Source organism: Hyla sarda, chromosome 9, assembly GCF_029499605.1.
Source record: "Hyla sarda isolate aHylSar1 chromosome 9, aHylSar1.hap1, whole genome shotgun sequence".
In the NCBI taxonomy this organism is placed as follows: domain Eukaryota; kingdom Metazoa; phylum Chordata; class Amphibia; order Anura; family Hylidae; genus Hyla; species Hyla sarda.
Window position 1 is genome coordinate 160551716 of NC_079197.1, and position 72089 is coordinate 160623804.

Below are 72089 nucleotides of genomic sequence, written 5' to 3' on the forward strand. Positions count from 1 at the left end.
TTTTGAATGCAGCAATAATATTTATTAAGGGAGGGCCCCTGTGCTGCCTATGGACTCATGGAAAGAAGAGATTTCGGTAAGTAAATCTAAACTTTCCATATCGTCCTACGGCAGCACAGGCAACATCAGGGATGAAAAGCAATAATTAACAGGGAGGGTACTCTGCAGCCGCCACTTCAAGCACTTTCCTGCCAAAGGGCACCTCTTTATTGGTGATCACATCCAACTTGTAATGACTGATGAACGTACTTGGAGTTGACCACGTCGCGGCTCTACATATCTGGTCCCACGAAACCTGAGCCAAGGCTGCCCAGGATGTGGCTGCTGACCTGGTGGAGTGTGCCCTTATTCCTTCCGGGGAAGAAAGACCTTGCGAGGAATAAGCCAAAGAGATGGTATCTTTAATCCACCTTGCCAGAGAGGCTTTTGAAGCCTGTCTGCCTTTGTTAGGGCCTTGGAATTGGATAAATAAAGAATTTGTCCTCCTGAAATCTTCTACCTTGCTGATATAAGTCAGGACTGCTCTTTTGACATCAAGTTGATATAATCTTTGTTGTTCTTGATCTTGAGGATTCTCAAACAAGGTGGGAAGAAATATTTCTTGGTTAATATTTTCCACTGACGGCACCTTAGGAAGGAACGAAGGATCCGTTCTTAATATTAAACAGTTCTGGGTGACCCTCATATATGGCTCTTTACAGGACAGGGCCTGGATCTCACCCACACGTTTGGCTGTGGATACTGCCACTAGAAGAATGGTTTTGAATGTTAGCATCTTAATAGGAACTGAGTCCAATGGTTCGAAAGGAGGCTTAGTCAAGGCTTCCAGCACCACCGATAAATCCCACGAGGCAACTGGCACCTTAAATGGAGGACGTAGATTTTTGATGGCTCTGAAGAATCTACTTACTAAGGCACAATTGGAAAATTTCCCTTCGCAGAGATAGTTAATTGCTGAGAAGTGTACCTTGAGGGTATTCCATTTTAAACCCTTTTCAAAACCTTCCTGGAGGAATTTCAGCACATCCTTTAAGGCTGGTGAGATAACATTCTTAAGGTTACACCAAGACATAAATGTCTTTGCAACATTGTCATACACCTTGATGGTTGCTGGCCTACGAGAGGAAGATAGGATATCAACCACCTCATCTGCGAAACCCCTGGATGTCAGGGAAGGCCAGACACTCTCCAGGCTGTTAAACGGTAATTCTTCAGGTTCTGGTGGGACATTCCCTGCTGTGTCAGAAGATCTTGTCTGTAAGGAATTTCGAGATATGATCCCCTCGAAAGCTCTCACACACACTGAAACCAGGCCCTCCTGGGCCAAAACGGCAGAACTACTATTGCCGATGCCTGGTCCGTCTTTATCTTTCTCAATACTTGCGCTACCAGTTGCAGCGGGGGAAACACATAAACAAACTTGCCCTTCCAGCTGATTGAGAGGCCGTCTAGAAAATCTGGCCTGTCCTTCCTGCTGAGGGAGCAAAAAACTGGGAGCTTCCTTGTCACGATTCGGCTGGCTGGAGGTGGATCCTCTGTGCCAGAGAGGGATTGGCGAGGACCGTGCTGGTGGACCGGTTCTAAGTTGCTACTGGTATTCACCAGAGCCCGCCGCAAAGCGGGATGGTCTTGCAGCGGCGGTAGCAACCAGGTCGTATCCACCAGCAACGGCTCAACCTCTCTGACTGCTGAAGATAGGCGCGGTACAAGGGAGTAGACAAGAGCAAGGTCGGATGTAGCAGAAGGTCAGGGCAGGCAGCAAGGATCGTAGTCAGGGGCAACGGCAGGAGGTCTGGAACACAGGCTAGGAACACACAAGGAAACGCTTTCACTGGCACAATGGCAACAAGATCCGGCGAGGGAGTGCAGGGGAAGTGAGGTATAAGTAGGGAGTGCACAGGTGAGAATACTGATTAGGCCTGCTGCGCCAATCAGTGGCGCAGCGGCCCTTTAAATGGCAGAGACCCGGCGCGCGCGCGCCCTAAGGAGCGGGGCCGCGCGCGCCGGGACAACACAGACGGGGAACGGGTCAGGTACGGGAGCCGAGATGCGCATCGCGAGCGGGCGCGTCCCGCATCGCGAATCGCATCCCGGCTGGGAGTAATATCGCAGCGCACCCGGTCAGCAGGTCTGACCGGGGCGCTGCGAATGAGAGAACGCTGCGAGCGCTCCGGGGAGGAGCGGGGACCCGGAGCGCTCGGCGTAACAGTACCCCCCCCCCTTTGGGTCTCCCCCTCTTTTTGGAGCCTGAGAACCTGAGGATAAGACTTTTGTCCAGGATGTTGTCCTTAGGTTCCCAGGATCTCTCCTCAGGGCCGCAATTCTCCCAGTCGACCAAGAAGAATCTTTTACCTCTGATCGTCTTGGATGCTAGAATCTCCTTCACAGAAAAGACGTCAGAAGATCCGGAAACTGGAGTGGGAGAAACAACTTTGGGAGAGAAGCGGTTAAGGATGAGTGGTTTAAGGAGAGAGACATGGAAGGCATTGGGAATACGGAGAGAAGGAGGAAGAAGGAGTTTGTAAGAGACAGGGTTGATCTGGCACTTGATTTTGAAAGGACCAAGATAGCGTGGTCCCAGTTTATAACTGGGGACACGAAAGCGGACATATTTAGCGGAGAGCCATACCTTGTCTCCGGGAGCAAAAATGGGGGGAGTTCTTCTTTTTTTATCAGCAAATCTTTTCATCTGGGATGAAGCCTGTAAAAGAGAATTTTGGGTCTCTTTCCATATGGTGGAAAGATCACGAGTCACTTCATCCACAGCGGGCAAACCAGAGGGCAAGGGAGTAGGGAGGGGAGGAAGAGGGTGACGGCCGTACACCACGAAAAATGGGGATTTAGCAGAAGATTCGGAGACTCTGAAGTTGTATGAGAATTCGGCCCATGGTAGAAGATCTGCCCAGTCATCCTGGCGGGAGGAAACAAAATGCCGTAAATAGTCACCCAGGACCTGATTAACTCTTTCTACTTGCCCATTGGATTGGGGATGATAAGAAGAAGAGAAGTTTAATTTGATCTTGAGCTGTTTACAGAGGGCCCTCCAGAATTTAGACACGAATTGGACGCCTCTATCTGAGACGATATGCGTGGGCAAACCGTGAAGGCGAAAAATGTGTACAAAAAATTGCTTTGCCAACTGAGGCGCTGAAGGAAGACCAGGAAGAGGAATAAAATGTGCCATCTTGGATAATCGATCAACGACCACCCAAACAACTGTGTTGCCACGGGATGGGGGCAAGTCCGTAATAAAGTCCATACCAATCTGTGACCAAGGCTGTTCAGGAACAGGCAGAGGATGAAGGAGACCAGCAGGCTTCTGGCGAGGAGTCTTATCCCGGGCACAGACAGTACAGGCCCGCACGAAATCAATAACATCAGTCTCCAGAGTCGGCCACCAATAAAATCGAGAGATGAGTTGCAAGGATTTTTTGATTCCCACATGGCCTGCGAGGTGGGAGGAGTGTCCCCATTTGAGAATCCCGAGACGCTGGCGTGGAGAAACGAAGGTCTTCCCTGGAGATGTTTGCCTGATGGAAGCTGGAGAAGTGGAGATCAGACAGTCCGGAGGAATGATGTGTTGCTGAGAGACCTCTACTTCAGAGGCATCAGAAGAACGAGAGAGGGCATCGGCCCTAATGTTCTTGTGAGCAGGGCGAAAATGGATTTCAGAGTTAAAACGGGCAAAGAACAACGACCACCTAGCCTGGCGAGGGTTCAGTCGTTGGGCAGACTGGAGATAGGAGAGATTCTTGTGATCAGTGTATATGATAACTGGAAATTTTGATCCCTCCAGCAGGTGCCTCCATTCCTCAAGCGCCAATTTAATGGCCAGTAGTTCTCGATCCCCGATGGAATAGTTTCTCTCCGCCGGGGAGAAGGTCCTAGAAAAAAAACCACAAGTCACAGCATGCCCGGAAGAATTTTTTTGTAGAAGGACAGCTCCAGCTCCCACTGAGGAGGCATCTACCTCCAATAGGAAGGGTTTAGATGGGTCAGGTCTGGAGAGCACGGGAGCGGAAGAAAAGGCAGACTTGAGATGTTTAAATGCGTTTTCCGCTTGGGGGGACCAGGACTTGGGATTGGCATTTTTCTTGGTTAAAGCCACGATAGGAGCCACAATAGTGGAAAAGTGTAGAATAAACTGTCTGTAATAATTGGCGAACCCCAAAAAACGTTGGATAGCACGGAGTCCGGAGGGGCGTGGCCAATCTAAGACGGCAGAGAGTTTATCTGGGTCCATTTGTAGTCCCTGGCCAGAGACCAAGTATCCTAGGAAAGGAAGAGATTGACATTCAAAGAGACATTTCTCCATTTTGGCATAAAGTTGATTGTCAGGAAGTCTCTGAAGAACCATGCGGACATGCTGGCGGTGTTCTTCTAAGTTGGCAGAAAAAATCAGAATATCGTCCAGATAAACCACAACACAGGAATATAGGAGATCACGAAAAATTTCATTAACAAAGTCTTGGAAGACGGCAGGGGCGTTGCATAGGCCAAAGGGCATGACCAGATACTCAAAGTGTCCATCTCTGGTGTTAAATGCGGTCTTCCATTCGTCCCCCTCCCTGATGCGGATGAGATTATAAGCACCTCTTAAGTCCAGTTTGGTAAAGATGTGGGCACCTTGTAAGCGATCAAAGAGTTCCGAGATAAGAGGTAAGGGGTAGCGTTTTTTTACCGTGATTTTATTAAGTCCGCGGTAATCAATACAAGGACGTAGGGAGCCATCTTTTTTGGACACAAAAAAAAAATCCAGCTCCGGCAGGAGAGGAGGACTTGCGGATAAACCCCTTTTTTAAATTCTCCTGGATGTACTCCGACATGGCAAGAGTCTCAGGAGCAGACAGAGGATAGATTCTGCCCCGGGGTGGGGTAGTACCCGGGAGGAGGTCAATAGGACAGTCATAAGGCCTGTGAGGAGGCAAAGTCTCAGCTTGCTTTTTGCAAAAAACGTCAGAATAGTCCATATAAGCCTTAGGAAGACCGGATACAGGGGGAACCACAGGGTCACGGCAAGGAGTACTGGGAACCGATTTAAGACAGTCCTTGTGACAAGAAGTACCCCAGTTCTTGATTTCTCCTGTGGACCAATCAAGGGTTGGGGAATGGCGTTGAAGCCACGGTAATCCAAGAAGAATTTCAGAAGTGCAGTTGGAGAGGACCAAAAATTCAATTTTTTCGTGATGAGGTCCGATGCACATTAGGAGAGGTTCCGTGCGGTAACGCACGGTACAGTCCAATCTTTCATTGTTAACAGAATTGATGTAGAGGGGTCTGGCGAGACTGGTCACCGGGATGTTGAACCTGTTGATGAGAGAGGCCAAAATAAAATTTCCTGCAGATCCAGAATCCAAGAAGGCCGTAGCAGAGAAGGAGAAGGTAGAGGAAGATATCCGCACAGGCACAGTAAGGCGTGGAGAAGCAGAGTAGACATCAAGAACTGTCTCATCTTTGTGCGGAGTCAGCATACGTCTTTCCAGGCGGGGAGGACGGATAGGACAATCTTTCAAGAAGTGTTCGGTACCGGCACAGTACAGGCATAGGTTCTCCATGCGGCGTCGTGTCCTCTCTTGAGGTGTCAAGCGAGACCGGTCAACTTGCATAGCTTCCACGGCGGGAGGCACAGGAACGGATTGCAGAGGACCAGAGGAGAGAGGAGCCGGGGAGAGAAACCGCCTCGTGCGAACAAAGTCCATATCCTGGCGGAGCTCCTGACGCCTTTCGGAAAAACGCATGTCAATGCGGGTGGCAAGATGAATAAGTTCATGCAGGTTAGCAGGAATTTCTCGTGCGGCCAGCACATCTTTAATGTTGCTGGATAGGCCTTTTTTAAAGGTCGCGCAGAGGGCCTCATTATTCCAGGATAATTCGGAGGCAAGAGTACGGAATTGGATGGCGTACTCGCCAACAGAAGAATTACCCTGGACCAGGTTCAGCAGGGCAGTCTCAGCAGAAGAGGCTCGGGCAGGTTCCTCAAAGACACTTCGGATCTCCGTGAAGAAGGAGTGTACAGAGGCAGTGACAGGGTCATTGCGGTCCCAGAGCGGTGTGGCCCATGACAGAGCTTTCCCAGACAGAAGGCTGACTACGAAAGCCACCTTAGACCTTTCAGTTGGAAACTGGTCCGACATCATCTCCAAGTGCAGGGAACATTGCGAAAGAAAGTCACGGCAAAACTTAGAGTCCCCATCAAATTTATCCGGCAAGGATAATCGTAAGCCGGAAGCGGCCACTCGCTGCGGAGGAGGTGCAGGAGCTGGCGGAGGAGATTGTTGCTGGAGCTGTGGTAATAGCTGCTGTAGCATCACGGTCAGTTGAGACAGCTGGTGACCTTGTTGCGCTATCTGTTGCGACTGCTGGGCGACCACCGTGGTGAGGTCGGTGACAACTGGCAGTGGGACTTCAGCGGGATCCATGGCCGGATCTAATGTCACGATTCGGCTGGCTGGAGGTGGATCCTCTGTGCCAGAGAGGGATTGGCGTGGACCATGCTGGTGGACCGGTTCTAAGTTGCTACTGGTATTCACCAGAGCCCGCCGCAAAGCGGGATGGTCTTGCAGCGGCGGTAGCAACCAGGTCGTATCCACCAGCAACGGCTCAACCTCTCTGACTGCTGAAGATAGACGCGGTACAAGGGAGTAGACAAGAGCAAGGTCGGACGTAGCAGAAGGTCAGGGCAGGCAGCAAGGATCGTAGTCAGGGGCAACGGCAGGAGGTCTGGAACACAGGCTAGGAACACACAAGGAAACGCTTTCACTGGCACAATGGCAACAAGATCCGGCGAGGGAGTGCAGGGGAAGTGAGGTATACGTAGGGAGTGCACAGGTGAGAATACTGATTAGTGGCGCAGCGGCCCTTTAAATGGCAGAGACCCGGCGCGCGCGCGCCCTAAGGAGCGGGGCCGCGCGCGCCGGGACAACACAGACGGGGAACGGGTCAGGTACGGGAGCCGAGATGCGCATTGCGAGCGGGCGCGTCCCGCATCGCGAATCGCATCCCGGCTGGGAGTAATATCGCAGCGCACCCGGTCAGCAGGTCTGACCGGGGCGCTGCGAATGAGAGAACGCTGCGAGCGCTCCGGGGAGGAGCGGGGACCCGGAGCGCTCGGCGTAACATTCCTGTTGCTTCTGGTGGCCATGACATCTATGGCTGGCATCCCCATGCTGGCTGTAATCCAGCTGAATGCTTCTGGATGGAGACTCCATTCGGATTGATTCACCTGGTGTCTACTCAGCCAATCTGCCTTCACATTCTTCTCCCTCTTGATGTGAACAGCTCTGATCTCCTTCAAATTGCGTTCTGACCATGACATCATCATCATCACTCTTCTATCAACAGGGGAATCTCGTTCCTCCCTGTTTGTTTTTATAGTACACCGTCACCAGATTGTCTGATTGAACCAGAACTCTCTGATCTCGCAGACTCCTGGCGAAATGACGAAGGGCAAGATGAACCGCTTTCATTTCCCTCAGGTTGGAGGAAGACCGACTCTCCGCTTGCGACCACTTCATCTGGACCCACTGGTCCCCAAGGTGAGCTCCCCACCCTAGGCTGGAAGCGTCTGTGGTGAGGATCTGTTGGGGCGTATTCAAAAGACATCTTCCGCAAGCAATGTTGTCCTTGTTCAACCACCACATTAGATCTTGTCTGGTGTTCCTTGTGAGGCAAAAAGGAGAATCCAGAGAGGAGCGGTTCCCGTTCCATTGGGACAAGATTTCTAATTGAAGACTCCTCGAGTGGGCCCTGACCCACGGCACTGCTTCCAGGGATGAGGTCATGAGACCCAACACCCTCATGGCTCCCCTGATAGTAAGGACCGGTTCTAGCAGCAGATCTTGGACTCCCATCCTCAGCTTGACTGTCCTCTCTTTGGATAAGAAGATTCTCATTTGATCGGAATCTATCAAGAAACCGAGGAACTTGCACCGCCGAGACGGCTCCATCACTGATTTTTGTATATTCACGATAAATCCGTGCTCTTCCAAAGTATTGATGGTTATCTGGAGATGGCGTTGTAGAAGACTGGGAGATGCCGCTTTGATGTACCAGTCATCCAGATAGGGAACTAGAAATATGCCTTGAAGGCGCAGATGGGCCGCCAATACCACCACGATCTTCGTGAATACTCTGGGAGCCGAGGAAAGCCCGAAGGGAAGGCATGTAAACTGAAGATGTATTACTTTCCTCCCTCTCCTGATGGCCACTCTTAAATATCTGCGATGGGATTTCCTGATCGCTACATGCAGATATGCATCTTTCAGGTCCAATGTTACTGCGACATCCCCTTCCTGGAGGAACGCTGTGACTGAATGGATTGTCTCCATCCGAAAATGCTTTCTTATTAAGAACTTGTTGAGGAATGAAAGGTCTATCACAAGACGCCAGAGTCCTTCCTTTTTGGGAACGGGAAATATCCTGGAGTACACTCCTCGGCCTCTCTGATGATACGGGACTTTTTCCAGAGCTCCTTTCTGGATAAACTCTTGTACAAGATTTTTGAGATGAGGTTTTTCTGTATTGATGAAAAAATGCGGAGGAGGAAGCTTTGCAAACTCGATGCAGTAGCCTTTTGAAATAACTGATTTTACCCATGCATCGGAAGTGGTGGTCATCCAAGCAGAGGCAAAATGGTGGAGTCTTGCCCCTACTGGAATGCTTCTGGCGTCACAGGCCCTGATCCTTAACGTCCGGATACTGCTTTTTCTTTGGCGTAGCAGCCTGTCCCTCCCTTCCGCCTCTAAATCTCCGTTGTCTTCCCTGCTGTCTAGCTCTTCTGATGAAGGGAGATCTTCTCTGAGGGTTCCTGAAGGAGCGAAACTTAGACCTTTTATATACATATGGAAATGCTGGCCCTTTAGATCTGTTCATAGACTTTAGAATTTTTTCCAATTGAGAACCAAATAACTTTCGGCCCTTGAAAGGAAGGGAGCAAAAATGATTTTTGGAAGGCACATCTCCTCCCCACTCCTTAATCCATAAGGCTCTTCGCGCAGAATTTGAGAGCGCCAGCACTTTAGAGCTCGCCTTCAAGCAATCCAAAGGAAAATCACTTAAGGAATTCCGATTCTCTCTTCATTTCTGGCATACTATTAAGCAGCTCCTCCCTTGGAACCCCTCTGGCAATATCTTTTGCTAGCTGGCTAAGCCAAAGCCTAAGAGCCCGAGCCACCGGAACCGTAGCCAAAGAAGCTTTACAAGTATTTGCGGCTACTGAATATACTCTCTTTAAATTGCCTTCGGCTCGTCTATCCATTGGATCCTTGAGGAGGGAAGATTCCTCTGAGGGAAACCAAGATTTCTTGGACAACTGGGCTACTGGCATGTCAATCTTAGGAGGGTTCTCCCAGGAACAAGAAACCCTAGGGTCCAACTTGTAAGTGGCTTTAAATCTTGATCCTGCATCTATTTTCTTCTCAGGATTTTTCCAGCCTGCCCGCATAAAATCCTTCAGTAGCGGATGAGAGGGGAGGTAGCTTTCATTTCCTTTAGGGAAATAAAACAAAGCATCTTTTAGAGGCATACCTCTGGTAGAGGAATCATCCTCCACCGTTGCCTTTACAGCCTCCATTAGAGAAGAGATCTTATCTTTATTTAGTAGGAAAAAATCCTCTGGATCCTTAGGTGGATCCGAAAAATCCGAACTTGAAAAAACTTCACCTTCAGAGATATCCTCTGAGCTAGAGTCAGAGGAGGAGGACTCATGATGTCTGGACTTTTTGTGTTTGGAGTCTCTAATATTGTGCGACTCTCTGAACATATCTGCCATTTGGGTTTTAATCCAACCAAATAATTCCTTAGCTTCAGAACGAACACTGGGTTCCCCAGAAGGCTTGCACAGCTGACAAATATCCTCCTTGCAGGAATCTGGCAAAGGTTGAAGGCATCTTACACAATCCCTGTGCCTCTCCTTTCTCTTCCTTTTCCCACTTTCTTTATGGCTAGGCATCTAAAACATAAAAAGGAGAAGTAGGCACACACTAAGTTCATAGAACTTATAAGCACCAAGGTACCAGGACCAAGTCCTACCTTCCAGACCACCTCAAGGTGCTGCCCAGGCAGAGTGCTGGCAGACACCTCGGCAGAATCATTTAAATAATCTAAGGATGGGGTAGTAACCCGTCCCAGAATCAAACTACCCGCCAATGGTGTTAAGGACCACAGGAGAGAGCTTCCGGCCTCGACCAGAAGTGACGAAGGACGCCGCCAGTAAACACAGCCGGTGGTACACACTCTGGAGTGCTGCCTCACAGCCTGAGCCAGAGGGAAGCCCGCACCTCCAAACACACAGTTCTCTCACCCAAAGGGAGCGAAGGGGGCTAAACAGATATCCATAATGAACTTCCGCCTATAGAAAGAAACAAAAAAACACGGTGTTCTATGGTTCTTAGGAGTTATTTATCCCCTGGAGGGTGTGTTCTGTGATTGATTGGTCATTAATTAATTATGCATGTTAATTAGTTTTTTGTTTCTTCTGCCTAGTAGTAGGAATAATTATGTTAACCCTGATGTTGCCTGTGCTGCCGTAGGACGATATGGAAATATATATATATATATATATATATATATATATATATATATAACAGTAGTAATATGCAGCACACCGAAATGTCATGCAAAGTGCTTTATTCCATGTGGTACAAAAGCGACGTTTCGCCGACCTCACGCCAGCATTCTCAAGCCATTCTCATGGCGTAAGGCCGGCGAAATGTCGCTTTTGTACCACATGGAATAAAGCACTTTGCATGACATTTCGGTGTGCTGCATATTACTACTGTTATTACTAAGGAACCAGAGGACCGTGGCTCCAGCATGCGTGCACCCTGCCTACAGACCTTCATTTTTCTTGATGTGCTGCTTATTTTTGGAATATATATATATATATATATATATATATATACTCACCGTATATACTCGAATATAAGCCAAGTTTTTCATCACAATTTTTCGTGCTAAAAACGCCCCCCTCAGCTTATACTCGAGTGAACTATCCTCCTGTCAATCCCTTCTCAGTGGTCTTCAACCTGCGGACCTCCAGATGTTGCAAAACTACAACTCCCAGCTTGCCGGGACAGCCATCGGCTGTCCGGGCATGCTGGGAGTTGTAGTTTTGAAACATCTGGAGGTCCGCAGGTTGAAGACCACTGCGGCCTTCGTCATCATCCAGACCCCCTTTAGTTTTCTACTCACCTCCCCTCAGTGGGAAGGAAGGGTGAGCTGGTCCGGGCCATCTATGCTGCAGGGACCGTCCAGTGGGGAGGGTTAGTCGTTCCGAGCTGTCCATCTTAACCGGGAGGCCCTCTTCTCCGCTCCGGGCCGGCCCCGGACTAGTGACGTTGCTTTGACGACGACGCAGCAGGACGTCCGTGCGCAGCAGACGTACCTGCGCATGCATGTCCCTGTGCGTCGAAGTCAAAGTAACGTCACTAGTCTGGGGCCAGCCCGAAGTGGAGAAGAGGGCCTCCCATTGAAAATGGACAGCCCGTAATGACTAACCCTCCCCACCGGACGGTCCCTGCAGCATAGATGGCCTGGACCAGCTCACCCTTCCTTCCCACCGAGGGGAGGTGAGTAGAAAACTAAAGGGGGTCTGGATGACGACGAAGGCCGCAGTGGTCTACAACCTGCGGACCTCCAGATGTTTCAAAACTACAACTCCCAGCATGCCCGGACAGCCGATGTCCGGGCATGCTGGGAGTTGTAGTTTTGCAACATCTGGAGGTCCGCAGGTCGAAGACCACTGAAAGGGATTGACGTGGGTCTGGGTGATGACAGGGGGGGGATGATGACAGGGTGATGATGACAGGGTGATGATGACGGGGGTGAAAATGACAGGGTGACGATGATGTGGGTGTTAATGATGGGGGTCTGGATGATGACATGGGGGGATGATGTATTTCCCACCCTAGGCTTATAGTCGAGTCAATAACTTTTCCTGGGTTTTTGGGGTGAAATTAGGGGCCTCGGCTTATATTCGGGTCCGCTTATACTCGAGTATATACGGTACACGCTAATGGGAGCGCACTCAGTTAGGAATATAAATGGACGCAGAAATGAGTGGGAGATAACATACCTTGATAAAGTTTAAAATGAAATATACGTTGGGGCACATCTGGACCTATTCCAACATGTGACAGCACTACTATTTATTTAAGGAACTAATTCTTGATGTACTAATATGTATCCAATTTAGGTACTGTTAGTGCACTAGTAAGCATAGGCACCTTGGCTATATTACTGCACTGTGCACTTTAGTAATATAGATGTTGCTTTCTTTTTGTACATACCCCAGGTTGACCACCAGGTTATAACTCAATATTTTTCTGATAGACAACATTGGTTAGTGTCCAGAATCTATTGAGACCATCTTCTAATATACTGTCACATAATCATTTTTTTCTTCTCTATAATTTTTTGTTATGTATTTTGGTTGATATTTTCTATTCTTTGTTATGTCATTTTTTTATAATTTTTCAACAAAGTCTAGCGATTTTATATAGGGGTTATGCTCTTCGTCATTTTCATGGTATACAATGCTTCTTGGAGCTACACTGTTTTGAATAGTGTTGAGATTTAGGACCCCCCTATAGACAATAATAAGAGGTGTGAGATTGAGGAAATTTGGTTCATGGGAACTATTTTTGTTTATAATATATATATATATATATATATGAAAACATAATTTTGACCACTTTACCCCCCTAAATGTACTAACCTATTTTTCATGGTTTTTTTTTTTTGTTCTCATTTCAGATTCGTGTATGCAGAGGGCTTCTTCGGATTCGATGGACTACATCATTGACCCGCTTTTTTTTTTTTTAATTAAGTACCAACAGACCCGGAGCGTCAGAAATGGCTCTCCTGGGTCTAGGCGGTAACAGACTGGCGTTTTTTAGGCTGGGGAGGGCAAGTAACAATGGTCCTCACCCACGCACCCAGGCTGTTGCTTCTTGGTTTGTATCTGGGTGAGAATGAAAATATGAGTAACCTCTCATGTTTTTGGTGGCTCCCCCTAATTATATTCTCAGCCAGTACCCCAAACATGCAGCAACAGCCTGACAATACTAGGATGGGTAAGGCCATTTTTGATGCTCCGAGCCTGTTAGTACCGGCTCTTCCCAGCACCCCTGTGGTGGTGGGTACCTGGGTAATAATTGAGGGTTAGCATTAGCTGTTTTTGTGGCTAACGCTAGGCCCTGGCTTAGTAATGGACTCCGTCTATAAGACAGCTCCCACTACTAAGCTTTTAAAAGAAAAAACACATTTTAAAAACTTTTATTCCAAAAAACACTCCCCACATGCCCTAGTTAACCATTTTATTAATAATAAACAAAAAAATGCAGATCATAGTCCACCAAATTTGAAGTACTCCACAGGATACATGGATCTAAAATGAGAAGAAAAAAAAACTGAAAATTGGTTAGTACATTTATGGCGCTCTCCCATGGGGAGAATGCCTATAAAGCAGGGTTTCCAAACAGGGAGCTTCCAGCTGTTGCTAAACTATACCCCCCATCATTTCCAGACAGCCTTCGGCTGTCTGGGAATGCTGGGAGTTGTAATTTAACAACAGTGAGCCTCCAGTTAAGTACTAGCTGGAGTCTCGCTGTTCCTAAACTACAACTATAGTAATGGGTGTTGTAGATTAGCATCAGCTGGAGACACCCTGGTCCTAAACTAGAACTCCCATGATAGGTGTTGTAGTTTAGCAAGAGCTGAAGGCACCCTGGTGAAAAATGGCTCCCCGGCCACCCGCCCACATCTTCCCCCTGCCCACTAGCTGTTGCAAGACTACAACTCCCAGCATGCCCTTACAGTATGGACAAGCTGGGAGTTGTAGTTGCAACAGCTATCAGTGGGTGTTAGATGCAGGAGGGTGGCCAGGGAGCAGAGCTTAACAAAAAGTCACCAAAAAGTTGCAGTTGCAACTTTTTGTGCGACTTTCTAAAAATGCTGTCAAAAGGCATTTTTGTAAGAAAGGTCTAACCTGGCTTTGACTTGCGACTTTTTGAAGGCGGTTGCGACTTTTTTGCGACATTGGCACCTCATAAATTCCCAACCACTGCAAAGTGAAAACTGAAAGTTGCTTAGGTAAGGACATTTGCTACTTAATGCATACCCACAAATTAGCTTAGGCGCACATGCGACTTTTTGTGCATTATTTGCTCTATTCAAGTCTACGGAACAATGGCCGTCAGTGCACACAATGTTTAAAAAAACATTCAAACATTGAAGGTAAATAAAGTGTAATGATTATAATGTTACAGTTCACAGTGAATACTGCTAATGTATTTTTTTTCGGTATTTCAGCTCATTAGTTTTCTAATATCTATAATTCTGATAATATTTCTAAAAACAGACAGAAAACCCTAGTGCTTACTTATCACGTTAAGTGGAACATCACCAGAAAAAAATACCAAAAAACAAAAAACTGCCCCTGCAGTGTGGAAATTGCATTTGTTGCCCCTTTGGCAGGAATGATGTAGTAGGGATGCAGGAATTTGTTGGAAACAAATTTTTCAATTTATTTTATTTTATTGGAAAGCAGGGAAAAATTATCGGGAGCGGGGCAGGGAATTAATAGAAGCCGACAATATAAAAATAGTGAAAATGTAAGATTTTTTATGTTTAATTTAATAATTTATTTTGTGTAATCTATGTATTTTTATGTACAGTGGGGCAAAAAAGTATTTAGTCAGCCACCAACTGTGCAAGTTCTCCCACTTAAAAAGATGAGAGAGTCCTGTCATTTTCATCATAGATATAACTTCAACTATTAGAGACAGAATGAGAAAAAAATCCGTAAAATCACATTGATTTATAAAGAATTTATTTACAAATTATGGTGGAAAATAAGTATTTGGTCACCTACAAACAAGCAAGATTTCTGGCTCTCACAAACCTGTAACTTCTTCTTTAAGAGTCGCCTCTGTCCTCCACTCGTTACCTGTATTAATGGCTCCTGTTTGAACTTGTTATCAGTATAAAAGACACCTCTCCACATCCTCAAATAGTGACACTCTAAACTCCCCTGCATTCCACTGTCGAAGGACACCAGAAACAAAATTTTAGACCTGCACCAGGCTGGGAAGACTGAATCTGCAATAGGCAAGCAGCTTGGTGTGAAGAAAACAATTCTGGGAGCAATTATTAGAAAATGGAAGACATACAAAACCACTGATAATCTCCCTTGATCTGGGGCTCCAAGCAAGATCTCACCCCATAGTGTTTAACCCGATAACGACCATGGACGAGTATAGACATCCAGGTTGGCGGCTGTTCCGGCACCTGGACGTCTATACACGTCCAGTACACCCACTTGGCTGTAACACAGGGACTTGGCTGTAACACACAGCCGAGACCCTGCCGCACTGCCGGGACCGAAGACAACTTCGGTCCCGGCAGTTTAACCCTTACAGCCGCGGTTAGAAGCTACCGCGAGCTGTATGGAGTTTTGACAGAGGGAGGGGGCTCCCTCTGTCTCTCTCCTGTAGCACGCTGGAACGATCGCAGGGTGCTGCTGCTTACCTGGGCAGCCCGTGGGTCTTTACTAGGACCCCCAGGTCTGCCCCGGTTATTGCCTGTCAGGACATGCCAGAGGCACGTCCTGATATGCTGCCTGCTAGTGTAAAACTAGCAGGCAGCATATATCTGCAATGTTTTGGAATACTAAGTATTCCAAAGCATAAAAAAAAGTGTTAAAAAAATGTAAAAAATTCTTATGAAAATACATTTATTAAATAAATATAATAAATAAAAATACATTTATTAAATATAATGAAAAATAAAAATGTATAATGTGTAGGATCACATGGCGCACATCCGCAGCATATTACGTGCTGCAGATGCCCGCCAACAGTCACAATAATGAGCTCCCTGCTGCGGCTGGGTAGCTTTTTGTGTCCACTCATAGCGGTGGATTTCCCTCCAGCAGTCATGAGCGGACACACTGAGCTATCCAGCCACAGCAGTGATCTCACCCTTGTGACTGCTGGGGGGCATCCGCAGTGTGAAATATGCTGTGGATGTGCTCTATGTGACCCTACACTGCGTCCAGTTCATACTGCGTTTCTGCAGTGTTAGAGGTATCTGTCAGCATCACGTAAAAAAGAGTGATGCTGACGTATACTGTAGCAGCTCCATTTATTTCTGAATGAGACTGCTACAGTATACATTGGCATCCCTTTTTTGACATGACAACGGACACCGATACTGCAGAAATGCAGTATGAATGGGGATTATTCATATAATGATGCCCTGAAAGCCAAAAGGGGCTCCTCTCCTTCTTGGTCCTACCAGGCGGTCAGGCAACCAGATATAGCCTAAGTAGGGGTACTGCCCAGCCAAGGACGTACACGGTGATAAAATATGGGCGCATTTCCTCCATTTCAAAAGCGACTTACCAAAATGATGTCCCACAAATAAAGAATTTGTGGGAAAAAAAGCTAATTGCTATTTTTTCCACTGATTTTGAAATAGTTCTAGCCACACAATAAGGGCTCAATGTACTAATTTTTGCCCTAGGTGAATACTTTAGGGGGTGTAGTTTAAAAAATGGGGTCACATCTGGGGGTGCGGTATTGTTCTGACAGCTAGAATGCTTTGCAAGATGAAGTGCGGCCTATAATTTGTATAATGATATCCTGAAAGCCAAATGGTGCTCCTCTCCTTTTGGGTCCCACAATGTGGCCATGCAACCAAATATGGCCTAAGCGGGGGTCTTACCGAACACGGGATGAACAGCGTAATAAAATATGTGGCGCATTTTCTACTTTTCAGATGCAATGTACAAAAAATATGTCCCACAAATGATGCATTTGTAAAAAAAATAAAAATATTTTTTCCCACTGACTTTGTATCCATTCCAGCCACACAAAAAAGGACTCAAAGTACTCACTTTTGGTCTAGATGAATACTTTAGGGGGTGTAGTTTCCAAAATGGGGTCACTTGTGGGGGTTCTGTAAGGTTCTGGCAGCTAAAACCCTTTGCAGGCATGAGGTGCGGCCTACAATCCATTCGGCTTTAAATGATGCCCATAAAGCCAAATGGCGCTCCTCTCCTTCTGGGTCCTACCACGCCACCAAGGAACCAAATATGGCCTAAGTGGGGGGATTTCCAAACACGGGCCGAGCAGCTTAATAATATATAGGGTGCATTTCTTTCAATATCAGAAGTGATGTACAAAAACTATGACCCACAAATGATGCATTTGTGAAAAAATACAAATTTAAAATTTTAACACTGACTTGTAATAATTCCTGCCAAAAAACTATGGTGTTAAAATACTCACTGTACCCCTGGCGAATACCTTGAGGGGTCTAGTTTTTAAAATGGGGTAATTTGGGGGGGAGGGGGTGTTCCTATGTTCTACCACCTTCAAATTTCTGCAAACCTTGCATAGCACATAAAAAAAGATGTACTTTTCAAATTTTCTAAATTTGAAGTTAAATTATTAGGCTTCTAACTAATTTAAAATTTTTATTAAAAACAAAAAAAAAATGCTGTCAAAATAAAGTAGACATCTGAATGTATAAGTTTCATGAACTATTTGGTCAGTAAGTATAAATATATGCAACCTATTAGTGTTAAAATAGCAAAAAATCTTAATAAAAAAAAAATTCATGATTTTTTGCATTGTAAAAAAACAAACTACAAATGATATCGTCTTACTTTTATTATGTACATGAAGGACAACGTATGACAAAAAAACAATGTCAGAATTATCGTGATCGGCAAAACGTTACCAGAGTTATTCTCTAATAAAGACAGACATCCCCGATTTAAAAAAACAGGCCTGGTCTTTCAGGGGCGTACAGGTTTGTTTGTATTGGTCCTTAAGGGGTTAAATGATCACAAAGGTGAGCAAAAATCTCAGAACCACACGGGGAAAAACGGAAAAACACTTTGACCACCAGAGTACCCCTTTAAGCAGGGGAACACATCGGGCACTGCATGATTTGAGTCCCTGGTGAATGACCTGCAGAGAGCTGGTAGCAAAGTAACCAAGGCTATCATCAGTAACAAACTGCGCCACCAGGGACTCAAATCATGCAGTGCCCGATGTGTTCACCTGCTTAAAGGGGTACTCCGGTGGTCAACGTGTTTTTCCGTTTTTGACTTACCCTATTTGTTTTGTTTCATCTCTATTCTTGTTGTTTAGGCGACTCTATTTCAGTTCTTTGTTGTCTTTTTATCCCCCACTTTGTTTTCCTATCTTTACTTCTATTTCCTGTTTCTTGCTGTGCTGAAAACTACAAATCCCAGCATGCCACATGCCTTGCTGTTTTTTTTTTCCCCCCGCCCTTTACTTATTCTACTATTTTCCCGGGTCGGCCCCCTTATACACAGCACACTAATATAATCAGCCCTGGTTGGGATACACTGGCATACATGCACAAAAGGGACTACAACTCCCAGCATGTGTCATTCAGGAGTCTTCAGTCTGTGGTATAACACCAGCATGCTGCCTCTGTAGTTTTCTGGGGGTTGTAGTTCACCACACCTCTATAGGGCATACACCAGTGTTTCCCAACCAGGGTGCCTCCAGGTGTTGCAAAACTACTACTACCAGCATGCTGGGAGTTGTAGTTTTGATACAGCTGAAGACACCCTGGTTGGGAAACAACGCACTTTGTTTGTATACTGAATTGGCTAGAACAGTGTTTCCCAACCAGTGTGCCTCCAGCTGTTGCAAAACTACAACTCCCAGCATGCCCAAAGGCTGTCAGGGCATGCTGGGAGTTGTAGTTTTACAACAGCTGGAGGCACACTGGTTTGGAAACACTGGTGTAACATAATGTGTATGCTGAATAGGTTAGGACAGTGTTTCCCAACCAGTGTGCCTCCAACTGTTGCAAAACTACAACTCCCAGCATGCCCAAAGGCTGTCAGGGCATGCTGGGAGTTGTAGTTTTGCAACAGCTGGAGGCACACTGGTTTGTAAACACTAGCATACACACATAACAGGGACTACAACTCCCAGCATGTGTCATTCAATATTTCCCCCCCTTTACACATAGAAATCATCCCCAGTCACGATTTATTCCCTTGCAGTCTATACATCCCCAGCCTGTGCACTTTGTTATCCTCCCCTTCACATAACACTCTTATCTTCTCTGTCTTCTTTCAGTGCAGTCCTGCATCCCAGAAGACAGAGCAGGGGGAGGGGAGATGAGGGGGCGTGGCTTCTTTCTCTCATGCACACCTGCATCCTCCGGGAGGGGGAGATGAGGGTGTGTGGCTTCTTTCTCTCATGCAGAACTGCGTCCTCCGGCAGGGGGAGATGAAGGGGTGTGGCTTTTCTCTCATGCAGACCTGCGACCTCCGGGAGGGGGAGGTGAGGGGGTGTGGCTTTTCTCTCATGCAGACCTGCGACCTCCGGGAGGGGGAGGTGAGGGGGTGTGGCTTTTCTCTCATGCAGACCTGTGTCCTCCGGGAGGGAGAGATGAGGGGGCGTGGCTTGTTTCTCTTATGCAGACCTCCGTCCTCTGGGAGGGGGAGATGAGGGGGTGTGGCTTCTTTCTCTCATGCAGACCTGCGTCCTTCGGGCTCTGAAAGAACAGGAAAAAAAAATAAGCCCTGACCCATTGTCCACAGCCTAATCCTAACATGGCCGATGCTGTGGACGACAGTAAGAGATCCAACACAGAACTACAGAACTTCCTGGCCCACAAACAGGTAAGAAAAAAAGACACATGCTACACAAACATATAATACATGTCAATTACAAAAAACATGAACATTAAAAGAAGATGCAATATAGCCAAAAATCTTCACCACCGGAGTACCCCTTTAACCCAGTACATGTTTGGGCCCATATGAAGCTTGCTAGAGAGCATTTGGATGATCAAGAAGAGTAATAGGAGAATGTCATATGGACAGATAAAACCAAAGTAGAACACTAGTCGTGTTTGGAGGAGAAAAAATGCTGAGTTGCATCCAAAGAACACCATACCTACTGTGAAGCATGGGGGGGGGGGTGGAAACATCATGCTTTGGGGCTGTTTTTCTGCTAAGGGACCAGGATGCCTGATCCGTGTAAAGGAAAGAATGAATGGGGCCATGTATCGTGAGATTTTGAGTGAAAACCTCATTCCATCAGCAAGGGCATTGAAGATGAAATGTGGCTGGGTCGTTCAGCATCACAATGATCCCAAACACACTGCCCAGTCAAGGAGTGGCTTTGTAAGAAGCATTTCAAGGTCCTGAAGTGGCCTAGACAGTCTCCAGATCTCAACCCCATAGAAAACCTTTGGAGGGAGTTGAAAGTCTGTGTTGCCCAGCGACAGCCCCAAAACATCACTGCCCTAGAGGAGATCTGCATGGAGGAATGGGCCAAAATACCAGCAAGTGTGTGAAAACCATGTGAAGACTTACAGAAAACGTTTGACCTCTGTCATTGCCAACAAAGGGCATATAACAAAGTATTGAGATGAACTTTTGTTTTTGACTAAATACTTATTTTCCACCATAATTTGCAAATAAATTCTTTATAAATCAGACAATGTGATTTTATGTATTTTTTTTTCTCATTATGTCTCTCATAGTTGAGGTTATAACCTATGATGAAAATTACAGGCCTCTCATCTTTTTAAGTGGGAAAACTTGCGCAATTGGTGGCTGACTAAATACTTGTTTTGCCCCACTGTATAATGTATGTGTTTAACTAACTTTTTATTTTAGGTACTTTATATTTTACTCTGGCTGCACTATTCCATCACGAAACAGACTCAGTTCCATGATGGGAGTAGTAGTCCAGGGGCCAAGTTACCGATGGCACTGGGTCTCACTCCTGAGATCCGCTACGATCATAACTTACAAACCGGGGAAGTGGACGCTTGCTGCTCTGCTCCCCAGTCGGCCGGGGATGTTCCTGACCTAAGCTTGATATGGAGTAAACTCATATTTCCCACAGGAGCCCTCATTGATCAATCAGTGGGGACCAATAAGGTCTTCTGCAGGAAATACAAACTAATTATAGAAGTCGATGTATTATTTCAGTATCTCCACTCCTTCCAGCCGGCCTCCCCTACAGAGCCTCCCGCCCCTACAGAGCCTCCCGTTCCTGCAGAGCCTCCCGTTCCTGCAGAGCCGCAGCTGTCAGCCCCTTAGGCCTGCTTGCCTGTGCATCGCTACAGTAAACACTACAACTCCCAGCATGTCTTCACTGTCAGGACATACTGGGAGTTGTAGTGTTGACTGTACGGAGAGATGTACAGACAAGCAGGCCTAAGGGGCTGACAGCTGCAGCTCTGTAGGGACGGGAGGCTCTGTAGGGGAGGTCGGCTGGAGGAGCAGAGATACTGAAAGAATACATTGACTCCTATAATTAGTTTGTATTTCCCGCAAAGGCCATTGCTGGTCCCCTCTGACTGACCAATGAGGGCTTCTGGTGGGGACAGGGCTGCCATCAGAAATTTCGGGGCCCCTCACACAGCTCAAGGCCTGGGCCCTGCCCCCCCCCGTTCCATGTAGAGATACATGGAGGGGGTGTGCCGGCCGCAGCTTCCTGTGGGGTACAGACGTCAGCTTTCAACAAACCGCCGGGGCCTGTGCAGGAGATCACGGGGGGGGGGTCCCAGCGCTTGGACCCTGCTGAGATCTATAACTTATCCCCTATCCTTGGATAGGGTATAAATTAATTTTCACCAGACTACTCCTTTTAAAGAGGGGCCTATCCAAACTATATGGAAGTAACTATTAACAGAGGGGCCTACCCAAACTATATAGGGGGCTCCATATAGTTTGCGTAGGCCCCTCTGTTAATAGTTGCCCCTATAGTTGTGGTAGGCCCCTCTGTTAATAGTTGCCACCATAGTTGTGGTAGGCCTGGGCCCCTCTCAGAGAGGCCTACAACTATATGGGGGGGAAAACTATTAGCAAAGTGGGGCTTACAACAACTATGTGGGCCGGGGCACAATTTGCCAATATATATAGTTGTTGTAGGCTCCTTTCTGCTGTTAACCGTTGCCCCCAATGCTGTATCAATGCGCAGCGGTCGTGGTCAGGGGTGTAGCTAGAAACCACAGGGCCCAGATGCAAAAAATGATCTCGGGGTTCCCTACTAGAGACGAGCGAACTTACAGTAAATTTGATTCCTCACGAACTTCTCGGCTCGGCAGCTGATGACTTTTCCTGCATAAATTAGTTCAGCTTTCCGGTGCTCCGGTGGGCTGGAAAAGGTGGATACAGTCCTAGGAGACTCTTTCCTAGGAATGTATCCACTTTTTCCAGCCCACCGGAGCACCTGAAGGCTGAACTAATTTACGCAGGAAAAGTCATCAACTGCCGAGCCGAAAAGTTTGTGACGAATCGAATTTACTGTAAGTTCGCTCATCTCTATTCCCTACCCCTCCCCGCTGACCACCCCAGGGCCTGGGCATTTAATAATAAGCAGCCCATTTTTTTGGTGGGGGTCTGACTGCTGAGACCCCCCACCGATCACCTCAGTTGAAGTGGTTCTCCAGCTGTTGGAAAGCTAAAACTCCCATCATTCTGGAGAGCCTCTGGCAATGGGAGTTGTAGTTTTGTAACAGCTGGAGAGACACAGATTGTACACAGTTTTACCCATCATCACTGCAGAATTTACAAGTGACTACAGTTCTGATGGGACAGTCAGGAGAATACACAACGATATCAGTGACCTGAGTGACGTCTTCTGACTTGAGTGATATCTTCTCTGTTATCTTTTCTTCTTCATCTGGTCTAGAGACCAGGTCTTCCCCCAGCTCCATCTTCTCTGCAGAGTCTGATATCCAGACATCATTGGCTCCTCACTTTGTCGGCAGATCCTCATCCTCTGTATGAAGACAGTAATCATTATAACCTTGCCAGAAAGTGTACCCTAAATAAAATCCTGCCCCACACTGTACCCTAAATAAAATACTGCCCCACACTGTACCCTGAATATAATACTACCACGCACTGTACCTTGAATATAATACTGCCATACACTGTACCCACTAAATATAATACTGCCCCACACTGTACCCACTAAATATAATACTGCCACACACTATCCACTGAATATAATACTGCCACACACTGTACCCTGAATACTGCTATACACTGTACCCTGAATACTGCTATACAATGTACCCACTAAATATAATCCTGCCACACACTGTAACCTGTATATAATGCTGCCCCACACTGTACCCTGAATATAATGCTGCCCTACACTGCATCTACTTAAAATAATCCTGCCACACACTGTACCCTGAATATAATACTGCCGCACACTGTACCACTGAATATAATACTGCCACACACTGTACCCCAGAATATAATACTGCCACACAGTGTACCCCTGAATATAATACTGCCACACACGGTACCCCCGATATAATACTGCCACGCACTGTACCCCTGAATATAACACTGCCAAACTTTCCACTGAATATAATACTGCCACACACTTTACTCCTGAATATAATAGTGCTATACACTATACCCCTGAATATAATACTGCCACACACTGTACTACTGAATATAATACTGCCACACACTGTACCCTGGATATAATACTGCCACACATTGCACCCCGAATATAATAAGTGCTGTACACAGTACCCCTGAATATAATACTGCTATACACTGTACCCCTGAATATAATACTGCCACACACTGTACTCCTGAATATAATACTGCCACACACTGTACCCTGAATATAATACTGCCACACACTGTACCCCTGAATATAATAGTGCTATACACTGTACCCCTGAATATAATACTGCCACACACTGTACCTCTGAATATTATACTGCCACACACTGTACCCCTGAATATAATAGTGCAATACACTGTACCCCTGAATATAATACTGCCACACACTGTACCCCTGAATATAATACTGCCACACACTGTACCCTCAATATAAAACTATCACACACTGTACCCCTGAATATAATACTACCATACACTTTACCCCTAATTACAATACTGCCATACATGCATACACATCATATATACATATACACCCCCTCTTATCCTCTGTGTCCTCATTACTCCTCATCACCCGCATAACCCCCTGTACCTCTCATCAACCCCCTGCACCTCTCATCACCCCCATAACCCTCTGCACCTCTCATCACCCCCCCTGCACCTCTCATCACCCCCCTCTGCACCTCTCATCACCCTCCCTGCACCTCTCATCACCTCCCTACACCTCTCATCACCCCCCTGCACCTCTCATCACTTCCCCCTGCACCTCTCATCACCCCCCTGCACCTCTCATCACCCCCCCTGCACCTCTCATAACCCCCCCTGCACCTCTCATCACCCCCCTGCACCTTTCATCAGCCCCCCTGCACCTCTCATCAACCCCCTGCACCTCTCATCAACCCCCCAGCACCTCCCATCACCCCACCTGCACCTCTCATCACCCCCCTGCACCTCTCATCAACCCCTGCACCTCTCATCACCCCCCCTGCACCTCTCATCACCTCCCTGCACCTCTCATCGCCCCCCCTGCACCTCTCATCACCCCCCTGCACCTCTCATCACCCCCCCTGCACCTCTCATCACCTCTTAACACTCCCATAACCCCATCCCCCCACGCAAGTTCACCTACCTTGCCGGGGATCATTGAAATAATGTGAGGCTTCTGCTGCTCCTGGTTCTGCGCAGGGATGTGGACAGGTCTGGTGATTGGAGTAGACGTGTGTGCCTTCGTGGGGCACGTGACGTCTCTACTCCAATCAGCTCTTGGCCTGTCCGGCCCTGCCACAATTCTTAAGGGGCCCGCGCCCTAGAAATAGGTAATTTATTAGAAATGTGCGGGCCCGGTCATAATACTTGCGGGCGCCCAGCGATCAGTGAGTGACAGTTGCAGTCACTCACTGACAAGCAGGGCCGCCATCAGGGGGGTACAGGTGACAAGCCAGAAAAAGAAAAAAGTCCAGGGACGTCCGGGCCTCCTGAAGTTCCGGGCCCCATACAAGTGTATGGGTTGTACCCCCCTGATGGCGGCCCTGGGTGGGTATTATTAATTTACAGTGCTTTAAGTTCATATTTCTCACCAGAAGCCTCATTGGTCAATTAGAGGCAACCATTGAGGGCTTCTGCGGGAAATAGGAATTTACTCAGTACCGAGCTTAAATTTGGAACTTCCCCGGCCGGCTGTGGAGTGGAGCAGCATGCCGTCCGCTTCCCCGGCTTTGAAATTATGATGGTAGCGGGTCTCAGGAGTAAGACGGTGTGCCATCGGTCACTCAGCACCTGGACTACTACTCTAATCATGGAACAGAGTCTGTTCCATGAAGGAAATAGTGCAGCCAGAGTAAAACATACAGTACCTAAAGTAAAAAATTATAAAGTTATTAAAACATACAATACATTATACAGAAAAATACATATATTACACAAAATAAATGATTGATTTACACATTAAAAAAATCATACATGCTGGGTAGTTTTATTTTATTTGTGGCTATTATTTCCCTGCCCTGCTTATAATTGTTCCCTACTTTCAAATAAAAATAATAAAATTGTTCTAAAAAATATAAAATTAGTTCCCTACAAATTCAGGCATATATCTGATAATTTTTTTCCCCCAAATGAAAGGGGATAAGATGTCTGATCAATGGGGTCCCCATTTGGATAAGATGTTTTCTGGCGGAGTACCCCTTTAAGTTAGGAGACGGAGTTGCAACAACTCTTACAGTTGAATCCAAGAAGCTATTCCACCAAGTTCTTCTAAGCTCTTCTAGCAGAGAGAGGTAGTTGGGCAGAAGCTGCTGCCTTCTCCTTTTTGTGTGCTGATCTGCTGCTGAAGATATGGCAGTGGGAGGATCCAGGAAGGGGCATTTATTATAAAACATGATTTCCCTAGTAGAATCCCATAGTCATGTTTAAAGTTTGAGCTAACAATCAGAGTTTACAAGTTTTTATAGCCTTAGCTGAATGGCAGCAGTTTTCCCAATGGTTTACAGCTTCAGTCTTGAGCTATTGACCCTCCATTCCCTTCACTTATACAAGTGTCTCTAGTCCTGCAAAAAACATATTTCCTTAATCCCTTATCAGTGAGAGGCTAGGTTAACCATGGGTTCCCTGTAACAGTAGAACACAACACTATGGAAAATATAAGTATTGCCGCTCCTAATTGTGCGTTGCGTGCCATATAGTGAAGCACATGAAAAGCATGCTTCTTCACGGTCACTTAACCTGTTTATTTTGCGGTTACGTGAGGCACTGCATGCATTGGTCTTTATTCTTACAGTAGAGAAGTCATTAATCATAACTTTTTGTGAATTGGGACATTTAAACTTGCTTTTTTTTTTTTTTCCAATCTAAATTTAGTAGGAGTTGGAGTCGGTGCATTGTTTGCCGACTCCGACTCCAGATAGTTTTCCTCTTGACATATATACCTGGATGTTAACTCCTGGTTTTATTTATTTCAGTATTTCCATTATATCCTTGAGTTTTTGTTGATAAACCAGTTCTCATTCTTCTCCTTATAGTGGCTTTTACATCTTTATTCTTTAAGCTGTAGATCAGGGGGTTCAGTATAGGGACGACAGCTGTGTTAAACAAAGAGAAATATTTATTGGAGCCTAAATTAATGGAAGACATTGGCCTCAAATACTGGAAAACAAGAGAAGCATAGAAACAGATGACAACTGTAAGATGAGAGGAACACGTGTAGAAGGCTTTATGTCTGCCACTGCTAGAACGTATGGACAAGATGGCGATAATTATAAAAATGTAGGAGATGAATGTAAGGGCAAAAGGCGTAGAACCACCAATAAATGTCCCTACAATGAGAATGTAGAGCTGAAGAAAAGACGAATCACTGCATGACAACTTCAGGACAGGAATAATGTCACAGAAGAAATGGTCCATCTTGTTGGATTCATAACATGTTAATTTGAAGAGTTCCATTAAAGTTGGTATGCTTTCAATGAAACCACAAACCCAACATAAAGAGGCCAGAAGGACACAAAGTTTAGAATCCATGACACGATGATAATGTAAAGGGTTACAGATAGCAACATAGCGGTCATAACTCATAGCTGCCAAAACCAACAGTTCATCACAAGTCAGTGACAAAAAGGCAAAAATTTGCACAAGACATCCAACAACTGAGACAGTGTTATCTCCAGATATAAAAGAAATAAGGATTTTATGAAGAGTGATTGTAGAACAACTAATGTCCAAGATAGACAAGTTGGCCAAGAAAAAGTACATGGGTGTATGGAGATGGTGATCTAGACAAACAAGGAGGAAGATGCTGATGTTACCTCCAAGGGTGAGGAGATAGATGACCAGGACCAGGAAGAAAACAAAACATCGTAACAAAGGCTCATCTGATATCCCAGTAATGATGAAATAAGTTGTTGTGCTCACATTTGTATGATCCATGGAAGTTGTAAAATTAATTGTAAAAAAAAAAAAATTGCAAGAGAACAATGAACTAGAATATTTTGACAACTGTATTAAAAGGAATTTGTGTTATTTCTCATAAGATTTTTCATGCAGACATAAAACAGTATTTCCGTGAGGTTATTTATTACAATAGAAAATCATAAGTGTAAGGTTGGGTTCACACTAAGGAATTTCCAGCCAGAATTTTTGAGTGCGTCCAACACTGCGTGGTCTTTACCGTCCCCTTAGAATGCCATGTATTCCATGCTGATTCTGCCTAAAGATTAAGATCATTCTTTTTGCAGTGAAATTTCAACGTCAGAAAGTCAGCTGACGAAATTCTGTAGTGTGAACTGTGTAGCAGAATCCCATTGACAACAATGGAACTCTGCTGCGCCGGAATTTCTGACCGGAATTTTTAAGCACAATTATGTTTAGAAATTCTGCAGTGGGAACCTGGACTAAAGAATTATCAGTATTACCTGTTCCCTTATACATAAATATGAGCAATAGAAGCCCCTAGTTTGTAAATGAATATACTCCGTATCTATTCACCAGTTTTAGTGCAGTCTAAAACAAAGTAATGTATTCCATATAATCAGGGGTCAAGTCCTGGGAAAAAAAGTGTGGGAACTCACCCAAGATTTCCACTAAAGGACTGGTCCTGTTCCTGCTGTGGAATAATCCATATCCAGTGAACTACAGCTATACTGTATAATGGAGAGAAGAAGAAAATGTCAGCGTTATTCTTAATGAAACGCAGTGATGATAAGAACGGAGATTAAATAGAGATATGACAGAATGCTGAGAGTTTCTCTTGGGATCAATAAAACCTATAGGGACAAGAAATGTAACGTACAGAAACACAGAGGACTCACAAATTGCTTTTACTTGCAAGTTGCATTGGTAACATTTCTGTAACAGTGTTTTTCCAAGTAATTTTTTTGCGTTTCTATCATGTAGTGTGGTATCCCGGTACAGTATTGCATACAGTACCTAGTGTAGAGGTCCCCAAAGTCAGAGTAAATACGTTCAGGTAGGGTTCCTCAGATCGGACAGCCCCTAGTTGCCTCTCAAATGCTAATATAAATGTATATATTTAATAATTATATATATTCTATAATAATGTATAGTACTTACCTTGTTCCGTGTCGCAGGACCTTCGGTCATGTGACCATGCTAGTAACCTCTATGGTATGTTGTAGGACCTTAGGAGGTCCTTGGGTCACGTGTTACCCACAAATCTCTGTAATGGTGATTGATATCCGTTTGGATCAATTAGCGTTAGTCCAGCCCCTGCCCATATAAGGGAGCTGCGTCCAATTATCGCTCTCTTGGGTTGCTGCTCTCGTGGATGCCGGACTAACAGGACGGTGCTACGCAACTTTCAAAGACACGCTAGGCCTCAAAACCTCCTACCTTAGCGGAACTAAACCGTGAGTTCAAATCCTAAATCCCTGCTAATGCTAGCGTCACTACTGGACCACAACTAACCCCTAAATCCAGTGGAGCAATGCATAATACTAAAAGACTCTTAATGCTGATATAGATTTAATCAGATAGCCTGGTAAGTATCCTACTCCCGTCCAAATACAAAAAGGCCTTTGATTCTTTGTGCATAAACTGGAGTAATTCACACAGACACACACTTGGTCAGTGGTTAAGTACTTCTGATCTTTATTAAGCAGGCCCCTGGCTTATATCACTTCTGTAATCAGCATAAGTTCCCACCCCCTGCTAGGGGGAAAGACGTACCATTCCTGAGTCATCCGCTGGCTTTCTTTGTTCAAAGTCTTCAGACAATGGTGGGGGCAAGATACTGGAAGGAGCAAATGTGGGAGTAGGTTTGTCCTCGCTGTTTCCCTTACACGATGGTGGGGGCAAGATGAGTGAGCAGAGGGGGAAGAGCAGATGGGGAAGGGGGGCTCCTAAATGAACATTTTTTTTACATGGAATACATCTATTACAAGCCCCCCTAAAAATTATCATTTTACCTTTCCCTAATTTCACTCATCTGCCCCATTGTGTTTTCTTGAACGTTTCACTGTACTTTAGACAACCCATGGCTTGTCCATGGACCCCCTTAGCCTCAGACTTTACACATATGGAGTCAGATGCTGTCCCTAAGGTTTACTGATTTTATAGAGGGCATTGAAGCTCCGTAATGGGGTATAGACCTCTTCTGTAGTCTCATAGTCCAAATTCGTCATCACCGGTGTTGCATTTTCGACAGCCTTCTCACACATCTTCTTTAAACAAGGCAAAACACAACACAAAACAAAGGCAAGGATTATCAGTATTATAAGTATTGTTATTTCTATCTTGGCCAAAGTCTTTTTCCATCCTCCCATCCAATCAAAATATTGATCCCAGGGGTCTGAGATTCCAGAATTCTTTTTAAGTTCTATCGATAGGTCTTCTAATTTCTTTATGGCTATGGTTACTTTACCATTGGGTCCTGTGTTGGCTGGGATATAGGTACAACAGGTTTCCCAAAACATTTTACGTACTCCCCCTTTTTCCGCTAACACCATACCTAATGCCATATGATTTTGGAATGTCATAGTGGATGTGGCGCTTAGTTGTTCGGCCTGACCTTTAAGAGCATCCACTGAAAAATGTATAAATCTTTGCTGATTATAAAAGATATAATTAATCCAATCTACATTCTTGTTTATGGAAATCTGGGGTATTATAGACTCAAATCTAGCTTTTACTTGATCTCTAGCTTTAAATTCATCTGGGACCTCCCCCTTGGGACTCCTATAGCATCAATATATACATGGGGGTCAAGGCTCCAAGCAGGGGCTGCACGTTTACTTCTAGAGTGTGATTTGGGTTCCTCTGTATGTTCAGTAGTGAAAATGTGTATGGGTATAAGAACCTTAGCTAGTGCGCATTCTCCAGTCCAGTTCCCTTCTAATCGAATTCTGAGTCTCATATCCCCACAAAACCAATATATGTCCCCTAGTGACTGAACCTGGTTCTGTAACTTGGTTTTGTCTATTTCTCTATACGAGGAGCAATAACCCTTGCTAAAGATCCCCATGAATCTACCCTGGTTTCCTGGGACAGAATAACAAGTGTAGTTCCCAGGGATAGTTATGCTCTCTCCTGGCTTGGGGATGTTGGTAGTTATGGGGTATTCTTTCTTCCAGTTCTCACAACTGATGTGTTCTGTGGAACTATTAGTGTACAGGCTAAGAAAGCATTCCTCTGCCTGTTCAGGAATATTCAATGGAACTGTAAGCGGAGTACCTCATCCATTCTAACCAGAGATTTGTATCAGAGTATTCTGTCTCTATGGCCATGGTGTCTTCAAAAGTGGGGTTGGCAATAGCTACCATTTTATTAAAAACCTGAATATGTTGTCTTAAAGCAGTAATCAAATGTGCAATTGGGTCTTTCCACTCCCTTGATTTATACATATCTTTAAGCTGAAATTTCCCCATTTTACCTCCTCCCACGGTTCCCATTATATATAACCCTGCATCCTGGGGCCCAGGGTTCTCAATGGTTAGTGTAAATGGCATATTGTTTCCTGTTCTCCCAGCGTGATGACATGTCCCTGTTTTGATCAGGGTCATTCGGGTGAGTAAGGATTTCCCATTTAAATCCTTTCTCCTTAAGGCACTTTCTGGCTTATATATCCAGTCCTCCCCTGTGTTACACCCTACTGCTCCCCAATAGGCAAACTTATTCCCCAGTACTCATCGGTGACACAAATATAAGTTGACTGAGATGGGTGATACATACTACATTGCCAGCGTTGGTTTGGACAGCTAACTACGTTACAGTAATCAAAGGAAAATTATGCCACATGGGTGTTTGAGGAATTATACCAGAATGTGGTTAGGTCACTGTATTAAGTAATGGCTACTTCTTGGCCTAGTGCCATAGATACAGAGAAAAGGATATGTATAAACATCATGGTCTGGACAGCGTAGCTTTTTAGTCCTCTGGTGCTGAGGCCTTCTTGCAGTGGGAGTCGTGGATCCAAGTGTTCTTCCCTCCCACTTTAACTGAAGTGACTGTGGTCAGCAAGACTTGGAATGGACCATCAAATCTGGGCTCGAGAGGGTTCTTTCTTTCAAATTTCTTTATTAGTACCCAATCACCAGGCAATAGCTTGTGAGTTCCAGTATCTGCTTCAGGATCTGGAATAGAAGAAAACACTCGGGCATGTATCTTAGTCAGCTCTCTTGACAATGCGGTCACATAATTAGTTAGGGCATCAAATTGCATTTGTAGCTGCTGAGGATAGTAACACCCTAATCTAGGGGCAGTTCTGAAAAAGATCTCATAAGGGGATAGGGAATATTCTCCTCTAGGGGTGTATCTGACACTATAGAAGGCTATGGGTAAACTATCAGGCCAGAGCAAACCAGTTTCTTGGGACATTTTCAACAAACGAGTTTTAAGGGTACCATTCATCCTTTCAACCTTCCCACTGCTCTGGGGATGATAGGGGGTGTGAAAAGACAAAGTAACTCCTAGTGCAGACCAGATTTCTTTAGTCAATGTGGCTGTGAATGCAGGTCCTTGGTCACTTTCTATTACTTCTGGTACTCCATACCGACACACTATTTCACTGATTAGTTTCTTGGCCATGGTTTTGGCTGTCATATTGACTACCGCGTAGGCCTCCGGCCATCCGTAGAACATGTCCACCACCACAAGGGCGTATTCAAATCTTCCGCTCTTTGTCTTCTGGATATGGTCGATCTGTATCCTTTGGAATGGATATAATGGTTTTGCAAGGTGTTTCTGGGGTGTCTTCTCTGTACGGCCTGGATTACATTTTTGCACAAATAGCACAGGACTTGCAGTAAATGTCTGTTAGTGGCGTGATCCCTGGTGCTGTATAATATTTCTGGATGAGGGCATTCATGAGAGTTTTTGACAGATGAACGTCACCATGTGCCCACTGTACCACTGCTGGATACATACTTCTTGGTAAGCAGGGTTTCCTGTTATTTATGAATAAGCCATTCCTATTCAACAAGGCCCCCTTCTGTTTCCATATTTCTTTTTCTTCAGCACTTACTGCCTCTTGAAGTTCTTTCAGTTGGGATTTGTCCACTGGTAGGGTTTGTAGAGTCAGCATTGAAGTATTTTCTACTCTGCTCTTCTCTTCCTGTGAGTTTCTGGCTGCTTGCTTGGCCACAGAATCCGCTAGGTGATTGCCCTTTGCTTCCCTAGAGTTCAATCGCCCGTGAGCCCTCACTTTCAGAATCGCCACTTGAGTTGGAAGGACTAGAGCATACATCAGATCCCTGATGGCCAAGCTATGTTTCACTGGTGTCGCCGCTGCTGTCAGAAAGCCTCTGGTTCTCCAGATGACTCCAAAATCATGTGTGATGCCAAAACCATATCTCGAATCTGTGTGGATATTTGCTGTTTTTCCTTCTGCCAGGCGGCATGCCATGGTCAGGGCTTGAAGTTCAGCTTCTTGTGCTGACATGGTAGGAGGTAGATCCTCAGCTTTTAGTACTGTTTCTTATGTGGTGACGGCATATCCTGTGTGGTATCTTCTGTGTTCGTCTGCAAATCTTGAACCATCCACAAACATAGTGAGGTCTGGATTGGGCAGTGGGGTTTCACTTACAGTTGGCAAGTGTGCTGTTTCCATTTTCATGAGTTCAAAACAGTCATGGGATTGTTTTGTGTGACTGGAATCCTCATGACCATCTTCATCACCATCATCGTTCCCTTCGTCTCCCCCTCAAGAAGTGGAAGCAGAGGGGAAGGATTCAATACATTGTCATTGAATGACATTGTCGGGTATCAACAGGGAGCATTGGAGCCTGAGATGCTGTGCTGTGGAGAGATGTTTGGGTTGAGTCTGGTTTAGTATAGCAGAGATGTCGTGTGGAGCCAGAAGAATGAGTTGGTGTCCTAGAACTAGGTCAGCAGTTTTATCCAGGAGTGCTTGTGCAGCAAACACAGCTCTAAGGCAGGATGGGCCTCCTCTGGCCACGGCATCAAGTCTGCAGGAGTAGTAGCCTATTGGTCGCATTCTGTTGCCATGAGACTGGGAGAGGACTCCAGTAGCATGTCCTTGTCGCTCTGACACATACAGTTTAAAAGCTTATCATAGTCTGGTAGTCCCAGAGCACGTGCGGAGGTGATGGCATTTTTGAGTTTGAAGAAGTTGGAAATGGCTTCCTCAGGAAGGTCGAAGGGATCTGTCTTCAAGGCATCATAGAGTGGTTGTATCAATAGAGAGGCCTCTGGGATCCATGACCGACAGTAAGAGATTAATCCCAGGAAAGCATGTAGAGCCTTGGGCCCTGCTGGTATTGGAAGGTTATGTATTGCTTGCACTCTGTCCTGAGCAAGGTGTCTAGTTCCTGGCGAAATGCAATGGCCAAGGAACACAACTGAGGTGGAGCACCATTGAAGCATCTGTTTGGAGGCTTTGCAACCCTGATCGGCTAGGTAACAGAGCAGGCTTTCCGAGTGTCTCTCAGCAGATGGAAGGTCGTCAGCACACAGAAGGAGATCATCCACATATGAAAGAAGCACTATAGATGGGTTCTGCGCTTGCCAAGTGGATAGGATGAGAGTCATGGCCTTGGAAAACTGTCTAGGGGAGTTCTGAGCTCCTTGAGGCATCACAGTCCAGGTGTATTGTTGTCCTTCATGAGTGAAAGCAAATAGGTACCAGCATTTTGGATCTAAAGGTATACTGAAGAAAGCATTAGATAAGTCCATGACTGTGAAATACTTAGCAGTAGGAGGTACTCCCGACAACAGTGTATGGGGGTTGGAAACAATAGGGGTGTCCAATACTGTGGCCTCATTGACACCTCTCAGGTCTTGAACCATCCTGTATTTTTCAGGCTCTCCCTTCGGAGTCTTGTTTTTAATTGGGAACAGAGGCGTGTTACACGGAGATGTGCAGGGTGTGAGGGCCCCATTGTTGATTAAGGTCTGAACTTGTTTAGAGATTGCTTCTGATTGGGCACTCTTCAATGGGTACTGCGGCTTCCTTGGAAGGGGTGCTCACGGTTTAAGGACCACAGTCACTGGTGGCACTCTTAGGCGACCTATGTCTTCAGGTCCAGTTGACCACAGATATTCCGGTATACGGGCCAACACTTCAGGCGGTATAGTGGTTGGAGAAACTTGTTCCAGGGCCAGGAGTAAAGGGATTGAGCACAAGGCAGAGATATCCTCGGTCTCTAATGGAGAGGACACAGAGATGGTATCATCTTCTCCAAATCGGATAGTGGCTTGCAGTCTTGACAGGACGTCTGTACCCAGCAGGTTGAGTGAGCAGGTGGAGGAAACAACAAATCTAGCCAGCAAGTGAGGAAAATTAGCAATCTGTAGAGGCTTTGTGAGTGGGCTGCTCCTAGTAATACCGTCAACACCCACACAGGAGACGTCAATGGTGGACAGGAAAGAGGGATCAGGTAGATCTTGGGCCCTAATAACGCTTCTGGCTGCACCTGTGTCTATCAGAAAAGTGGTGGGGTGTCCCTCGATGGGTAGAGTAATTCTAGCCAAAGGGCCATCTTTGTTGTTTGCTGACACTGCCATAGCAGGTGAGTGAGACACAGGCTTGCCCAAATCCTATGGGAGCAGATCCAGATGGTTCTGCATGGGTCTTTGTCCTTGGCTTGGGAAGTACCTGGGGTCTGGTGTACCAGGGAGTCCATTATGTTGCTGGTGCTGGTAATTGCCAGAGTACTGCCCCTTGGGGCATCCTGATCTTGGGCATTCACGTCAGAAATGCCCAGGGTTGTAGCAGTTGAAACAGACTGGAGGTTGGCTTCGTCCAGGCGGTGGGTGGCCGTTAGGGAGGTCCTCAGTCATCATAAGAGGGGTTGGCTTCTTGGTGAGAGCTTGGCTGGACTCTAACCCTTGTGCCACTAAGAGTAGGGTATCAAGTGTCAATACTCTGTATTCCGGGTGTGAGAGTAAAAGGCCCTTCTTTATGGGATCCTTCAGGCCATTGACAAAAGCAGAGGATAACATCTGTGAATATGATTTGCTAGATTAGTCACATCCAAGGTCATAGAATAGTTGCTTGAGTCGGGCATAGAATTTTTCAACCGATTCCCCTTTGTCTTGACTAACATCATGGACATTGGTCGCTTGATCGGCTAATCTGTCTTGGGCCCACTTCAACAGGTGTTCACAGAAATAGGTGCCTGACTGGTTTGTGGTAGCTTCAGGGTAGTGCCCTTTCCTAAGGTCAGGTTCCATAATTGGCCAGTAAGCATCCCCAGCCTTAATCTGACATAAGCTCAGTAGATCCTTGAATGAAGCTGAGTAGGTCTGTTGAATTTCCCGGATCCTACGGTAAAAGGGCATTGATTACTTCTCTGGGTCTGGGAGCTGAGCTACAAGAGTAGCTGCTTGAGAAGGGCTAAAGGTAACATACATAGTAGGGGCATCATGAGGGGCATTGCTCCGTGTATAATCCTTGGGCCACCTTGAAGCTGATGGGGTGCCTTCAAAATGGGTCTCAGACTGATTCCTTGGGTCATATGCTGATATGTTGACAGTTTTAGGTGTAAAAGGCATGGTGGTTGGTTGTTGCCAAGTAGGTGCCAGTTGGGTCCCTCGTCCTTTGAGATGGGGTCCTGGTCCATAAGGGTCCACAGGGAAGATAACCTCAGTAGTAGACTTGTGCGATTGGGACTGCTGAGTTGGGGCCACTCCTGCCAGATCTGGTTTCCTCATCCATCTGCTCCTCAATGTCTTCTGATCCATCCATAGAGAGAGTGAGAACAGGTACCGGAGGGACATGATAGGAACCATCTAAGTGAAGTACAGGGTAGATAAGGACAGGTTTTAAGGGTGTAGCAAGGTGGTTGCTAGGAGTGGAAGGGACTGTAGGATCAGTGGGTGCCTCAATATGGCTATTGAGGGCAGAAGAGGACATTGGAACAGTGAATGTCCCAAAATGGCTGCTGGGGGCGGAGAAGGATGTTGGAACAGTGACTGTCCCAAAATGGCTGCTGGGGGTGGAGGAAGTGGGAATACTGGGTGAGTCAACATGGCTGCTAAGGGCAGAAGTGGGAGGAACTTCACTTCCGGCATTGGGAACATGGTTACTAAGGGCGGAAGTGGGAGTACATGATGAGTCAACATGGTTGCAAGGGGCGGAAATGGGAGGAACTGCACTTCTGGGAGTGGTAACATGGCTACCTCCATATGGAGAAAGCATGGTATATATGGAGGAAGAAACAATGGGGGTAGTGATTTTAGGGTGCGGCCTGTGCGTGCCACAACTATAACAAACATCATTCCCTAAGGGATTTTGAGCACCACAATGAAAACATGACCAATAAGGATATGGTGGTGGCTAATTACACCCTCCAACATTGGATACAGATGGTACAGAAGGTATGTCATCTGTATTTCCACATTTATGATAGACATACATAATTTGGTCCCCTTTTTCTATTTCTTGCTTTAACCCCTTAAGGACTGAGCCCTTTTTCACCTTAAGGACTCGGCCATTTTTTGCAATTCTGACCACTGTCACTTTAAACATTAATAACTCTGGAATGCTTTTAGTTATCATTCTGATTCCGAGACAGTTTTTTCGTGGCATATTCTACTTTAACATAGTGGTAATATTTTGTGGTAACTTGCATCCTTTATTGGTGAAAAATCCAAAAATTTGATGAAAAATTTGAAAAGTTTGCATTTTTCTAACTTTGAAGCTCTCTGCTTGTAAGGAAAATGGATATTGCAAATCATTTTTTTTTTTCACATATGCAATATGTCTACTTTATGTTTGCATCATAAAATTGACGTGTTTTTACTTTTGGAAGACACCAGAGGGCTTCAAAGTTCAGCAGCAATTTTCCAATTTTTCAAAAAATTTTGAAACTCGCTTTTTTTCAGGGACCAGTTCAGGTTTGACGTGGATTTGAACGGTCTTCATATTAGAAATACCCCACAAATTACCCCATTATAAAAACTGCACTTGTACTTGTATTTTTACTTGTATTGAAATTGTATTTGAAACCCAATTTTTCTCGAGTAAGCACATACCTCATATGTCTATGTTAATTGTTCGGTGGGCGCAGTAGAGGGCTCAGAAGGGAAGGAGCGACAAATAGTTTTTGGGGGGCATGTCACCTTTAGGAAGCCCCTATGGTGCCAGAACAGCAAAAAAAAACCCACATGGTATGCCATTTTGGAAACTAGACCCCTCGGGGAACATTACAAGGGGTAAAGTGAACCTTAATACCCCACAGGTGATTCGCGACTTTTGCATATGTAAAAAAAACAAAAAAAAATTCCCTAAAATTTGAAGCCCAATTTCTCCCGATTCAGAAAACACCCCATATGGGGGTGAAAAGTGCTCTGCTGGCGCACTACAGGTCTCAGAAGAGAAGGAGTCACATTTGGCTTTTTGAAAGCAAATTTTGCTCTGGGGGCATGCCGCATTTAGGAAGCCCCTATGGTGCCTTGACAGCAAAAAAAAAAACCACATGGCATACCATTTTGTAAACTAGACCCCTCAGGGAACGTAACAAGGGGTTAAGTGAACCTTAATACCCCACAGGTGTTTCACAACTTTTGCATATGTAAAAAAAAATATATATATCTGACTGGGAGAGCATGGTAAGTGAGCCATTACACCTTGTTCACACTGGTGTGGTGCTGTGCGGTGTCCGTTACTGCCGTGGCGCCGTGTCTGCGGGGGGGGGGGGGGTGCGGCCCATAGACTGGTTTGAGTGGCATTGGGGCCGCTCTGCCGGTGGGTCGTTCCCCCCCTGTGGGCATTGGTGTCGCGGCGGTGGTGGTCGCCGCTCGGTGCTGCGCCATTTTATGCTAGGGACGTTAGGGACCCACTCTAAATAGGTGGCCTCGACGTGGCGAGTGGGCTTGTACTTTTTGATCAAAAATGTATACTAACAACCTGTTAGTTTTTGATATTATGCTGAGAAGCAATCAGATCATTATACAAGATTGTAGATGTGCACCATGTCTGTTTTTCTACCTGAATTCACACTGTGATTTCTATCCCCTCTTTTTTTTTTTTTTTTGAACATGTTGTCTGCACTCTTCCCCACCCCCTCAGCCCAACCCTATATAAGTAGTAGTTAGCTACACATGGGTCATTTCTTTCCTAGCAGCCTCCCAGTCTGACTGGGAGAGCATGGTAAGTGAGCCATTACACCTTGTTCACACTGGTGTGGTGCTGTGCGGTGTCCGTTACTGCTGTGGCGCCGTGTCTGCGGGGGGGAGGGGGGGGTGCGGCCCATAGACTGGTTTGAGTGGCATTGGGGCCGCTCTGCCGGTGGGTCGTTCCCCCCCTGTGGGCATTGGTGTCGCGGCGGTGGTGGTCGCCGCTCGGTGCTGCGCCATTTTATGCTAGGGACGTTAGGGACCCACTCTAAATAGGTGGCCTTGACGTGGCGAGTGGGCTTGTACTTTTTGATCAAAAATGTATACTAACAACCTGTTAGTTTTTGATATTATGCTGAGAAGCAATCAGATCATTATACAAGATTGTAGATGTGCACCATGTCTGTTTTTCTACCTGAATTCATATATATATTTTTACCTAAAATGCTTGTTTTCCCAAAAATTTTACATTTTGAAAAGGGTAAAAACAGAAAATACCCCCCACAATTTGTAACACAATTTCTCCCGAGTACGGGTATTCTACGCCAGTGATTCCCAAACAGGGTGCCTCCAGCTGTTGTATAACTCCCAGCATGCCTGGACAGTCAGTGGCTATCTGGTAATACTGGGAGTAGTTGTTTTGAAACAGCTGGAGGCTCCGTTTTGGAAACCGTGGCGTACCAGACGTTTTTCATTTTTATTGGGGAGGGGGACTCTGTAGTGGTATGTGTATATATAGTGTTTATTACTTTATATTTTATTGTGTGTTAGTGTAGTGTAGTGTTTTTAGGGTACAGTCACATGGGCGGGGGTTCACAGCAGTTTCTCGCTGGCAGTTTGAGCTGCGGCAGAAAATTTGCCGCAGCTCAAACTTGCAGCCGGATACTTACTGTAAACCTCCGCCCATGTCAGTGTACCCTGTACATTCACATTCGGGGGGGGGGGGGGGGGGGAAGATCCAGCTGTTGCAAAACTACAACTCCCAGATTGTACGGTCTATCAGTGCATGCTGGGAGTTGTAGTTTTGCAACAGCTGGAGGCACACTGGTTGTGAAACACCGAGTTTGGTAACAAACTCAGTGTTTTGCAACCAGTGTGCCTTCAGCTGTTGCAAAAGCTACAACCCCCACCATGTACAGACAGCAGAAGGGCATGCTGGGTCTTGTAGTTATGCAACAGCTGGAGGCATACTACTTTGGCTGGGGATGCTGGGGATTGTAGTTATGCAACAGCTGGAGACACACTGGTTTGCTACTTAACTCAGTGTGCCTTCAGCTGTTGCAAAACTACAACTCTCAGCAGTCACCGACAGCCAACGTGCATGCTGGGAGTTGTAGTTATGCAACCAGCAGATGCACAACTACAACTCCCAGCATGCACTTTAGCTGTTTGTGCAAGCTGGGAGTTGTGGTTATACAACAGCTGAAGGTACACTTTTCCATAGAATAAATGTGCCTCCAGCTGTTGCAAAACTATAAGTCCCAGCATGCCCATAAGGGAATGCTGGGAGTTGTGGTGGTCTGCCTCCTGCTGTTGCATAACTACAGCTCCCAGCATGCCCTTTTTGCATGCTGGCTGTCACTCACCTCCTGCTGCTGCTGCTCCGGGCACAGGTCAGTCCTGCCGCCGCCGCTTCTGGGGCCCCGATCCCAACATTGACGCCGGGAATCGGGGTCCCCAGCCCCCGGGGTCTTCTTCCCGCTCACGTCCTCCGGAAGAGGGGCGTAGCGGGTTGTGGGAGTGACACCCGCAGCAGGTGCCCTGATTGGTCGGCCGGGAAACCGGCCCAGGAATCAGGGCAATTGTGAGGTGGCACCAGTGCCACCTCACCCCTGCTGGCTATGGCTGTTGGGGGCCGTCAGAGATGGCCCCGAACAGCCTGTAATTCTGGGTCACCTGGTCACTGGAGACCCGATTGACCCGGAATCTGCCGCAGATTGCTGGACTGAATTGTCCAGCGATCTGCGGCTATCGCCGACATGGGGGGTCATCATGACCCCCCTGGATGATATGCTGCGATGCCTGCTGAACGATTTCAGCAGGCATTGGGCACCTTCTCCCCTCCAGCTAGTGGCGGGGGGCCGGGATTTGACAGGACATACTCAAACGTCCTGAGTCCTTAAGGACTCGGAATAGGGGCCGTTTGAGTACGTCCTGCATCCTTAAAGGGTTAACCATCTCTCCTTATGTACAAATTTTGCTGTATTAAACCAGGCTTCCGCTGACTTGAGCAACTTTCTGTCCATTAAAACCCCTTTCCTTGTTCTAAGTGCTATCCTCCATTCTTCAGGTTGTAAACTGCCCCCCACTGTGTATGGCATCCCACATACTTTTAGCAGCCTATCTATTCTCCTCACATTCCCCTTCCACTCTCAAAAAACTTTTCTCTGGCCTCACAATCTTTTGCCCCATCTCTCTTTCTGCTATTACACAGCTTGAGATCCAAATCCTTCACTCTATTCTTCTCCTTAACTTTCACTGTCTCAATATTCTGTCTATGTGCTGCACACACCTCTCAGCCCCCCTTCTTCCTTCAACACAGTGAGGCTGCACAGGCAATGTAAACCTCAGCCCTGCACTTAAAACCTCCCTCTCTCAGCAAGAGCCCACAAGCCCCCCTCTTCCTGCTCTTTCTTGGTGGGCAGTGGGCAGCAGCTGCAAACCTCCAGCTGTTTTCACAGCTTAAACCCCTCCTGTACTTTATGAGATATCTTTTAAAACACTAACACAGTAGAATTCAATCAACAAACACTTTTGAACTAGGTCTAGTAATACATTAGCTAGCTTAACATTAATCCATGGACACGAGACAAAACAAGACACATACCACATATAAAATCAGTTGCAATGGGACAAGTTCCGGGAATCTGTTATTGCCGGGAAAATCCCTTGTACCCCCAGTCCTAGATAAGATCTAATTACGACTCTATACCAGGCGACCAGCACCCTACCCGTCCTAGATCACTTATCTATTTACGACTCCGTCCTAAACATTCTGATGATGCCTAAACATGATGATGATGCTTAATTATAACAACGTACTCCGCAACTCAACTCCCCAATGAACAGTCCCAATTCCACTTATTCACTCACTCACACTCCATACACACTCAGGTAGTAGATAGTTACTTAACCTCTTAAGGACCAAGGTTGTTCTGGAACGTCCCCGCACCCTGGGCTTTAAGGACCAAGGACGTTCCAGAACGTCCTGGTGTTTCTCCGGTCTCTGCCACGTGCCGGGCAGAGATCTGAACGGCATTCCTGCTGAAATCCTTCAGCAGGCATGTCGTGCAAATGCCGAGGGGGGTCCCGGGACCCCCCCATGTCAGCGATCGCAGAAAATCGCATGTCAATTCAGACATGCGATTTTTTCCTATTACAGGCTGATCGGGTCTCTGGTGACCCGATCACCCGGAAAATTGTGATGATCTGACCTGTCAGTGACAGCCCAGATCATCCTGAAGGGTAGGAGTGAAGTCGCAATGCTGACCAATGGCAGAGCAGGACAGTGGGTTGCCATGGCAACCCCCCATTCTGGCCACCCCTGGATGTCGAGGGGATCGTGGGAAGAAGATGGAGGTCGGTACCTGCAGGAGAAGATGCCTGGAGACCCTGATCGTTGCTGGAGACTGCTGGATCCTGGGTCAGGTAGGGAAACTACTGTGGGAGAGGCGGGAATTGAAAGTGAAAGTAAAGTAATCTTTACTGTGGCAACCACTAGGAAGGCCAAACTGCAACTCCCAGCATGCCCAGACAGCCGAAGGCTGGGCATGCGGGGAGTTGTAGTTTTGCAACATCTGGAGGGTCACAGATGGTAGAACTCCAGATGTTGCCAAACTACAACTCTCAGCATGCCTAGACTGCTCAGGCATGCTGGGAGTTGTAGTTCTGTAACATCTGTCCCTTCAGATTTAGCAATTTTCATGACATTTTTTAAAATTGCTGCTTTACTTTGAAACCCTCTAATTTTTTCAAAAAGCAAAAATATGTCCATTTTAGGATGCCAACATAAAGTGGACATATTGTATTTGTGAATAAAAATAAATTGGGAATATCCATTCTCATTACAAGCAGAGAGCTTCAAAGTTAGAAAAATGTAAAATTTTCTAAATTTTCATGAAATTTGGGGATTTTTCACCAAAAAAGGATGCAAGTAACGCTGAAAATTTACCACCAAAATAAAGTAGAATATGTCACGAAAAAACAACCTCAGAATCAGAATGATAACTAAAAGCATCCCAGAGTTATTAATGTTTAAAGTGAGAGTGGTCAGATGTTCAAAAAACGCTCTGGTCCTAAGGTGTAAAATGGCCTGGTCCTTAAGGGGTTAAATGATAGGTACAGGGTAAAATAACACTGGGTGAGAATTACCTGCCTCGTTTGGGTTACAAGCAAGTCGTCTTAGAGCAGAAAGATAAGACAAAGGGGAGGCATGGGTACATTTGGCTAGGTAAAAGAATGTCCTACTGTACGCCTGGAGGTGATCAATTTCCGTCTTCCGTCCAGCCTTTGTTTAAATCTCTCCACTTCGTATCCAGCGACTTGCCGATGAGCCCTAAAAACCCAGTGCCCCACCGCGGAGCGCCAATTCTGATATAGATTTAATCAGATAGCCTGGGTATCCTACTCCCTTCCAAATACAAAAAGGCCTTTGTTTCTTTGTGCATGCACTGGAGTAATTCACACAGACACACACTTGGTCAGTGGTAAAGTACTTCTGATCTTTATTAAGCAGGCCCCTGGCTTATATCAGTTCTGTAATTAGCATAAGTTCCCACCCCCTGCTAGAGGGAAAGACGTGCCATTCCTGAGTCATTCGCGGGCTTTCTTTGTTCAAAGTCTTCAGACGATGGAGGGGGCAAGGTACCGGAAGGAGCAAATGTGGGAGTAGGTTTGTCCTCGCTGTTTCCCTTACACGATGGTGGGGGCAAGATGAGTGAGCAAAGGTGGAAGAGCAGATGGGGAAGGGGGGGCTCCGAAATGAAAATTTTTTACATGGAATACATCTATTACAATGCTAAAGTCCCAACCATTGTCAATCTCCAAGGAAAGCTGTTATTATGCTCAGAGACTGTTGTATTATTGAAGCTTGCAGAAAACCTTCAGTAAAAGTTAATGCTGTTTCAGAAACTCTCCAGTTGTGGACAATCTATTCTTCTTATCTACCTCCCTATCGCTCTTGGGAAGGGTGGCGGTAGGAAAAGCGTTATTGAGGAACCCACACCCTGGCGTCACGAATAGCATGGGTTAACAAGCACCCTTTAGTTGCTGCACAGCTACATTCCCCATACCCTACACACCCCAGGCTATCACAGTAGTTTGTGACAAGTAAAGTGCAACTGGAAATGGAAGAAAAACAAAAACATTAGAAAAAAGTGGTGGAAACGTATAAGTTTTTTTTTTTCTATGTTGTCATATGTTTTCTGTACACGTGGTTGGGGTCTAGAGGTTTCATAGAGGAAATCCTCCATTCAGCAAATTTCTCTATGAGACTAGGTGTAGAGCTCTTAGAAGCAGTAAATGTTGTAGATGTAGACCATTAATGTATTACGTGTATGACAATTTATTTGTATATCCCTCTCCCCTGATTTACTACTAATATCGGATGTTTTGGAGAAGGATGAAGAGAGAGAAAGTGTTGCCTCCCCACTCCACTGCTTGACTGCCATGAAATTTCTGGCTATCCCCTTGGGTGTCCATCACCAGTGGAACCTGCCACAGTAGCCATGTCTGGAGTCAGGTACTAGGTAAATGATCTATCAGGCCTTAGACCTGCAGCTTTCCTAATATTGGTGACAGTGTTTGTATGATTTGGGTTAAAGGTTGTGATGTGAGTTTTTATTTATACTTTATATGCTGCATAACATTGTGCTACAGCATTACCTATATACAAAAAAGGTTTTTATATTAAAGGGGTTACCCAGCAATAGCATAACAGAGCTAATTTCTTACAAAAACAGCACCACACCTGTCAGCAGGTTGTCTGTGGTATTACAACTTGGTTCCATTTAACTCAATAAAACTGATCTGCAATACCCCAGACAACCTGCAGACAAATATGGTGTCTCTTTTTGAAGAAATTATCTTTTATATTCCAATGCTGGATAACCCCCTAAGCCCTGGCCCACCATGACATACATGTACGTCCTGAGGATCTACTCATCTTTACCACGTTATAGACCACCGGTTCCAGGTCAATACTGATCATGGCATCTCAAGTATAATGGGGCCTTTGACAGACTCATTGGAGAACCCACGACACAATTACTGAGGTCTGATGAGTCAAGATGGCAGCGGAAGCTCGGATCACCTGTTCCTGGACCACTCTGGTGGATCTTTTGTACCGTCTGCCTTCTGGAAGACCATATAAGTATTTCGCCAATATCGCTGATGAGTGCTATGCCTATTAGAGATGAGCGAATTTTTGAAGAATTCGATTCGACCGATTCGCGTAATTTTACGAAATAATTTGGTTAGTTCCGCATTTATTTGCGGTGAATCGCTATTAAAAACGGCTATTTCTGGGCTACAGAGAGCCTCAATAGGGATGTAGAACACTTTGCCTTGTCGTAACACTCATATGGAGTGTGCTGTGTTAGTGAAATAATACTTTTATTCAGTATGACATGCAGATTACAGGAATTGCTATTAGAATCACTGCCGCACAGTGTCTAGATGTGGAAGCAGAGAGACCATATGGCATCACAATTGAAGAGATTAAAGAGATTTTTAAATGTAAATTTAAATTAATTTAACCCCTTAATGACCACGGATGTAAATGTACGTCCTGAGTTGGCGGTACTTCGCGCACCAGGACGTACATTTACATCCTGTGTATGATCGCAAGCATTGGAGCGGTGCTCGCGTCATACACGGCATTACCCGCTGGTAATGGCCGTCATCCGCGATCGCGCAGATGTCCACCATTATCCCCTCAGATGCCGTGATCTGTACAGATCACAGCATCTGCGGCAATGCGTACGTTAAAATAGATGATCGGATAGATGCCGCGGCGATCCGATCATCTGTAATGGCAGACGGAGGTCCCATCACCTGCCTACATTCGTCTCCTGGCATCTCCTGCTCTGGTCTGAGATCGAGCAGACCAGAGCAGGAGATAGCCGATAGTACTGATCAGTGCTATGTCCTATGCATAGCACTAAACAGTATTAGCAATCAAATGATTGCTATAGATAGTCCCCTATGGGGACATAAAAAGTGTAAAAAAAAGTTTTTCTAACTTTGAAGCTCTCTGTTTGTAAGGAAATTGGATATTCCAAATAAATTATATTTTGATTCACAGGCTTCCAGTATCCGTAGTTTCAGGTGCTGCACATCTCGTATCTTCACAGCATAGACAATTGCCTTCAGATGACCCCAAAGATAAAAGTCTAAGGGGGTCAGTTCGGGAGACGTTGGGGGCCATTCAACTGGCCCACGACGACCAATTCACTTTCCAGGAAACTGTTCATCTAGGAATGCTCGGACCTGACACCCATAATGTGGTGGTCACCATCTTGCTGGAAAAACTCAGGGAACGTGTCAGGTCCGAGCATTCCTAGATGAACGGTTTCCTGAAAAGTGGATTGGACATCGTGGGCCAGTTGAATGGCCCCCAAGGTCTCCCGATCTGACCTCCTTAGACTTTTATCTTTGGGGTCATCTGAAGGCAATTGTCTATGCTGTGAAGATACGAGATGTGCAGCACCTGAAACTACGGATACTAGAAGCCTGTGCTAGCATTTCTCCTGCGTTGTATATAGTAGTATATAGCAGTGTATACGGATACTGGAAGCCTGTGCTAGCATTTCTCCTGCGGTGTATATAGTAGTATATAGCAGTGTATACGGATACTGGAAGCCTGTGCTAGCATTTCTCCTGCGGTGTATATAGTAGTATATAGCAGTGTATATGGATACTGGAAGCCTGTGCTAGCATTTCTCCTGCGGTGTATATAGTAGTATATAGCAGTGTATACGGATACTGGAAGCCTGTGCTAGCATTTCTCCTGCGGTGTATATAGTAGTATATAGCAGTGTATACGAATACTGGAAGCCTGTGCTAGCATTTCTCCTGCGGTGTTGTTATCAGTGTGTGAAGAGTGGGAGAAGAGGGTTGCATTGACAATCCAACACAATGGGCAGCACATTGAACACATTTTATAAGTGGTCAGAAACTTGTAAATAACTCATGAAAGAATAAAGTTACATTAAAACCAAGCACATCATTGTTTTTCTTGTAAAATTCCCAATAACTTTGATGTGTCACATGACCCTCTTCCTATTGAAAAAACAAAAGTTGGATTCAAAATTGGCGACTTCAAAATGGCCGCCATGGTCACCACCCATCTTTAAAAGTTTCCCCCCTCACATATACTCATGTGCCACAAACAGGAAGTTAATATAACCAACCATTCCCATTTTAAATGGCCCACCCTGTATAACTCCCATGATAGGTGTTGCAGTTTAGCAACAGCTGAAGGCACCCTGGTGTAAAAATGGCTCCCCGGCCACCCGCCCACATCTTCCATCTGCCCACTAGCTGTTGCAAGACTACAACTCCCAGCATGCCCTTACAGTATGGACAAGCTGGGAGTTGTAGTTTAGACAGCTAACAGCTAGCAGTGGGTGTTAGATGCAGGAGGGTGGCCAGGGAGCAGAGCTTAATAAAATGTCACAAAAAAGTCGCCGTTGCAACTTTTTGTGTGACTTTCAAAAAATGCTGTCAAAAGGCATTTTTGTAAGAAAGGTCTAACCTGGCTTTGACTTGCGACTTTTTGAAGGCAGTTGCGACTGCGACTGCAAAGTGAAAACTGAAAGTTGCTTAGGTAAGGATATTTGCTACTTAACCCCTTAAGGACGCAGGACGTAAATGTACGTCCTGGTGAGGTGGTGCTTAACGCACCAGGACGTACATTTACGTCCTATGCATAACCGCGGGCATCGGAGCGATGCCCGTGTCATGCGCGGCTGATCCCGGCTGCTGATCACAGCCAGGGACCCGCCGGCAATGGCCGACGCCCGCGATCTCACGGGCGTCCGCCATTAACCCCTCAGGTGCCGGGATCAATACAGATCCCGGCATCTGCGGCAGTTTGGGATTTGAATGAATGATCGGATCGTCCGCAGCGCTGCTGCGGGGATCCGATCATTCAGAACGCCGGACGGAGGTCCCCTCTCCTTCCTCCGTGCGGCTCCCGGTGTCTCCTGCTCTGGTCTGTGATCGAGCAGACCAGAGCAGGAGATGACCGATAATACTGATCTGTTCTATGTCCTATACATAGAACAGATCAGTATTAGCAATCATGGTATTGCTATGAATAGTCCCCTATGGGGACTATTCAAGTGTAAAAAAAAATGTAAAAAAATGTAAAAGGTAAAGGAAAAAAAAGTGAAAAATCCCCTCCCCCAATAAAAAAGTAAAACGTCCGTTTTTTCCTATTTTACCCCCAAAAAGCGTAAAAAAAAATTTTATACACATATTTGGTATCGCCGCGTGCGTAAATGTCCGAACTATTAAAATAAAATGTTAATGATCCCGTACGGTGAACGGCGTGAACGAAAAAAAAAAAAAGTCCAAAATTCCTACTTTTGTAATGCATTTTATTAAAAAAAAATTATAAAAAATGTATTAAAAGTTTTTCATATGCAAATGTGGTATCAAAAAAAAGTACAGATCATGGCGCAAAAAATGAGCCCCCATACCGCCGCTTATACGGAAAAATAAAAAAGTTAGAGGTCATCAAATTAAAGGGATTATAAACGTACTAATTTGGTTAAAAAGTTTGTGATTTTTTTAAGCGCAACAATAATAGAAAAGTACGTAATAATGGGTATCATTTTAATCGTATTGACCCTCAGAATAAACAACACACGTCATTTTTACCATAAATTGTACGGCGTGAAAACGAAACCTTTCAAAATTAGCAAAATTGCATTTTTCGTTTTAATTTCCCCACAAAAATAGTGTTTTTTGGTTGCGCCATACATTTTATGATATAATGAGTGATGTCATTACAAAGGACAACTGGTCGCGCAAAAAATAAGCCCTCATACTAGTCTGTGGATGAAAATATAAAAGAGTTATGATTTTTAGAAGGCGAGGAGGAAAAAATGAAAACGTAAAAATTAAATTGTCTGAGTCCTTAAGGCCAAAATGGTCTGAGTCCTTAAGGGGTTAATGCATACCCACAAATTAGCTTAGGTGCACATGCGACTTTTTGTGCATTATTTGCTCTATTCAAGTCTACGGAACAATGGCCGTCAGTGCACACAATGTTTAAAAAAACATTCAAACATTGAAGGTAAATAAAGTATAATGATTATAATGTTACAGTTCACAGTGAATACTGCTAATGTATTTTTTTTTAGTATTTCAGCTCATTAGTTTTCTAATATCTATATTTCTGATAATATTTCTAAAAACAGACAGAAAACCCTAGTGCTTACTTATCACGCTAAGTGGAACATCACCAGAAAATAATACCAAAAGACAAAACAAAAAAACAAACTGCCCGTGCATTTTCCTGCATTTTTTTTTTGTGATGTTTTTACCTTTATGTGGAAATTGCATTTTTTGCCCCTTTGGCAGGAATAATGTAGTAGGGATGCAGGAATTTGTTGGAAACAAATTTTTCAATTTAAAATTTTTTTCTTTTATTGGAAAGATGGGAAAAATTATCGGGAGCGTGACAGGAAGTTAATAGCCGCCAACAATATAAAAATAGTGAAAATGTATGATTTTTAATGTATAATTTAATAATTTATTTTGTGTAATATATGCAGTAGGGAAAAAGTATTTAGTCAAAAAGGCAAAAAGTATTTTAGTCAGCCACCAACTGTGCAAGTTCTCCCACTTAAAAAGATGAGATGCTGTAATTTTCATCATAGGTTATAACCTCAACTATGAGAGACATAATGAGAAAAAAAATCCATAAAATCACATTGTCTGATTTTTTATGAATTTATTTGCAAATTCTGTTGGAAAATAAGTATTTGGTCACCTACAAACCAGCAAGATTTCTGGCTCTCACAGACCTGTAACCTCTTCTTTAAAGGGGTACTCCACCCCTATACATCTTATTCCCTATCCAAAGGATAGGGGATAAGATGTTTGATCGCGGGGGTCCTGCCGCTGGGGACTCCCGTAATATTGGATGCGGCACCCACCTGTTTCTTGTACGGAAGCGCTGTCACGCCCCCTCCCATAGACTTGCATTGAGGGGACGGGGCGTGACGTCATGTACTTCCGTTCGCGTGGTCGTGACCCAGACCCTCCAGCGCTTCCAGACAAGAAACAGGTGGGTGCCGCATGCAATATTGCGGGGGTCCCCAGTGGTGGAACCCCCGCGATCAGTCATCGTATCCCCTATCCTTTGGAGTCTCCTCTGTCCTCCACTCGTTACCTGTTTTAATGGCACCTGTTTGAACTTGTTATCAGTATAAAAGACACCTGTCCATAAACTCAAACAGTCACACTCCAAACTCCCCTGCATTCCACTGTCGAAGGACACCAGAAACAAAATTTTAGACCTGTACCAGGCTGGGAAGACTGAATCTGCAACAGGCAAGCAGCTTGGTGTCAAGAATTCAACTGTGGGAGCAATGATTAGAAAATGGAAGACATACAAGACCACTGATAATCTCCCTCGATCTGGGGCTCCACGCAAGATCTCACCCCATTGTGTCAAAAAGATCAAAAGAACAGTGAGCAAAAATCCCAGAACCACACGGGGGGACCTAGTGAATGACCTGCAGAGAGCTGGGACCAAAGTAACAAAGGCTTCCATCAGTAACACACTACACCGCCAGGGACTCAAATCATGCAGTGCCAGACATGTCCCCCTGCTTAAAGGGGTACTCCGGTGGTCAACGTGTTTTTCCGTTTTTGACTTACCCTATTTGTTTTGTTTCATTTCTATTCTTGTTGTTTAGCCTACTCTATTTCCGTTCTTTGGTATCTTTTTATTCCCCACTTTGTTTTCCTATCTTTGCTTCTATTTCCTGTTTCTTGCTGTGCTGAAAACTACAAATCCCAGCATGCCACATGCCTTGCTGGTTCGGCGCGGCTCCTTTTTTTTTTCTTTTGTTTCTTCCGCCCTTTACCCACCCTACTATTTTCCCGGTTCAGACTCCTTATACACAGCACACTAATATAATCAGCCCTGGTTGGGATACACTGGCATACACACACAAAAAGGACTACAACTCCCAGCATGTGTCATTCAGGAGTCTTCAGTCTGTGGTATAACACCAGCATGCTGCCTCTGTAGTTTTCTGGGGATTGTAGTTCACCACACCTCTATAGGGCATACACCAGTGTTTCCCAACCAGGGTGCCTCCAGGTGTTGCAAAACTACTACTACCAGCATGCTGGGAGTTGTAGTTTTGATACAGCTGAAGACACCCTGGTTGGGAAACAATGAACTTTGTTTGTAATATACTGAATTGGCTAGAACAGTGTTTCATAACCAGTGTGCCTCCAGCTGTTGCAAAACTACAACTCCCACCATGCCCAAAGGCTGTCAGGGCATGCTGGGAGTTGTAGTTTTACAACAGCTGGAGGCACACTGGTTTGTAAACACTAGCATACACACACATAACAGGGACTACAACTCCCAGCATGTATCATTCAAGCGTCCCCCCTTCACACATAGAAATCATCCCCAGCCCGTCCGAGAATTATTCCCTTGCAGTCTATACATCCCCAGCCTGTGCACTTTGTGATCCTTCCCTTCACATAACACTCTTATCTTCTCTGTCTTCTTTCAGTGCAGTCCTGCATCCCAGAAGACAGAGCAGGGGGAGGGGAGATGAGGGGGAGTTGCTTCTTTCTCTCATGCAGACCTGCGTCTTCCGGGGAGGGGGAGATGAGGGGGTGTGGCTTCTTTCTCTCATGCAGACCTGTGTCCTCCGGGAGGGAGAGATGAGGGGGCGTGGCTTGTTTCTCTTATGCAGACCTCCGTCCTCTGGGAGGGAGAGATGAGGGGGCGTGGCTTCTTTCTCTCATGCAGATCTGCGTTCTCCGGGCTCTGAAACAACAGAAAAAAAAATAAGCCCTGACGCGTTGTCCACAGCCTAATCCTAACATGGCCGATGCTGTGGACGACAGTAAGAGATCCAACACAGAACTACAGAACTTCCTGGCCCACAAACAGGTAAGAAAAAAGACACATGCTACACAAACATATAATACATGTCAATTACAAAAAACATGAACATTAAAAGAAGATGCAATATAGCCAAAAATCTTAACCACCTTAACCCAGTACACGTTCGGGCCCATATGAAGCTTGCTAGAGAGCATTTGGATGATCAAGAAGAGTAATAGGAGAATGTCATATGGACAGATAAAACCAAAGTAGAACACTAGTCATGTTTGGAGGAGATAAAATGCTGAGTTGCATCCAAAGAACACCATACCTACTGTGAAGCATGGCGGTGGAAACATCATGCTTTGGGGCTGTTTTTCTGCTAAGGGTCCAGGACGACTGATCCGTGTAAAGGAAAGAATGAATGGGGCCATGTATCGTGAGATTTTGAGTGAAAACCTCCTTCCATCAGCAAGGGCATTGAAGATGAAACGTGGCTGGGTCTTTCAGCATGACAATGATCCCAAACACAACGCCCAGGCAACGAAGGAGTGGTTTCATAAGAAGCATTTCAAGGTCCTGGAGTGGCCTAGACAGTCTCCAGATCTCAACCCCATAGAAAACCTTTGGAGGGAGTTGAAAGTCCGTGTTGCCCAGCGACAGCCCCAAAACATCACTGCTCTAGAAGAGATCTGCATGGAGGAATGGGCCAAAATACCAGCAACAGTGTGTGAAAACCTTGTGAAGACTTACAGAAAATGTTTGACCTCAGTCTTTGCCAACAAAGGGCATATAACAAAGTATTGAGATGAACTTTTCTTATTGACTAAATACTTATTTTCCACCCTCATTTGCAAATAAATTCTTTAAAAATCAGATTTTTTTTTCTTATTCTGTCTCTCATAGTTGAGGTAAACCTATGATGAAAATTACAGCCTCTCATCTTTTTAAGTGGGAAAACTTGCGCAATTGGTGGCTGACTAAATACTTGTTTTGCCCCACTGTATAATGTATGTGTTTAACTAACTTTTTATTTAAGGTACTTTATATTTTACTCTGGCTGCACTATTCCATCATGAAACAGACTCTGTTCCATGATGGGAGTAGTAGTCCAGGTGCTGAGTGATTGATGGCACTTTGTCTCACTCCTTAGATCCGCTACGATCATAATTTAAAAGCCGGGGAAATGGACGCTTGCTGCTCTGCTCCCCAGCCGACCAGGGATGTTCCTGACCTAAGCTTGAAATGGAGTAAATTCATATTTCCCGCAGGAGCCCTCATTGATCAATCAGTGGGGACCAATAAGGTCTTCTGCAGGAAATATGAACTAATCATAGAAGTCGATGTATTATTTCAGTATCTCTGCTCCTCCAGCCGCCCACCCCTACAGGGCCTCCCGCCCCTACAGAGCCTCCCGCCCCTACAGAGCCTCCCGCCCCTACAGAGCCTCCCATCCCTACAGAGCCGCAGCTATCATCCCCTTAGGCCTGCTTGCCTGTGCATCACTACAGTAAACACTACAACTCCCACTGTCCTCACTGTCAGGACTTACTGGGAGTTGTAGTGTTGACTGTATGGAGAGATACACAGGCAAGCAGGCCTAAGGGGCTGACAACTGCGGCTCTGTAGGGGCGGGAGGCTCTGTAGGGGTGGGCGGCTGGAGGAGCAGAGATACTGAAAGAATACATGGACTCCTATAATTAGTTTGTATTTCCCGCAAAGGCCATCACTGGTCCCCACTGACTGACCAATGAGGGCTTCTGGTGGGGAGTATGAACTTCCTAGCGGGTCTCAGGAGTAAGACTGTGTGCCATTGGTCACTCAGCACTTGGACTACTACTCCCATCATGGAACAGAGTCTGTTCCATGAAGAAAATAGCGCAGCCAGAGTAAAACATACAGTACCTAAAGTAAAAAATTATAAAGTTAGTAAAACATACAATACATTATACAGAAAATACATATATTACACAAAATAAATGATTGAATTACACATAAAAAAAATCATACATGCTGGCTAGTTAAATTTTACCGGTGGCTATTATTTCCCTGCCCCGCTTATAATTGTTCCCTACTTTCAAATTAAAAATAAGAAAATTGTTCTAAAAAATATATAAATTGTTCCCTACAAATTCAGGCATATATCTGATCAATTTTTTTTTCTCCCAAAGGAAAGGGGATAAGATGTCTGATCAATGGGGTCCCCATTTGGATAAGATGTTTTCTGGCGGAGTACCCCTTTAAGTTAGGAGACGGAGTTCAACAACTAGATACAGCTGATAGACAAGAAAAGTGTTACTGGAAGCAATATCATATATATTTATATATATATATAGGGGGGGAGGGGGAGGGGAAGGGAGAGGGAGAGGGAGTTAAATAGTTTTCCTCTTGACATATATACCTGGATGTTAACTCCTGGTTTTATTTATTTCAGTATTTCCATTATATCCTTGAGTTTTTGTTGATAAACCAGTTCTCGTTCTTCTCCTTATAGCGGCTTTTACATCTTTATTCTTTAAGCTGTAGATCAGGGGGTTCAGTATAGGGACGACAGCTGTGTTAAACAAAGAGAAATATTTATTGGAGCCTAAATTGATGGAAGACATTGGCCTCAGATACTGGAAGACAAGAGAAGCATAGAAACAGATGACAACTGTAAGATGAGAGGAACACGTGTAGAAGGCTTTACGTCTGCCACTGCTAGTACGTATGGACAAGATGGCGGCAATTATAAAAATGTAGGAGATGAATGTAAGGGCAAAAGGTGTAAAACCACAAATAGAGGTCCCTACAATGAGAATGTAAAGCTGAAGAAAAGACAAATCACTGCATGACAACTTCAAGAGAGGAATAATGTCACAGAAAAAATGGTCCACCTTGTTGGATTCATAACACGTTGATTTGAAGAGTTCCATTAAAGTTGGTATGCCTTCAATGAAACCACAAACCCAACATAAAGAGGCCAGAAGGACACAAAGTTTAGAATCCATGACACGATGATAATGTAAAGGGTTACAGATAGCAACATAGCGGTCATAACTCATAGCTGCCAAAACCAACAGTTCATCACAAGTCAGTGACAAAAAGGCAAAAATTTGCACAAGACATCCAACAACTGAGACAGTGTTATCTCCAGATATAAAAGAAATAAGGATTTTATGAAGAGTGATTGTAGAACAACTAATGTCCAAGATAGACAAGTTGGCCAAGAAAAAGTACATGGGTGTATGGAGATGGTGATCTAGACAAACAAGGAGGAAGATGCTGATGTTACCTCCAAGGGTGAGGAGATAGATGACCAGGACCAGGAGGAAAACAAAACATCGTAACAAAGGCTCATCTGATATCCCAGTAATAATGAAATAAGTTGTTGTGCTCACATTTGTATGATCCATGGAAGTTGTAAAATTAATTGTAAAAAAAAATACATTTCAAGAGAACAATGAACTAGAATATTTTGACAACTGTGTTAAAAGGAATTTGTGTTATTTCTCATGAGATTTTTCATGCAGACATAAAACATTATTTCCGTAAGGTTATTTATTACAATAGAAAATCATAAGTGTAAGGTTGGGTTCACACTAAGGAATTCCCAGCCAGAATTTTCTAGTGCAACCAACACTGCGTGGTCTTTACCGTCCCCATAGAATGCCATGTATTCCATGAGATCTTTTTGCAGTGAAATTTCAGCGTCAGAAAGTCAGCTGCTGAAATTCTGTAGTGTGAACTGTGTAGCAGAATCCCATTGACAGCAATGGAACTCTGCTGCGCCGGAATTTCTGACCGTAATTTTTAAGCACAATGTTTAGAAATTCTCCAGTGTGAACATGGACTAAAGAATTATCAGTATTACCTGTTCCCTTATACATAAATATGAGCAATAGAAGCCCCTAGTTTGTAAATGAATATAGTCCGTATCTATTTACCAGTTTTATTGCAGTCTAAAACAAAGTAATGTATTCCATATAATCAAGGGTCAAGTCCTGGGGAAAAAACTGTGGAAACTCACCCAAGATTTCCCCTAAAGGTCCTGTTCCTGCTGTGGAATAATCCATATCCAGTGAACTACAGCTATACTGTATAATGGAGAGAAGAAGAAGAGAATGTCAGCGTTATTCTTGATGCAACAGTGATGATAAGAACGGAGATTAAATAGAGAAATGTCAGAATGCTGAGAATTTCTCTTGGGATCAATTAAACCTATAGGGCCATGAAATGTAACGTACAGAAACACAGAGGACACACAAATTGCTTTTACTTGCAAGTTGCATTGGTAACATTTATGTAACATTGTTTTCAAGTCTTTTTTAAAGTTTCTATCATGTAGTTTGTACTCGGACAAGTAAAGTGCAACTAGAAATGGAAAAAAAACTAAAACATTAGAAAAAAGTGGTGGAAACGTATAAAAGGGTTTTTCCTATGTTGTCATATGTTTTCTGTACACGTGGTTGGGGTCTAGAGGTTTCATAGAGGAAATCCTCCATTCAGCAAATTTCTCTATGAGACTAGGTGTAGAGCTCTTAGAAGCAGTGAATGTTGTAGATGTAGACCATCCATGTATTACGTGTATGACAATTTATTTGTATATCCTTCTCCCCTGTCTCCTCGTAGATTTACTACTAATATCGGAAGTTTTGGAGAGGGTTGAAGAGAGAGAAAGTGTTGCCTCCTCCACTGCACTGCTTGACTGCCATGACATTTCTGCTGTCCCCCAGGGTGTCCATCACCAGTGGAACCTGCCACAGTAGCCATGTCTGGAGTCTGGAGACTAGGTAAATGAACTATCAGGCCTTAGACCTGCAGCTTTTCTAAAATTGGTGACAGTGTTTGTATGACTTGGGTTAAAGGGTTGTGATGTGAGTTTTTATTGATACTGTATAACGTTGTGCTACAGCATTACCTATATGCAAAAAAGTTGTTACATTAAAGGGGTTACCCAGCAATAGCAAAACAGAGCTAATTTCTTACAAAAACAGCACCACACCTGTCAGCAGGTTGTCTGTGGTATTACAACTTGGCTCCATTTAATTCATTAAAACGGATCTGCAATACCCCAGACAACCTGCAGACAAATGTGGTGTCACTTTTTGAAGAAATCAGCTTTTATATTCTAATGCTGGATAACCTCCTAAGCCCTAGAGGACACAGGGTGTACAGGTTGCCTGGTACTTGGCCCACCATGACATACATGTACGTCCTTAGGATCTACTAGTCTTTACCACTTCATAGACCACTGGTTCCAGGTCAATACTGATGACGGCATCTCAAGTATAATGGGGGCTTTGACAGACTCATCGGACAGCCCACGACACAATTACTGGGGTCTGATAAGTCAAGATGGCAGAAGAAGATGGATTCACCTGCTCCTGGGCCACTCTGGTGGTTCTTTTGTATGGTCTGTCTTTTGGAAGACCATAGAAGTAGATCACCAATATAGCTGATGAGTGCTACGCCTATTAGAGATGAGCACATTTTTTTTTTTTATTCGATTCGGCCGATTCGACAAACTTTCCGAAAAAATCTGGTTCGTTCTGAATTTATTCACGGCATATCGCTATTAAAAAGGGCTATTTCTGGGCTACAGAGAGCCTCAATAGGGGTGTAGAACACTTTGCCTTGTTGTAACACTCATAAGGAGTGTGCTGTGTTAGTGAAATAACACTGTTATTACAGGCATCGCTATTAGAATCACTGCCGCAGAGCGTCTGAATGTGGCAGCAGGGAGAACTTATGGCATCACAATTGAAGAGATTAAAGAGATTTTTTTAATGTCATTTTTATTTTATTTAATTTTACTTTATTAAAAAATGTTTAAATCCTTTTTTGAGTACCCAGTCTGGTGGGCATCGGGCTGGCGGTCTGCCAGGAGGTGAGCTGCCACCTGTTCCAGTCTATGCCTCTCAGCGCCCCTTCCCCGTTTCGACTGTCTTACTCTGTGTGGAACTGGGAATGTTTCATTTAATCAGTTATGGTTCATTGTTATCACTCCAACCTGTTTCATTGGATTCTTGTGCTAATTCCAGAGGTAATATATGACGACAACCATGGAGCCTATGTCTTGAAAAGATTACAAAGATTTTTTTACATTTTAATAGAAGATGTTGAATAGATTCACAAGTTTAATGTGCCAGCAGCATGAGGAGATCACATGGTGGCACAATGACAGAGCCTAGTAATTGGAATGAGCAAACTTTAAAACCTTTTTTGATGGAGGTTTTGGAAGGCAAGTCTGGTGCCAGCAGCCACATTAATTCCAGCTCCAATAGTGTATAATTGCTGCAGTGTAAACTTTGGAAAAGCTCTTAGTTGTATCTTTAAATCGAGCTGGCGGTCCGCGGTGAGGCCAGCTACCGCCTGTCCCAGCCCCTGCCTCTCAGCGCACCCCCACGCTCTGATTGTCCACTTGAAAAGGGAGGGACTGCAATACCAGCAACTTGGACATGAGCATATACGGCTTCTGTGCCATTGGATAAGTGGGCGCATAAAGCTAGAAGTGGCTTCAGTGAAAAAGCTCGAATTTGTATCTTAACAAAGATATGCAAGGTTTTTCTGTTTTTGCATTTTAATTTTTTCCTCATCACTTTCTAAAAATCATAACGCTTTAAATTTTGCACATAAAATTCGATATGATGGCTTATTTTTTGCACCACCAATTCTATTTTGCAGTGACATTAATCATTTTAACAAAAAATCCACAGTGAAATGGAGAAAAAATTCATTGTGCTACAAATAGAAGACAAAAATGCCATTTTGTAAATTTGGGGGCTTCTGTTTCTACGCAGTGCAATTTTCGGTAAAAATGACACCTTATCTTTATTCTGTAGGTCAATACGGTTAAAATGATATTCTACTTATATAGGTTTGATTTTGTCGTACTTCTGAAAAAATCATAACTACGTGCAGGAAAATGTATATATTAAAAATTCTCATCTTCTGACCCCTACAACTTTGACATTTTTCTGCATACGGGCCGGATTGAGGGATAATTTTTTGCGCTGTAATCTTAAGTTTTTATCGGTACCATTTTTGTATTGATCTGACTTTTTGATTGCTTTTTATACATTTTTTCATGATATAAAAAGTGACCAAAAATACGCTATTTTGGACTTTGGAATTTTTTTGCGCATACGCCATTGACGTGTGGTTTAATTAACGATATATTTTTATAACTCAGACATTTCCGCACGCGGCGATACCACATATGTTTATTTTTATTTACACTGGTTTTTTTTTGTTATGGGAAAAGGGGGGTGATTCAAACTTTTATTAGGGAAGGGGTTAAATGACTTTTATTAACTTTTTTTTGCAGTGTTATAGCTCCCATAGGGGGCTATAAAACAGCACACACTGATCTTTTACACTGTTCACTGCAAAGCCATAGGACGTAGGGCCTAAGAGGTGAAAATTGACCAGGCGGTCCTCCGCAGGGCGAGCTACCTCCTGTTCCAGCCCCTGCCTCTCAGTGCCCCCCTACGACTGTGAAAGTGCGAATGTTTCATTTAATCAGTTATAATTCATTGTTATTGCTCCAACCTGTTTTATTGGATTCTTGTAATTCCACAGGTAATATATGACATCGACAACCATAGGGCCTCAGTCTTGAAAAGATTCCATCAATTTTTTTCAATTTTAAGATTTTGATTAGATTCACAAGTTTAATGTCCCGAGTGCCCGAAGCATTTACTTTCAACTAATACTGTATGACCATGAAACCCAATATAACAAGGAGTCACATGGTGGCACAATGAAAGAGTCTAGAGGTGGCAGCAGCCCGACAAAACCATAGGGCCTCACAATAGAAAATATTAAAGATATTTTGTAAAATTTTAATTGAAGATTTAAAATAGATTACAATTTTAAAAGTTTCATTTAAGGTGCCAACAGCATGAGGAGACCATATAGTGGTGGAATGACCCAGCCTGAAGGTGGCAACAACCTGACGAGACCATAGGGCCTCACAATTGTAAAGATTAAATATATTTAGGAAAATTTTAATTGAAGATTTAAAATAGATTAAGATAAAGTTTCATTTAATGGGCCAGCAGCATGAGGAGACCACATGGTCACGGTGTGTCTGGGTCCTCTGTATCGTCTTCCTTATCACCCTGTAGCTCCACAGCCTGGTCCTCCTCTCCTGTCAGATGACTATAAAAACCACCCATTTTGCAAAACCTTGCCTGTGCTCCATTGTTCCCCTCCCCCTCCAGTTCAGCCCCCACAGGGCTCATGTGACCTCGAGATGTAGGCGCCACGTCTCCAGTGCCCTAACCAGCCATTGTTTCCAACACGTGTTGTAGGATATGAAGCAGTGGAATGATGTCGTTCATCCCCTAATCCTGGCGACTGACTAATAACATGACTTCCTCAAAGGGCCTGAGCAAACGACAGGTGTCACGTATGAGTTGCCACTGGTTGACATTGAAGTTACACAGGTAAGTCCCCCTATCAGCTTGGATTATCAATAAATTGGTGATGGCTTTTCTCTGATCGTATAGTCGGTCCAACAAGGTGGAAGGTGGAATTCCAACGTGTGGAAACTTCGCAAATCAGACTACGTTTGGGATACCGTTCTGACGCTGCAGCTCAAGGAGAGTGTGCTTTGCAGTGTACAAGTGGCTGAAGTGCATGGAAAGATTCCTTCCCATTGTTAGGATGTCTTGCAGATGGGGGGAACACTTCAGGAATCGCTTGACAACCAGATTGAAGGTGTGTGCCATGCAGGGTTCCTTGATGCAGCAATTGCGGGTGTCTAAGACGACCACAATCCACCTGAAGAGATAGGAGTGAGGTGGCAAGGGTGCCACCCCTCCTATCCCTGCTATTGGTGGTCTAGACGCGATCACCAATAGCAGATCGGGGGCAGGGGGATTACCTTTCGTTTTCCCCATCCTGCCCACCCACAATAGGCAGGGCAGGACAGGGAAACGACAGAGGACCGGCGCTGGAGTCCACTTACCCATCTGCGGAGGCTGCGGATGACGATCGGTGTCGGAGATCGGCGGGCGACGATGTCGTGCAGCAAGCTCGCTGGATCCGAAGGAAGCCGGTAAGTTGCCTAGCAACCGGCAGGATATTGTCATGTATCAAAAGAGACATGGACTCAAGGGACAGGGACATAATACTCCCCCTTTATAAATCATTGGTACGGCCTTACCTGGAATATGCTGTTCAGTTTTGGGCACCTGTCCATAAAAGGGACACTGCGGAGTTGGAAAGGGTGCAGAGACGCGCGACTAAACTAATATGGGGCATGGAACATCTTAGCTATGAGGAGCGATTAAAGGAGTTACAACTGTTTAGTCTTGAGAAGAGACGTTTAAGGGGGGGATATGATAAACGTATATAAGTATATTAATGGCCCATACAAAAAATATGGAGAAAAACTGTTCCAGGTTAAACCCCCCCCCAAAGGACGAGGGGGCACTCCCTCCGTCTGGAGAAGAAAAAGTTTAGTCTCAAGGGGCGACACGCCTTCTTTACCGTGAGGACTGTGAATTTATGGAACGGTCTACCTCAGGAACTGGTCACAGCAGGAACAATTAACAGCTTTAAAACAGGATTAGATACATTCCTGGAACAAAATAACATTAATGCTTATGAAGAAATATAAAATCTCATCCCTTCCCCAATATTGCGCCACACCCCTACCCCTTAATTCCCTGGTTGAACTTGATGGACATATGTCTTTTTTCGACCGTACTAACTATGTAACTAACTATGTAACATCTGGAGGGCTGCAGTCCGAGACCACTATATAGTGGTCTCTATACTGTAGCACTCCAGATGTTGCAAAACTACAACTCCCAGCATGCCCAGACAGCTGTTTGGGCATGCTGGGAGTTGTAGTTTTGCAACAGCTGCAGGGCTACAGTTTGAGACCACTATATGGTAGTCTCTGAACTATAGCCCTCCAGATCTTGCAAAACTACAACTCCTAGCATGCCCACACAACTGTTTGCTGTCTGGGCATGCTGAGATTTGTAGTTTTGCAGCATATGGAGGGCCACAGTTTGCAGTGGTCTCTATACTGTAGCTCTCCAGATGTTGCAAAACTGCAAATCCCAGCATGCTGGGAGTTGTAGTTGCAATCCCTCCAGCTGTTGCATAACTGGTTGGAAAATATTGAGTTAGATAACAGAAACTAACTGAAGGTTTTCCAACCATTGTGCCTCCAGCTGTTGCAAAAGTACAACTCCCAGCATGCACAGTCTGTCAGTACATGCTGGGAGTTGTAGTTTTGAAACAGCTGAAGGTTTGCCCCCCCCCCATGCGAATGTACAGGGTACAATCACACGGGCAGGCTTACAGTAAGTTTTCTGCTTCAAGTATGAGCTGCGGCAAATTTTTCGCCGCAGCGCAAAGTCCTAGCAGGGAACTCACTCTAAACCTCCGCCAGTGTCAATGTACCCTACAAACACTACACTAACACATAATAAAGGGTAAAACACTACATATACACCCCCTTACACTGTCCCCCCAATAAAAATTAAAAACTTATTTTACAGCAGTGTTTCCAAAACGGAGCCTCCAGCTGTTGCAAAACAACAACTCCCAGCATTTCTGGACAGCCACTGACTGTCCAGGCATGCTGGGAGTTTAGCAACAGCTGGAGGCACCCTGTTTGGGAATCACTGGCGTGGAATACCCCTATGTCCACCCCTATGCAATCCCTAATTTAGTCCTCAATGCGCATGGCGCTCTCTCACTTCGGAGCCCTGTTGTATTTCAAGGAAACAGTTTAGGGCCACATATGGGGTATCTTCGTACACGGGAGAAATTACACTACAAATTTTGGGGGGCTTTTTCTCCTTTTACCCCTTATGAAAAGGAAAAGTTGGGGTCTACACCAGCCTGTTAGTGTAAAAAAAAAACATTTTTACACTAACATGCTGGTGTTGCCCTTTACTTTTTATTTTCACAAGAGGTAAAAGGAAAAAAAGACCCCCAAAATTTGTAACACAATTTCTCCTGAGTACGGAAATACCCCAGATGTGGGCGTAAAATGATCTGCGGGCGCACAACAAGGCTCAGTGAGAGAGCAATGTACATTTGAAGCCTAAATTGGTGATTTGCACAAGGGTGGCTAATTTTACAGCGGTTCTGACATAAACGCAAAAAAAAAAATACCGACATGTGACCCCATTTTGGAAACTACACCCCTCACGGAATGTAACAAGGGGTATAGTGAGCATTAACACCCCACAGGTGTTTGAAAATTTTTCCTTAAAGTTGGATGGGAAAATGAAAAAAATTATTTTTTTCACTAAAATGCTGGTGTTACCCTAAATTTTTCATTTTCACAAGGGAAAATAGGAAAAAAGCCCCCCAAAATCTATAACCCCATTTCTTCTGAGTAAGAAAATACCCCAAATGTGGATCTAAAGTGCTCGGCGGGCGAACTACAATGCTCAGAACAGAAGGAACGCCATTGGGATTTTGAAGAGAAAATGTGTCCGGAATTGAAGGCCACGTGTGTTTACAAAGCCCCCATAGTGCCAGAACAATGGACCCCATTTTGGAAACTACACCCCTCACGTAATGTAATAAGGGGTGCAGTGAGAATTTACGCCCCACAGGTGTCTGACGGATTTTTGGAACAGTGGTCCGTGAAAATGAAAAATTTTATTTTTCATTTGTTCAGCCCACTGTTCCAAAGATCTGTCAAATGCCAGTGGGGTGTAAATACTCACTGCACCCCTTATTAAATTCTGTGAGGGGTGTAGTTTCCAAAATGGGGTCACATGTGGGGGGGTCCACTGTTCTGGCACCATAGGGGGGCTTTGTAAACGCACATGGCCCCTGACTACCATTCCAAACAAATTCACTCTTCAAAAGCTCAATGGCGCTCCTCCTCTTCTGAGCATTGTAGTTCCACCGCAGGGCACTTGATGTCCACACATGGGGTATTTCCATACTCAGAAGAAATGGGGTTACAAATTTTGGAGGGTATTTTCTGCAATTAACCCTTGCAAATATGTGAAATTTTGGGGGAAGCACACATTTTTGTGAATTTTTTTTTTTTTACATATGCTAAAGTTGTGAAACCCCTGTGGGGTATTAAGGCTCACTTTATTCCTTGTTACGTTCCTCAAGGGGTCTAGTTTCCAAAATGGTATGCCATGTGTTTTTTTTTGCTGTTCTGGCACCATAGGGTCTTCCTAAATGCGACATGCCCCCCCCCCCCCGACCAAAATTCGCTCTCAAAAAGCCAAATATGACTCCTTCTCTTCTGAGCATTGTAGTTCGCCCGTAGTGCACTTCAGGTCAACTTATGGGGTACCTCCATACTCAGAATAGATGGGGTTACAAATTTTGGGGGGTATTTTCTGCTATTAACCCTTGCAAAAATGTGAAATTTGGGGGGAAACACACATTTTAGTGAAAACAATTTTTTTTTTTTTTACATATGCAAAAGTCGTGATACACCTGTGGGGTATTAAGGCTCACTTAATTCCTTGTTACGTTCCTCAAGGGGTCTAGTTTCCAAAATTGTATGCCATGTGTTTTTTTTTTGCTGTTCTGGCACCATAGGGGCTTCCTAAATGCAACATCCCCCCCCCAAAAACCATTTCAGAAAAACATACTCTCCAAAATCCCCTTGTCGCTCCTTCGCTTCTGAGCCCTCTACTGCGCCCGCCGAACACTTTACATAGACATATGAGGTATGTGCTTACTCGAGAGAAATTGGGCTACAAATGCAAGTATAAATTTTCTCCTTTTACCCCTTGTAAAAATTCAAAAATTGGGTCTACAAGAACATGCAAGTGTAAAAAATGAAGATTGTGAATTTCCTCCTTCACTTTGCTGCTATTCCTGTGAAACACCTAAAGGGTTAAAACGCTGACTGAATGTCATTTTGAATACTTTGGGGGGGGGGTGCAGTTTTTATAATGGGGTCTTTTATGGGGTATTTCTAATATGAAGACCCTTCAAATCCACTTCAAACCTGATCTGGTCCCTGAAAAATAGTGAGTTTGAAAATGTTGTGAAAAATTGGAAAATTGCTGCTGAACTTTGAATCCCTCTGGTGTCTTCCAAAAGTAAAAACTTGTAAATTTTATGATGCAAACATAAAGTAGACATATTGTATTTGTGAATAAAAATTTTTTTTTGGAATATCCATTTTCCTTACAAGCAGAGAGCTTCAAAGTTGGAAAAATGTAACATTTTCAATTTTTTCATCAAATTTGGGGATTTTTCACCAAGAAAGGATGCAAGTTACCACAAAAATTTTCCACCATGTTAAAGTAGAATATGTCACGAAAAAACAATCTCAGAATCAGAATGATAACTAAAAGCATTCCAGAGTTAATGTTTAAAGTGACAGTGGTCAGATGTTCAAAAAACGCTCTGGTCCTAAGGTGTAAAATGGCCTGGTCCTTAAGGGGTTAAAGGGGTACTCCGGCCCTAATACATCTTATCCCCTATCCAAAGGATAGGGGATAAGATGTATGATAGTGGGGGTCCCTCCGCTGGGGACCCCCACAATCTGTCATTCCGCACCCACCTTTGTGAGCTCTCCGCAGCGCCGGAGGCTCTGAGTATCCGAGTGTGAAGTGTGACGACCACGGGGCCGGAGTATTGTGTCATCATGACTCTGCCTCCGTCTGATGTCCCTCAATGCAAGTCTATGAGAAGGGGTGTGACGGCTGTTATTTCCCCTGCCATAGACTTGTATTGAGGAGGCAGGGCATGACGTCACACAGGGGCGAAGTCGTGATGTCACGATACTCCGGCCCTGTGGTCCTCACGATAATGCAGCCCTGTGGTCATCATGCTTCACACTCGGAGCCTCCAGTGCTGCGGAGAGCTCACAAAGATAGGTGCGGATGACAGATTGCGGGGGTTCCCAGCAGCAGATATTAGGGCCTGAATACCCCTTTAAGCACTCCCTGGTGGTCCAGTGGTGTGGATCCTCCCATATGAGGAATCTAATGATTCCTACAAAAAAGTCCCCTAAGGGGACTATTAAAGTGTAAAAAAAAGTTGAATAAAAGTTTTAAAAAACACCCATTAACCCCTTCCATATTAAAAGTTTAAGTCACCCCCTTTTCCCAAATTCCAGATAAAAAATATGTAAATAGAATAAAAATGAACATGTGGTACGGCAGCGTGCGTAAATATAACGTTAATTAAGGTTATGGCATATTTTTTATAAAAAGCGATCAAAAAGTCCAATCAAAACAAAAAATGGTACTGATAAAATCTACAGACCACGTAGCAAAAAATGAGCCCCCACACATCCCAGTATACAGAAAAATTAAAAAGTTATAGGGGTCCGAAGAGGACATTTTTAAACATACAAATTTTCGTGCAAAAGTTATGGTTTTTTAACAGAAGACAAAATTAAACCTATATAAATTGGATATCTTTTTAATCGTATAGACCTACAAAATAAAGATAATGTGTCATTTTTACCAAAAAGTGTTCTGCGTAAAATCAGAAGCCCCCAAAAAGTAAAAAAAATTTAGTTTAGTTTTTTCCAATTTTGGTGAAATGATTGATGTCATTACAAAGTAAAATTGGTGGTGCAAAGAAAAAGCCCTCATATACTTTTCTAGGTGCAAAATTGAAAGTGTTATGATTTTTAGAAGGTGAGGAAAAAATTTAAGTGCAAAAATGAAAAAATCCTGACTCCTTAAAGGGGTACTTCGCCGCAAACATCTTATCCCCTATTGGATAGTCCCCAGCGGCGGGACCCCCGCGATCTCCAGCGAGGCACCCAGTCATTCGGTGCACAATCGAACTCCGCTCCGTGCCTGATGACTGGCGATGCGGCCAACACGTCCTCCTCCATTCACTTCTATGGCAGGAGGCGTTTCTGATGCCGCCACTGCCGGCACGGAGATGGGGGGGGGTCCCCCGCAACCTACATCTTATCCCCTATCCTTTGCATAGGGGATAAGATGTTTGTGGCTGAATACCCCTTGAAAGGTATTAACCCCTTACATGTTGTGGTCATAAAATGTTCTCCCATGATGTGATGTGCCTGTATAGAGCCTTGCCAGAGGCCTTTGACAGGCATAATGCTCAGCTCTAAAGTAGCAATGAGAAGATCTCAGGTGAAAGCCCCCTAGTGGGACTAGTTAAAAAGTAAAAAAAAATTATAAAATGGTATTGTTGTAATTATATTGAACTAGAGACTGAAATGATAATGTTATTTTTACCACTTGGTACATGGCTTTAAAATTTAGAACCCCAAAATGGTGCCATTGAAACTCACTACTTATCCAGAAAAAAACAAGCCTTAACCCCTTAACCCCTTCCCGACCTATGACATACCTGTACGTCATGGGTGGCAAGGCGTTCCCGACCCATGACATACAGGTACGTCATGGACATTACTGCCGCTACTCGCGGCACCCCGCAGCGCCCGGAAAGATGGTGGCTATCACTGATAGCCAGCCATCTTACCGTGCGACCACGGGGGGTTTCGTCCCCCACCCCCCCCAGCGATCGCTGCTATCAGCTGGTCAAATCTGACTAGCTGATAGCAGCGTTTCGCTATGAAAACACTTAGCAGCGCGGTGTGTGAGTCCCGATCACGGGGATCGGGACACACACCGCTCTGCTAAGTGTCCCTGACCCGTCCCCCGGCGTCACTTACCCGTCCGAGCGGTGTCCCGAGCGTGTCCTCCATGCGGTCCCGGCGTCCTCCGTGCGGTCCCGGCTGCGCTGCGTCCCGGAGGTGAGTTTCCGGCAGCAGTGCAGCATCTTCATTGGCAGCAGTGAGATCGCCGTAAAGCGATCTCACTGCTGCCTCTGAGAGTTTCAAAACTGCAACTCCCAGCATGCCCAGACAGCCTTTGGCTTTCTGGGCATGCTGGGAGTTGTAGTTTTGCAACATCTGGAGGTCCACAGTTTGGAGACCACTGTATAATGGTCTCCAATCTGTGCTCTTCCAGATGTTGCAAAACTACAAATCTCAGCATGCTCAGTCTGTCCAGGCATGCTGGGAGTTGTAGTTCTCTAACATCTGGAAGACCACAGATTGGAGACCATTATACAGTGGTCTCCAAACTGTGGACCTCCAGATGTTGCAAAACTACAACTCCCAGCATGCCCAGACTGCCCAAGCATGCTGGAAGTTGTAGTTCGGCAACATCTGATCCTTCAGATATTGCCGAACTACAACTTCCAGCATGCCTTGGCAGTCTGGGCATGCTGGGAGTTGTAGTTTTGCAACAACTGGAGGCACACTAGTTGGGAAACATTGTCCGTTTCCTACCTCAGTGCCTCCAGCTGTTGCAATTGTTGCTAAACTATAACTCCCAGCATGCACTGACAGACCATGCATGCTGGGAGTTGTAGTTTTGCAACAGCTGGAGGCACACTGGTTTGGAAACACTAAGTTTGGTTGCAAAACACTTGAAAGTTTATTACTTAACTTAGTGTTTCCAAACCAGTGTTCCTCCAGCTGTTGCAAAACTACAACTCCCAGCATGCACGGACAGCTCAAGGGCATGCTCGGAGTTTGCAACAGCTGGATGTTTGCCCCCTCCCCCCAATGTGAATGTACAGGGTACACTCACATGGGCGGAGGTTTACAGTGAGTGCTGCAAGTTTGAGATGGCGCAAATTTTGCGCTGCAGCTCAAACTTCCAGCGGCAAACTTGCTGTGAACCTCTGCCCATGCGACTGTACCCTAAAAACACTACACTACACTGACACTAACCTAAAATAAAAAGTAAAAAACACTACATATACACATACCCCTACACAGCCCCCCTCCCCCCAAAAAATGAAAAACGTCTGGTACGCTACTGTTTCCAAAACGGAGCCTCCAGCTGTTGCAAAATAATAACTCCCAGTATTGCCGGACAGCCATTGACTGTCCAGGCATGCTGGGAGTTTTGCAACAGCTGGAGGCACCCTGTTTGGGAATCACTGGCGTAGAATACCCCTATGTCCACCCCTATGCAAATCCCTAATTCAGCCCTCAAATGCGCATGGCGCTCTCTCACTTTGGAGCCCTGTCGTATTTCAGAGCAACAGTTTTGGGACACATATGGGGTATCGCCGTACTCGGGAGAAATTGCCTTACAAATTTTGGGGGGCTTTTTCTTCTTTAACCCCTTATGAAAAGGTGAAGTTGGGGTCTACACCAGCATGTTAGTGTAAAAAAATAAATTTTTTACACTGACATGCTGGTGTTGCCCTATACTTTTCATTTTCACAAGAGGTAAAAGGGAAAAAAGACCCTCTAAATTTGTAACGCAATTTCTCCTGAGTACGGAGATACCCCATATGTGGGCGCAAAGTGCTCTGGGGGCGCACAACAAGGCCCAGAAGGGAGAGTGCACCATGTACATTTGAGGCGATTTGCACAGGGGTGGCTGATTGTTACAGCAGTTCTGACAAACGCAAAACAATAAATATCCACATGTGACCCCATTTTGGAAACTACACCCCTCACGGAATGTAATAAGGGGTGCAGTGAGCATTTACACCCCACTGGTGTATGACAGATTTTTGGAACAGTGGTCTGTGAAAATGAAAAATTAAATTTTTGATTTGCACAGTCCACTGTTTCAAATATCTGTCAAACGCCAGTGGGGTGTAAATGCTCACTGCACCCCTTATTAAATTCCATGAGGGGTATAGTTTCCAAAATGGGGTCACATGTGGGGGGGGTCCACTGTTCTGGCACCATAGGGGCTTCCTAAATGGGACATGCCCCCCAAAAACCCTTTCAGAAAAACTCACTCTCCAAAATCCCATTGTCGCTCCTTCCCTTCTGAGCCCTGTAGTGCACCCGCCGAACACTTTACATACGCATATGAGGTATTTCCTTACTCGAGAGAAATTGGGTTACAAATTTTAGGGTGATTTCTCTCCTTTTACCCCTTGTAAAAATTCAAAAATTGGGTCTACAAGAAAATGCGAGTGTAAAAAATGAAGATTTAGAATTTTCTCCTTCACTTTGCTGCCATTCCTGTGAAACCCATAAAGGGTTAAAACGCTGACTGAATGTCATTTTGAATACTTTCGGGGGTGCAGTTTTTATAATGGGGTCATTTATGGGGTATTTCTAATATGAAGACCCTTCAAATCCACTTCAAACCTGAACTGGTCCCTGAAAAAAAGCGAGTTTCAAAATTTTGTGAAAAATTGGAAAATTGCTGCGGAACTTTGAAGCCCTCTGGTGTCTTCCAAAAGTAAAAACTTGTCAATTTTTTAATGCAAACACAAAGTAGACATATTGTATATGTGAATCAATATGTAATTTATTTGGAATATCCATTTTCCTTTCAAGCAGAGACTTTCAAAGTTAGAAAAATGCAAAATTTTCAAAATTTTCATGAAATTTTTAGATTTTTTACAGAGAAAGGATACAAATATCAGTGAAATTTTACCGATAACATAAAGTAGAATATGTCACGAAAAAACAATCTCGGAATCAGAATGATAAGTAAAAGCATTCCAAAGTTATTAATGTTTAAAGTGACAGTGGTCAGATTTTCAAAAAATGCCCAGGTCATGAAGGTGAAAATGGGCTGGGTCATGAAGGGGTTAAAAGGGGTACTCCCGTGGAAAACTTTTTTTTTTTTTAGATCAACTGGTGCCAGAAAGTTAAACAGATTTGTAAATTACTTCTATTAAAAAATCTTAATCCTTCCAGTACTTTTTAGGGGCTGTATACTAGAGAGGAAATTTTTTTCTTTTTGGATTTCTCTTATGTCACAACCACGGTGCTCTCTGCTGACCTCTGCTGTCCATTTTAGGAACTGTCCAGAGCAGGAGAAAATCCCCATAGCAAACATATGCTGCTCTGGACAGTTCCTAAAATGGACAGTGATCACAGTGGTCGTGTCATAAGAGAAATCCAAAAAGCAAAACATTTCCACTGTAGTATACATCCCCTAAAAAGTACTGGAAGGATTAAGATTTTTTAATAGAAGTAATTTACAAATCTGTTTAACTTTTTGGCACCAGTTGATTAAAAAAAAAGTTTTCCACTGGAGCACTCCTTTAAGGACTGAGCGTTTTTCCGTTGTTGCACTTTAGTTTTTACCTCCTTAGCTTTAAAAAAAATCATAACCCTTTCAATTTTACACCTAAAAATCCATATGATAGCTTATTTTTTGAGCCACCAATTCTACTTTGTAATGACATCAGTCAAAATCTACAGCGAAACAGAAAAAATAATAATTATGCGACAGAATTGAAGAAACAAATGCCATTTTGTAACTTTTGGGGGCTTCCGTTTCTACACAGTGCATCTTTCAGTAAAAATGACGTCTTCTCTTTATTCTGTAGGTTCATACGATTAAAATGATACCCTACTTATATGGGTTTGATTTTGTCTTACTTCTGGAAAAAATCATAACTACATGCAGGAAAAGGTATGCATTTAAAATTGTCATCTTTTGACCCCTATAACTTTTTTATTTTTCCGCGTACGGGGCAATATATGTTTTTTTGCGCCGTGATTTGAAATTTTTAGCGGTACCACTTTTGTATTGATCGGACTTTTTGATTGCTTTTTATAAATTTTTTCATGATATAAAAAGTGACCAAAAATACGCTAATTTGGACTTTGGAATTTTTTTGCGCGTACGCCATTGACCGTGTGGTTTAATTAATGATATATTTTTATAATTCGGACATTTCTGCACATGGCGATACCACATATGTATATTTTTATTTACACTGTTATTTTTAAATGGGATTAGGGGGGTGATTCAAACTTTTATTAAGGAAGGGGTTAAATGATCTTTATTAACTTTTATTTTCACTTTTTTTTGCAATGTTATAGCTCCCATAGGGACCTATAACACTGCACACACTGATCTTTTACATTGATCAATGGTTTCTCATAGGAAACCATTGATCAATGCACACACTGATCTTTTACATTGATCAATGGTTTCTCAAAGGAAACCATTGATCAATGATTCTGCCGCTTGACTGCTCATGCCTGGATCTCAGGCACTGAGCAGTCATTCGGCGATCGGACACCAGGAGGCAGGTAAGGGGACCCTCCTGCTGTCCTACAGCTGTTCGGAATGCCGCAATTTCGCCACGGCGATCCCGAACAGTCCCCCGAGCTAACCGGCAACGTTTCACTTTCACTTTAGACGCCGCGTTCAACTATGACGCTGTGGCCCGCGTTATAGAACGGGAGCCAAATCAGGGCGTACAGGTATGAATGTCAAGTCTATAATTCTCTATGGAGGACATTTATCATTGTTTTCTTTGGTAAGCGAGCTCTGAAGTCAATTTTTTTGCTTTAGTTTTACTTATGTGCTACATATTCATCATATTATCATAGGGGGTTGATAGATTTGGAGTACAAGCAAAACACAAAAGTCGCCGGTGAGACTTTTGTGAGAATTTTTTGTGACTGTATATTCTTACATACGGAAGTTTTGTACTTTAGGTGAGACCTGGAGTAGACTTGCGACTTTTTTTTTAAGGGGTTTGTGACCACTGCAAAGTGAAAACTGAAATTTGGTTATGTAAGGCTGTTTTCAACTTTTTGCTCCACAAAAGTAGAACAAAAAAAATGCTTAGTCGCACATGCGG

General features: G+C 44.5%; 2 protein-coding genes across 2 annotated transcripts; both read right to left on the reverse strand.

Moving 5' to 3' along the window:
* Nucleotides 1-26377: 26377 nt before the first annotated feature.
* LOC130291954 (olfactory receptor 6C1-like) lies at nucleotides 26378-27364 on the reverse strand. The gene has a single exon (XM_056541384.1). It carries the CDS (start codon nucleotides 27362-27364, stop codon nucleotides 26378-26380), a length of 987 nt encoding a protein of 328 aa, XP_056397359.1.
* Nucleotides 27365-53968: 26604 nt separating this feature from the next.
* Nucleotides 53969-54955, reverse strand: LOC130290799 (olfactory receptor 6C1-like). Its single transcript, XM_056538882.1, has one exon. It carries the CDS (start codon nucleotides 54953-54955, stop codon nucleotides 53969-53971), a length of 987 nt encoding a protein of 328 aa, XP_056394857.1.
* Between the last annotated feature and the right edge of the window lie 17134 nt (nucleotides 54956-72089).

Excerpts from the sequence above, each read along its gene's own strand:
- LOC130291954 (XM_056541384.1), bottom strand. The coding sequence starts at position 27,364 with ATGGATCATACAAATGTGAGCACAACAACTTATTTCATCATTACTGGG.
- LOC130290799 (XM_056538882.1), bottom strand. The coding sequence starts at position 54,955 with ATGGATCATACAAATGTGAGCACAACAACTTATTTCATTATTACTGGG.